We start from the raw sequence: 72,089 nt of genomic DNA, 5'->3' as shown, positions 1-72,089 counted from the left end.
TTTAATCCAATATACAAAGAATATATAAGAATATATATTTGCTAATATATATTTGCAGAAGAATTTATAGTCTATGTTTTTTAAATAAAGTTTATAAGAGCTGTTTAGTTCTTCTAAAATGTACTGTTTTTGGTAGGGTCTTTGTTTGACCTATCAATTATCAAGAGAGGTATGTTCTCTTGTAGTAAGGTACCAAAAAAGCTACAGAATCAATATTAATATTTTAGGAATCTTAAAGAACATTTTATTAATTTGGGCTTGGCATGCAGAGATGTTTTGTAAATGTGATTCTGTACTTGTGAGATTACCACCAACTCAGGATGGCCGATAGCATTGTATTGTAAATGAAGAGGGGAAGGAGATTTAAATTCCTGTCCTTCCCCCACACCTGTAAGGAAGCAGGTTAATAGCTAGCCAGGTGCAGGAAGAGAAAGATTAAAATAAACCTTTTCTTATATTGATGGACCATTTACAGGCATTATATCTCCTAGGCCATGGAATTTCCTCTCCGGAAAGCATGTAATTAATGCATATATCTCTAAACAAAGGAATGGCAAATGAACACTAGAAGATTTAGGAGTATCTTTTGTATGTAGAATGACATTTTCACTATTGTGTTACCTTATAAGTTTTAATGTGTAAACACGTTTTTTATGAATCCTTATAGACATATGTTGTAAACTTGCTAATGTCCCCCTCATCCTTTTCCCTAAACCTGTATAGGTGAAAACAGAGGTTGTTAGCTTATGCCATGATGTCATGCTCTCCCCTGCTGTAAGACCAGGAGCCACCATCATGGCCATTCACATGCAGGTTCTCATTTGATTCTGACAGACAATAATGAAACAATGGAGCCAACAACTTGTGGGTCATTATCTTTATTCCTAGCTTGCACTCGTTGGGCAAGGAAAAACACACACTGGGCTACAAAACCCACTCATTCAGTGCTCACAAAGCCACTAACTTATCCAAGTTTCCTAGAACCAAAGGTTTTAACCTCATCAGTCTCATTCACCTCTGTTCCCCATCTCTTTCCTTCTCCCTTGTAAGGCCAGCAGCCACGGCCAGGGCCACTATCACAGCAGCCCGGCCCATGCAGGTTCGCATTGGATTCGGACAGTCAGTAAAGAAACCATGGAGCCAAAAACTGGTGGGCCATAACCTTTAATCCTACCTTGCACCAGGCGGGCAAGTAAAAACATACACTGGGCTCCAAAACCCAGTCACACTCAGTGCTCACAAAGCCACTGACTTATCTGAGTTTCCTAGAATCAAAGGTTTCTAGCTCACCAGCCTTCTTCTCCTCAGTTCCCCATCTCCTGCCTTATCCCAGATACAAACTCTGTACAAACTGGCATCTCACTCAGCACTCCACCATCTTGGCTGCTTTTCCTGGCCTCCTCCACGTGGCCGCCTTCCGCTGCTGGCTCTACTCTCTCCGCTCTCTCATGCTAACCTCTTCTAATGATAATCTCAGGAACCAAGCGCCAAGTCCCGTTCTGCCCCCATTTTATAGTGTAGCTTCAAACCTTTAATCCAATATACAAAATAGGGTAGTTTCTAATACAGTCACTTCTCTGAGGCATGATTGGATTGTACCGCCCTACATCAAAAAGGGTAGGAAAGGCTTAATCCCCAAACCAAGCCCCAGGCTACAAGGATTCTGCCTGCCTTTAGCCCACCTCAACACACATTAATATCACCTGGGCGACGGCCTCCTCATGTTATCTTTAACAAAGTGAGCATAATACATTTTATCTGCCCAACATCCCTGCACAAAATCTGCACAAACTGGCTTCTCACTCAGCACTCCACCATCTTGGCTGCTTCTCCTGGCCTCCTGCACGTGGCCCTTCTCTGCTCTACTCTCTAATGCTAATCTTAGGAATGGAAAGAGAGCAAGCTCCTCGTCTGCCCCACTTTATAGTGTAGAAACCAAAACCTTTAATCCAATATACAAACAAGGAAGTCTCTGATACAAAGTCACTTATCTGAGGCATAATGGGATTCCTCATGAGACTGCACCACCCTACATCAAAAAGGGTGGGAAAAGCTTAGTCCTAAAACCAAGCCACAGGCTACAAGGATCCTGACTGCCCACAGCCCACCCCCAACACACATTAATACAGTCACACCCATCCCAAGCAATTACCTGGGTGACAGGCTTCCACATGGGTAGCACCATCTTTAACAAAGTGAGCATAATATATTTTATCTGCCCAACAGCCGCCTGGCCCATGCAGGTTCGTATTAGATTCGGACAGATGGTAATGAAACAATGGAGCCAAGAACTGGTGGGCCATCATATTTAATCCTAGCTTGCACCCAGCAGGCAAGTAATAACACACACTGGGCTGCAAAACCCACTCATTCAGTGCTCACAAAGCTACTGACTTATCCGAGTTTCCTAGAATCAAAGGTTTCTAGCTCACCAGCCTTATTCATCTCTGTTCACCATTTCCTTCTTTCTCCCTACACAAACACTGCACAAACTGGCTTCTCCTTCAACACTCTGCCATCTTGGCTGCTTCTCCTGGCCTCCTCCACGTGGCCTCTCTCTGCTCTCCTCTCTGCTCTCTCTAATGCTAATCTCAGGAACCAAGAGAGCAAGTTCCCAGTCTGCTCCACTTTATAGTGCAGAAATCAAAACCTTTAATCCAATATACAAACAAGGAAGTCTCTGATACAAAGTCCACCCCACATCAAAAAGGGTGGGAAAGGCTTAGTTCTAAAACAAAGTCCCAGGCTACAAGGATCCTGCCTGCCCAAGCCCGCCCCCAACACACATTAATACAATCATGCCCATCCCAAGCAATCACCTGGGCGATTGGCTTCCACCTGGGCAGCACCATCTTTAACAAAGTGAGCATAATATACATATTTTATCTGCCCAACAACTGCCTGTGTGTGATCAAGGGTATATAAATAGCCCCTGAAATATGTACTTTACACACATATGATTTGGGCCTTCCAGATTGCCCCATGTAAGCCATATACGGCCGGCATATTTAATAAATCTCCTCCTTTAATAAAACTCTTCAAAATTCATCTAGACTTGGTATCTGTACGTAAACCTGCAGAATTGAGGTTTGGGTACTTTACAACACTCTCATGATAATGGTGGAATGGCCAATTTCTCAATGCAGTTTGACCAAATTTTACCTTACATATTTAAAATTATTGAGATAGCTGTATAATATTATAGTATATTTAATTCTATGCCTACAAGTTTAGAATTGTTATAAATTCCTGCTGAAGGATTTTTGTCATTATGTAATCTTTTATGCACTCAATAGTACTTCCCTCTTAAGTTATATATATACCTATCCTCTATTTTTCTTGGTTTATATTCATCAGATATATCTTTATCCTTTTAGCCTTTCTGTATCCTAATATTTTATGTTTGTCTCCAATGAAGATAAAATTGGCAGTTTGATAACTCCTATCTGTTACCTTGTTCAGGTTCACTGGGGATTAAACTTATGTTACTATGATTTTTTTGCTTTTCGTCCTTCTTTTTAAATCTCTTTTTTTCCTTCTTTTTTATTAAGAGAGTCCTTCTTTTTTTGATTAAGAGAATTCATGACTCCTTAAATAACACTTTACCATTTATATACAGATAATATTTTTTGTTGATTTATCTACACATTTACCAATTTTTTTCTCCATTTCTTATATCTCATACCTTTTCTCTAATAGCAATTTCTTTTTTAGTGAATCTCTACTTTGGAAGTTTCTTTAGTTAAGGACTATTGCTCAGCTTTTAGTAACTCAGCTATTGTTTCTCTAAATTTTTCTTTTATCCTCGTGGTAAGATCATTTTCTTGGGTACCTATATCTAGGTTAAGATATATTTCTTCTTAGCATTTTAAAGTTTCCCTTTCACCATGTTCTAACTTCTAGTCTGTGTGTTGTTCTTCCACAAGTGATTGGTCTTTTTTAAAATCCCTTGATTGCTTTAAGATCTTCTTTTAATCTTTGGTGTTATGTGTTTTCATTTTATCATGGCAAGGTATAAGTTTCTTTTTATTTATTAAGCTTGATAAATTGTAAGCTTCCCACATCTGTGAATTTGTATCTTTTATTAGTTCTAGAAAATTCACAATCCTTTTCTTTTTTTAAAAAAAAAATTATTTCTCTATTCAGTTTAGAGAAGAAAGACAGAGAGAGAGAAAGAGGGGGTGGGGGACGAGAAGCAGGAAGCATCAACTCTCACACGTGCCTTTACCAGGCAAGCCCAGGGTTTTGAACCAGTGACCTCAGCATTTGAGGTCAACGGTTGACCCACTGCGCCACCACAGGTCAGGCACAATCCTTTTCTTTACATATTTTTCTCCTCCCTTCTCTTTCTCCTTTCTTTCTGGTTTTCTATTTGTGCATATTAGATATATTCATTGTGTCTTCCACATCTCTTCACCTTCTCTTCCTATTTCTCCTGACTCTCTCTGCTGCACTGGGGTAATTTCCCCAGCAGAAAGAGAACCTGCAGTGGGTGACTTCTGTGGGTATTCACTGAACTGTAATTGAGAGCCCACATTTGAGTAATCTTAATCTGTGGCGACACTGGAGGCCTTTATTAGGATATGTTATTCCAATGAAGGCTGACACTGGCTTCTGCTGGGACTATGCTGGTCTCCCTTTACAGTTCTTGGCAGTAATCCTGCCTACCACTGGGCCAAAACATTTTTATTTAAGGAGTAAAGCTACCATATATTTTATTTTGATTTCCTCAATTTAGTGAAGAAATGTTGTCTCTTTAATTCGTAAAACCCCAGAAAAACATTTAAATGGAATATTTTTTCTAATATCCAGTAGTTTTTGAAGTAGGACTTTTGAGAGTGTCAAGTAAAAGGCACTGCTAGGAGCAGAAGTCTGAGTGCAGCATTTATTACATTCCCTAGATAAAGTGTCATTTAGATTCTCTAGGAAAATATTAACATTTTTGGACCACAGTTTTCTATTTATTTTTAGTTACTTGACCTCCTCCCCTGTAATTTGAGCCTAGATACCCTAAGAATGTTAATATTGTAGGAACAATTGGAAATATCATTCAGAACTTCAGTTGGAAAGAAACTGAAGGCCCTCAATGCGAACCACATGTGCTCTTTGAATCCCCTCCATAGCATGTGCAAGTGGTCATCCAGCCTCCTTTTATATCCATCAGTGACAGAGAACTCACTATTCATGAAAAAGCCTGTTTGTTCATTGGTTCATTCATCTATACCTCTATCTATCTATCTATCTATCTATCTATCTATCTATCTATCTATCTATCAATCTATCTATCTATCTTTCTATCTTTCTATCTATCAATCAATCATCTATCTGTCTATCAAAAGTGAAAGAGATTTATTGCAAGGAATTGGCTTGCCCAATTGCGGAAGCTGGCTAGGCAAGTCCAAAATCCATAAGATAGGCTCTCAGGAAAGACAGACTGGAAACTCTCAGGTAGGATTCACTTCAAAGGCAGAATTTCTTTCTCAAGGAAGCTTGAGCTCTGTTATTAAGGCCTTCCAACAGATTGAATCAGTTCCATCCAGAATATATAGGATAATTGACCTTGCTTAAAATTAACTGATTGTAGATATTAATCACATCTACATAATACCTTCATAGCAACACCTAGATTAGTCTTCAATTGAATGACCAAAGACTTGCGCCTAGCCAAACTGTCACATAAAATCGACCATTACACTTGCCTTCACTGTACTAGGAATATGTTAGGCATTTTGCATCTAATATCTTTATACCTTATAATGTTCAATTAAATATTATTCTTATTTTAGAGATGATAAAATTATGAATCAGGAAAGTTCAATGATTTAATGTTATTATTAATACATGTTGGGAAATTAAAACATGAAAATTTGAAATAACTTGTCTTTAATGGACATGCAAAGCCCCTAGAAAGTGTCTGCTACATTATAAAGCTCAATATTAATTCCCTTACCAAATTGTTCTCCAGACATCTTTATTTTAAGACAGTGTTTAAGACAGCTGTTAGCAGCTGTGCCTTCCACTGGGAGTTAAATGATACTCAACACTCTCACTCAAAGTATGATTGCACATGGGTGTTTGTGAGTGCGCACATGTTGTGAAGGGGGGAGCTTGCAGAGCGGTGCTGTTGCAATAATGCAGCTAGAATGAAAGCTCATATTCTTGCCCTCGCTGGGACGTTGCTTCTGTCTTTGGAAGTTTAAGCCCCTCAAATTAGCACATGACTGATTTTATTTTTTTGATGAGAGGAAATTTCTCTATGTCCCAATAGTAAGTTATTGTCTGCATATATAAGACTAGAAAGCCCGGCGGTCATACGAAATGACCGCTGTTCTAAATATTATAAATTGTAATTAAAATGATTTGTGCAAAGGTGTCTGCTAATTCAAACTGAATTACCCAGGGCAGGCGGCGAGGACGCCCCTTTGCTTAGTGCTCCATGGGGTTTCCCCCTTCTACTTGCTTAATTGCTTAAAGTAGAGTGCAATGAAGAAAACCACTGGCGGTACATTTCTTAAGAGCCACCGCTAGCTCAATAAGTAAAGGTGATTTAAATAATAAAATGTTAATTCACATGTCAAAGATCTCTTTGTACACAACATTTCTTGTGTAGATCTTTCCATCATTTTTAAGCTCGCCTTGCAGAGGACCATCAATTATTTTTAATTTTACGTCACCAGAGGAATGCTCAAAAATTAAAGTTTCTCCATTTGAAACTGTTTTAATCCTTTTTGTGTTTTGGTCAGCATTACTCTGTCGTTTTTTGCATTTCTCTCCTGCCTTTCTTCAAGGGACTCATTTTGTCAAGACAGGCTTTTTTGTCTTTGATCTGAGGCAATTATTTTTAATTTTACGTCTGTTCTTTCATGAACTCTTGAACAGGCAACATAAAGTTGACCATGTCCAAATGCAGGCTCAGGTAAAAAAATGCCAACACGCTTAAGTGTTTAGCCCTGAGACTTATTGGTGGTCATAGCAAAGGCAAGTTTTACAGGAAATTGTCTATGTCTCAATTGAAACAGCAACCCTGTTTGAGATGGAGCCAAATCAATTCTTGGAATGACATGTATTTCACCTTTAGAGGAGCCAGTCAAAGACTTAGCTATTATGACATTATTTTTCAATTGGAGAACCTCTAGTCTTGTACCATTGCAAAGACCCCTTCTGGTGTTAAGATTTCTTAACAGCATAATAATTGCTCTAATCTTTAACCTCAATTTGTGAGGTGGCATGCCAGAAGGCGACAGACTATTTAAAAATTCCTGCCTTTGTTCAAGGGACTCATTTTGTCAAGACAGGCTTTTTTGTCTTGCATCTGAGGCAAGCCTTGTTTCTCTATGCTCATCAGTCTCATTTTGCCAAGAAAGACACATTTGCTCTGTGACTGAAGCAAGCCTTGTCTTTCTCTGCTTAGTGGTTTCTTTTTGTCAAGAAAGCCATTTTTGTTCAGCTTTAGCTCCTTTTCTCTCCTCTTCAGTGCTGTATTTTCTAGGAGGCATTCTTAAAAGAAATTACGTTAAGACGTAGTTTTTATGTAAAACAGATGATTGCCAATGCAAACAAATGTTTACCTTCCCCCTGACATGCTCAATTTGCATTTAGCCTTAAATTGTTTCAAAAGCAGATGATTGCCAATGCAAACAAATGTTCACCTTCCCCCTGACCCGCTCAATTTGCATTCAGCTGTGGCAACTTCACCCCATTGGCTAGTACAGTTACGCAAGCAACCAATAAGCTATCGGCGACAAACAGACACTTAAGCTGCATATAATAAAAATAGTTGGAATACCAAATGCCTAGTCAAAAATTATATGCATGGTTCATGAACCCCTGAGATATGTTAGAGTGCAGCAGGAACAATGCCAGTGAAGGCTGTGTTGGCATTGTGTTTGAAGAATGACAGGGGCTAGTAAGGAGGGTAGAGAGGATTTCTTTGCTTTGGCCATATTGGAGAAATATGGCCAGACCTAGTGGCACTATTTGGCCCAAGTGACTTACGTAATTGTGACTAATCACAAATTTCACAGTAAAAATAAATATCACAAAATACCTTTGGGCATATTTAGAAAAATAGACTTTCTGAATTTAGGATCCCAAATCGGCCCTATAACTCATTCATCTCCATAATGAAATTTTCTTTTTATATAAATTTTAGCATCAATAGCCTCTGAAGACAAAACCAAAATGAAACATATGATTTCATAAATGTGTGAACAAGAATGTGAATAACACCTTTTGTATAACACTCTACCATTTAGAAAACATCTACACAATATGGCAGCATGGGAAGAACACTATACCCAAAACTATACTTGGGGTGGTGTGGGTTGTGTTATTTGTCCCCAGTGTTTTCTGCCTTCCCTGTGGGAGAATTATGTTCTACCATACCCCCTGCCCAACCATCACAGTAAAGCAGTTTGGCCATCTGACTTGCTCTGGTCCAAGGACTGTCTGTGAAAGAAGATCATTGCATGGCTCCATCTTGTATCCTCTCTTTGCCACAAGACAAGCAAAGGCTGCCCCACTAGTTTAGGGCACAGAATGACATGGTTATGAAGCTGAGCCATAATCAACCTGCAGTGGGCATCAAAGGGAATAAAAAAGGCTTTGTTGTGTAAGCCTCTAACATTTTGGGCAATCTTTTATCACAGTGTTAGTTCATGTACACTGACTGACACATTTGGGTTTGATTTTGGACTCAAGCACATATTAGCTGTAAATCCTGAAGAACAGATTGAAATTCAATAACAACCAGCCTATCTAAATTCAGGTTCTATAAAGATAGATGTTCTGATACTGAAATTTTATGGGCAATGTTTCTAATTTCTTTTTAAGAGTCACATTTTTCAACATAAAATAATTATATCCAATCTGCAAACTAATGATACACCATGTTTAAAATAAGCCACTGTTCAAAGTTTAAATTGAACGATCAAAACTCTCATAATCTTAATTGTGAGACTTTCTGGCTAAAGAAGTAACCTCCCTGGAAGAAGGATAAACCCAAGATTACTGCACTTAGTACTTAGTACAAGTTCTCAAGTATGAACTATTCGACCTGTAAATAAGGAAGTGGCAAATTCATGGGCATAAATACGTCATATGACTCATCTGTTTGAGGAGCAGATTATAGAAAACCCAGAAGACCTTGAGAAACAGCCTGCACAGGCTGAGTCTGTACAAGAGGGAGCTAGCATCTTCCTGAGCTGGGGAAACGCAGAGGAGGAGTTAGCATGTCTGCTTTCCTTGGAGACCCCACTCTGTACTGTCCCTGGAATAAACTTCTCTTTGCCACCACCCTCAGCCTAGAAAGTTGTTTTAGCCCCAAGTCATACTGCTTAGTATTGTCCCAGACTTGAGACTCTTATTCCAAAAATCCAGTCAGATGGGAAAGAGAAGGACACAGGAAAGGACAATTTAATAAGGATGGCCATGTGCCTTTCTTCTCCTGGTGTTAAATCCTTAAGATTTTTGCTGTTTGAACTTCAACCCCCCACCCTCCAAAAAGTGTTAAGAACTAAGGCAAAAATTTAAAATGCTAATGGACGCCACTCAGTAAACCTTTCTATAATCTGGGTGTTGTGAATAGGTGATCTTTAATCCTCACAAGAATCCATTGTTCAGGCTCTGACCCGGTAGCTCAACTAGTTAGAGCATCTTTGATACACCAAGATTGTGGGTTCAATCCCTGGTCAGGGCATCTACAATAAAAAACAAACAAACCAATGAATGCATCAATAAGTGGAACAACAGTCAATATTTCTCTTTCTTCTCTCTCTTTTCCTCTCTCTCTGAAGTCAATGAATAAAAATTTAAAAATAAAATTACAAGTAAAGCCCATGATTCAGATGAACAATCAAAGGCTTAAAGAGGTTAAAGGAACTTGTCCAAGGTCACACAGTGTATAAGGACCAGAGCCATAGTTCATACCCAGATCTGCTTTGGTTCCGAAGTCAAGGCTCACTCTGTCCCCCTGACCTGTGTAGCCCCTTACCTGGTTCTCTGTTTCAGGAAGCGTGTCTGAAAGCGGTGGAGGAGGGGCTTCATTTGTTTCTTGAGGTCTGCTTTAGGCAGCAGGTCAAACAAGGATATAAAAGCTGTCTCTTGTGAATTGTTATGCACTTTGTTAATAATAAAGAATTGGCTTACTTCTGTAAATAGCATAAAGGCGTCTTATTTTTATTATTATTAATCATTAGGATGCTCACTGAAAGGAATGCTGAAATGCCCAGTCTCTTCTATGGGAGAAGGCTGAGCCAGTTCACCCAAGGTCCTGCTGTCCAGCCAAGTTTTTCTCATTTTGCTAAACATGACCTACCCACATCATCTCTTTTGCCACTCCCCCAGGAAAGAGCTGTGCCTACCTTTGTGAAACATTGATTTAAAGAAGTCATTGAGTCCTCAAATCTGTCCTACTGTCAACAGGGCTTATTTTTCAGTAAACACATTAGATGCCAGTCTTCTTATTATTGGAAAATTTAAAAAATAGTTTTCCTTAACTTCTCCTCCTACACATACCTGACCCTGCATCTTGGGAGCATTATGAGGGAGGATGAGCACTTTCCTGACTGTGAGAAACCAAGAAAACCCCTTTCCCTGTCAGCTCCACCCTGTTGTTTGTGGGCCCTCCTGAGGCCGTGGGGCCACGTGAAGCTCCAGGTGGGTGGAACTGAGTTATTGCTACACTGCTGCCTGCACCAGTATCAGCTACTGAGCCTGTCTCGTCTTCAGATAGGCCTCCTTCTCATTTGTCCAGAGGAATTGGGGAGGGCAAGGGCTGACTTAGCTCCCACGAGCACTTTGCTATTTAGTCTGTCTGTGGACTGGCAGCATCAGCATCACCTTTGAGCTCAGTATAGATACTTTAGGTGAACTGAATCAGACTCTGCAAAACACCCAGGTAATAATCTATATGCACATTCAACTTTAAGAAGCACTGAACTTTAAGAAGAACTGCTGTGCAGCAGTTGTCAATTTTGTCTGCACATTCGTATTATGGTATTGCTGGGAAGTTTTAGGTATTACAGATACCCAGTTTCCACCTTCAGAAATTCTAATTTAATTGACTCAGGGTATAACCTGGGCACTGGGATTTTTGAATGTTCTCTGGGTATCTCTAATGTGTAGTAAAGGTTGAAAACCACTTCAAGTTTCTAAATAATTTGAGCATTGATACTGACTATTTTAAAAGAAAGGAAAAGGTGATTTGTAGAGAGATTAATGGGAGGGAAGTTGTGAGCTATTACCTGGTTCTCCTTCCCATTGGCAAAAGGGGTTCATGCCACAAGTGCAATTTAAAAGGAGAGAAAAATTTAAAATCTCCTAGGTAGGTTAGTGATATATGTAGGGTATTGATTGTCCAATATTTCCAACCAGGAAAATCAAGAATAAAGTGATTAAGGAAACGAGGAATAGGAAAACGGTTGGGGGTTGAAACCTACTAATAAGCTTACATTCAAATTTATCTCATTCCTGTGACCAGCAGCCAGCCAGACTTTTCTTTAATTCAAATATTTTATCTACTCTGGCATTACATAAAATTCTCTAGAGTCATAAAATATTCCTCATAGGAAAATATCTACCATCAACAATTGTCACAACATTTCTCTTCAAATAATAAATCCTAGGATGTCTGCAATGAGAAAATGCATGTGAGAAATATTAGATTTCTCTAGTCAAGCCCAAAGTTTAAGACATATACAACCATGCCTGACCTGTGGTGGCACAGTGGATAAAGCATTGACCTGGAAATGCCAAGGTCGCCAGTTCAAAACCCTGGGCTTGCCTGGTCAAGGCACATATGGGAGTTGATGCTTCCAGCTCCTCCCCCCCTTCTCTCTGTCTCTTCTCTCTCTCTCTCTCTCTCTCTCTCTGTCTCTCCCTCTCCTCTCTAAAATGAATAAATAAAAAATATTTAAAAATATATAAAAAAAAAGACATATACAACCAAAATGGGATAATACCTAAGTAATAGTTAAATGGAAGAAAGGAGACCTGCCTAATTTTAAGGTCCAAGGGGGTCCCAAGATGGGGAAAACAAAGTAGTAGATTACCCTAGTGATTGTTCATTGCCCCAGACCAAGGCTCACTGGTAACACATTTCCTTTAATAAATAATCTCATTGAAGAAATTTTACCTTGAGTGAAATTTGTGCATCAAACTAATGCCAGAACTGACCTATTGGAAAAGGTATTTAAAAACCAGGGCAAAAGAGAAGTGGCATGTCCTCTTCATTGGACTGTGTGTGGCACTACATTTAAGGGTCCTTCACAGTCAATGGGACACTTCTTAGAGACACCCAGAGACATCTTAGGCTGAGAGAGGTGTTTTAATTTTGGCTTGTTTTTCAACTGTAGTTTATAGTTAATATATTTTGTATTAGTTTCAGGTATATTATATAGTGGGTAGACAGTCCTATACTTTACATTGAGTTCTCCCTGATATTTCCTATACCCACCTGGCCCCGTACATAGTTTTCACATTATAGATTATATTCCCTATGCTGTACTTTACATCCCTGTGACTATTTGTAAGTACCAATCTGTACTTCTTAATTCCTTCACCTTTTGCACCAAGTCCCCAAACTCATCCCTAATCCTCCTTTGGCAAACTGTCCTCTGTATCTCTGAGGCTATTTTGTTTATTTTGCATTTTAGATTCCACATTGAAATAGTATGATATTTGTCTTTCTATGACTGACTTATTTCCCTTAGTATAATACCCTCTAGGTCTGTCCATGCTGTCACAAATGGCAAGATGTTAGTCTTTTTTATGGCCAAGTAATATTTTATTGTGCAAATATACCACTGCTTTTTTATCCATTCTATTGATGGAAACTTGTGTTGCTTCTCTATCTTGGCTATTTTAATAATACTGCAGTGAATGTAGGGGTGCATATATTCTTTTAAATTAGTGTCTTAAATGTTTTTGGATATATTTTTAGAATTGGAATCACTGGGTTATAAGGCAGTTCCAGTTTAAACTTTTTTTTTCTTTTTTTAGCAAGCGAGAGAGAGGGTGAGAGAGAAAAAGGGACAGGCAGGAACAGACAGACAGGAAGGGAGAGAGACGAGAAGCATCAATTCTTTGTTGTGGCACTTTAGTTGTTCATTGATTGCTTTCTCATATGTGCCTTGACCGAGAAGCTACAGCTGAGCCAGAGACCCCTTGCTCAAGCCAGAGACCCCACACCCAAGCTGGCGAGTCCACATTCAAGCCGACATCCTAGGAGTTTCAAACCTGGGTCCTCAGCATCCCAGGCCAACACTCTATCCACTGTGCCACCACCTGGTCAGGCCATTTTAAAAGTTTTGAGCTGCCTCTGTACTGTTTTCCACAGTGACTACACCAATCTGCATTTCTACCAAGTGTGTAAGTTCCTTCCCTTTTCTCCACATCCCTGCCAGTTTGTTGATTTATTGTTTATAGTCATTCTGACAGGTGTGAGGTGACAGGTGTATGGTTTCATTTGTATTTCTCTGATGACTGGCGACCTCAAACATATTTTCATATGTCTCTTGGCCATCTGTATGTCCTTTTTAGAGAAGTGTCTGTTCAGGTCTGAGCTGACACAGTTTTGAAATCAGAAAGAACTGACTAACCAGAGCCAGAGAATTATAAACTCAAGAGGTAATATGAGGCAATAAACTGCTAATATTAGGAAGTATTATGTCTTCTTGATTCAGTGTCCCCTTAATCATTATGAAATGACAATTTTTGTCTCTGAGTACTTTTTCTGTCTTATAGTCAGCATTATTAGATATAAGTATTGCTACACCTGCTTTTTTTTGGATGTTATTTGCTTGGAGTATTGTTTTCCAGCCTTTCACTTTGAATTTGTTTTTATCCTTGTTGCTTAGATGAGTTTCTTGTAGGCAGCATACAGTTGGATTTTCTTTTTTAATCCATTCTGCTACTCTGTGTCTTTTCATTGGTGAGTTTAATCCATTTACATTTAGTGTAATTATTGACACTTGAGGGTTCCCTATTGCCATTTTATATGTTGATTTCTGTTAGTTTTGTATCTTGTTTGATTCTTCTCTTTTCTTTTTCTATCATTTGTTTTTGTTTGTTTGTAATCCATACTTCTTTCCTCTGTTACTACCTTTTTTAAGTCATGTGCTTCTGTGGTGGTTTTTTCAGGGTGGTTACCATTAAGTAATGAAAAGGGTACCTACCATGTTTATTGTAGTACACTATCTTATGAGTGCTTCTGCACTCCATTGTCCTTTGCTACTGTTAATCTTCATCCTCTCCCCTTTTTTTGTTTTTGTTGTCACAGTTTAAATTTGGTTTTATTGTGTTCTTAGTGGAACTTTTACTTGTGGGTTTTTTTTGTTCTTTGTATCTGGTTTGAAAAACCCCTTTATTATTTCTTGAAATGGGGGTTTTCTGATGATAAATCCCCTCATCTTTTCTGTATCTGTGAATGTTTTTATTTCTCCTTTGTATTTGAAGGATAGCTTTGATGGGTATAGTATTCTTGGCTGGAAGTTCTTCTCTTTCAAAACTTTAAATATTGGTGTCCACTCTCTTCTAGCTTGTAGAGTTTCTGCTGAGAAATCCGATGATAATCTAATATACCTTCCTTTATATGTTGTATTCTTCTTTTCCATGACTGCCTTGAGAATTTTTTCTTTGTCGTTGTTTTGTGCCAATTTCATTATGATGTGCCTTAGAGTAGGTTTGTTGGGGTTAAGATAACTTGGTGTTTTGTTTGCTTCTTGAATTCGAGGCTTTAGTTCTTTCCACAGGCTTGGGAAGTTCTTGTCTATTATTTGTTTGAATATGTTCTCCATTCCATTTTCTCTTCTCCTTCTGATATACCTATTATTCTTATGTTACTCTTTTTGATGGAGTCAGATAATTCCTGTAGGGCTTTCTCAACTTTTTTAATTCTTGAGTCTCTCTCTTCTCTCTGTTGTGCCTCAAGTTGCCTGTCTTCTATGTCACTAATCCTACCTTCTATCTGGCCTGTTCTATTAGCTAAGCTTGTTACCTCATTTTTCAGTTCATGAATTGAGTTTTTCATCTCTGTTTGATTTGTTTTCATAGTTTCAATTTCCTTGATAATATATTCTTTGTGTTCATTGAGTTGTTTTTTTGAGTTCCCTAAATTACCTTTCTGTTTTTCTTGTATATCTCTGAGTATTTTTAGGATTTCTATTTTAAATTCTTTGTCATTTAACTCCAAGGTTTCCAATATATTAAATTTTTTTTATAGATTTTTGCTCTTCTATCTGTGATACATCTCTGTCTTTTGTATCCATGATATTTGATTCCCTTCTCCTTAATGGCATCTGAGGGTGGTTTTGTTAATACCACTAATGAGAATTAATAAAGAATAAAAAGTAAAAAAAATAGACAATAATAAAAAAATTTTTAATTATTATTTTTTTTCCTTTTTTCTCTCCTTTTTTGAGAAAATACCATGAGAAACTGAGAGTTATATTGTGCTAAATGGAACAAAAACTACCTATAATGTAGGGCCTGAGTTGGGGAAAAGTGATAAAGGGGCAAAAAGGAGGTAGGGACCCACATAATGCAAAAAAAGAAAAAAATTGGATCAAGAATAAAGTAATTTGCTTGTAAATGATGTTCAACTGAGAGATATAGTGAAAGGGATAAGAGGGAAACAAGAAACAGAAAAAAAATACTATTGTATTAGGTGCAACAAAAACTACATAGAATGGAGAGCCGGGGTTGGGGGGGGAATACTAATATGTTAAAAAGCAAAGTAAAAAGCACACAAAATGCCACAAAGAAAAAAGTTGAATCCAAACTAAAATAATTTGTGAGTGAGGATCGAATGAGAGGGAAAGTAAAGGAGAAAAGAAGAACTAAGAGAGAGGGATAAAAAAGAAAAACAAAGAAAAAAAGGAGAGAGTTAAGGGTTTTGGAGTATAGCCCTCATAGAGATAAAGAAGAAAGAAAAGAAAAAAATGGGAAATGTAACACTTATGGGTAATGTAGTTCAAGATGAAGAGAAAAGAATAAGACGAGCAGAGAATAAAAGGACCAAGGTGGAAGAAGAAAAAATAAATAAAGAAGATGAAAGAAACAAAAAAAGTGGAAAAAGTTATAAAGACTGTTAAAGACTAGATTTTTCTTTATTTTGAGAGGTTCTCTTCTTCCTTTCTTTCCTCTCCCTCTTCCTGGTCAGTGGCTCTGTACCTTAGGCTCTGCCCCTGTGGCACGCTTAGGTAGAGATTTGCAGTTGATGTGTCTCTATGGCGATGTCATATACTACTAGGCTTCAGTCTCGTTGGTAGTCGAGGCTTGTTAGCATCTGCAGGCTCCAACAATGAGAGAGTTTGTTTTCACAAAGCCTATCTCCTAGTCTCTCCTTCCTGAATTAGCAGCCTGGTGATCCAGCTATGAGGTTGCCGCTGCCACTGCCTGGAGATTAAGAGGCTCAAAGAGCTGGCAGATCCCCACTCTATCCCCACTCAGCACAGGGTTCTGGGTAAGGCTCTGTCAGACAGAGCCGCCAGCATAATCAGGCAGGGCTGGGAGCCAATTGTTCTCAAGGTGTTTTTCTATGAGCCTCCAGGTGTGTCTAGTATGCCTCATCACTCTGTGGGACCACTCTCCCCAGGCTTTTGCACTTTGTAACCTGTATTGGCTGAGAAGAAGATGCCCTAGTTGCTGCCTGCTGAACAGGAGGTCTTAAAAGCTGCCAAGTTTCTCTTTTTAGTACACAGCCCTGAGTATGAAAGCTCTGCCAATCAAAGCCACCAGCTTTAGCAGGTAGGGGGGCATGTTGACTTCTGTTCAGGCTCCTTTCTAAGATTCCCCAGGTATATCTAGTTAAATTTGCCTTAGCATTCCATGGAATTGCTCTCTGCATGCTTCTTCCTTGTTAAATAGCCTACAGCCTAGCCTGTCTAACTTCTGCAGTGTTCTCTGAAGTTTGTTCCGTAGGAATGTGTTTTTCACCCTGTATCAGCTGACAGCAAGTTGCCCCCACCCCTACATGCAGAGCAAGAGGCTCTAAAAAATATCATGTCTCTTGTCTTAGATCACTGATCTGAGAGAGACCTTGTCAACTAGTGCCGCGTAAGCCAGTTGGGCAGTGAGCAGACTATGGGTTGAGCTAATTTCAGTGATTGGATCCGCATATCTGCTTGAGAGACAGTCTGCAAGCTGCCTGCACGCCCCTGCCCCTAGCACTTCTGTATTTTTTCTTTTCCGGGATATTAGCCTGAATGGCTGGGTGAGGCGCCCCACCTGCCCAGAGAGGTCTGGATTTAGGGAAGTTTGCTTTCGCGCAACTCTGTCCAGGATCACGGGCACCTCTCTGTCCAGGATCATGGGCGCCCATGCCCAGGGCGCTAGGAGGACCCTCTTGCACACTGTCCATGCTCACCAACCAGGATATCAGGGTAATGGTGGCCACTGCTCGCCCGCCTTTGCCAGGGTCCAGCGCCGCCATTAGCTCACCTAGGGCTGAGTTGCAGCGGGCACACTCTTTCCTCAGCTTGAATGTTTGTGCACCAGCCCAGCTCCCTCCTCGCCCCCAGCCCCCACTCTCTCTCAGTTCCAAGTGAAAGCAGCCCTTGCTCAGGTCAGTGAGGAAGGTGGAGTGTTCCATTCTCCATCTTATTTCCTTTAGGGTTGATTATATATTTAGCCAACTTTTCACCTAATCATACCTTCTTGTTTAGTGTGTGGGACTTCCAGATGCTCCAGGGATAGATTTTTCTGTCTCTGGTTGTAGAACTGGTTGAAATTTTGGGGAGACATATCCAGAGCGCTCCTCACAGCACCATTTCTCTGATGTCACTCTGTATCTTGTTTTCTTGATCTTTAAAATGTTCTTTGTTTTGTTTTCTTTTTCTCTTTTTTAAAAAATTTTTTTATTTAGACAATTAAATTTAACAGGGTGATATTGGTCAACCAGAGCACATAGATTTAGAGAAAACATCTCCACATCATTTGGGTAGTCGATCATGCCTTACCAATCACCCAAAATAAAATTATACTAAGTCACGCTGTATTTTATTTCTCTTTAAGCCCCTCCTCCTCTCATTACCACCATCTCTCACCTTCCTTCCTCTCCCCTTGGTAAACACGGCACTCTAATCTATGTTCAGAAGTCCCAATTTTGTGTCCCTCATATGTATGGAATCATACAGTTCTTAGCTTTTACTGATTTAGTTATTTCACTTAGTATAATGTTATCAACGCCCATCAATATTGTCATAAATGGTACTATGTCATCATTTCTTATGGCTGAATAGTATTCCATTGTATATATGTACCACTTCTTCTTTATCCAATCCTCTGTTGAAGGGCATTTTGGCTGTTTCCATGTCTTGGCCACCATAAACAATGCTGCGATAAACATGGGGGTGCATGTGTCTTTACATACCCATGTTTTCAAGTTTTGGGGGTATATACCCAATAGAGGGATTGCTGAGTCATATGGTAGTTCCATTCTTAGTTTTTTGAGGAACCATCATACTTTCTTCCATAATGATTGTACTAATTTACATTCCCAAAAACAGTGAATGAGGGTTCCTTTTTCTCCACAGCCTCTCTAGCACTTGTTATTAACTGTCTTGTTGATAATAGCTAATCTAACTGGTGTGAGGTGTTATCTCATTGTAGTTTGGATTTGCATTTCTCTAATAGCTAATGAAGATGAGCATCTTTTCATATATCTGTTGGCCATTTGTATTTCTTCTTGGGAGAAGTGTCTGTTCATGTCTTCTTCCCATTTTTTTATTGAATTGTTTGCTTGTTTGTTGCTGAGTTTTGTGAGTTCTTTGTAAATTTTGTCTATTAACACCTTATCTGAGCTGTTTAAAAATATCATCTCCCATTTAGTTGGCTATTTGTTTTGTTGTCATTTTCTTTTGCTGTGCAAAAGCTTCTTAGTTTGATTTAGCCCCATCCATTCATCTTTGCCTTTACTTCCCTTGCCTTTAGGGTCAAATTCATAAAACATTTACTACTGTCAAGGTCCATGAGTTTAATACCTATGTTTTCTTCTATGTAATGTATTGTTTCAGATCTTGTATTTAGGTATTTGATCCATTTTGAATTAACTTTTGTGCAAGAAGACAAACTGTAGTCAAGTTCCATTCTTTTGCATGTGCCTTTTCAATTTTCCCAGCAGCATTTACTGAACAGGGTTTCTTTTCTCCACTGTGTGTTTTTGGTTCCTTTTTAAAAGATGATTTGACAGTATACATGTGGTTTTATTTTGGGGCTCTCTATTCTGTTCCATGGATCTATTTTTCTGCTACACCATACACTTTTAATTATTGTGGTCTGTAATATAATTTGAAGTCAGGTATTATAAGGCCTCCACCTTTTTTTTTTCCCTTAGGATTACTTTGGTTATTCGAGGTTTTTTATGGTTCCACATAAACTGATGATTTTTTTATTCCATTTCTTTAAAAAATGACATTGAAATTTCAATGGGAATTGCATTAAATTTGTATATTGCTTTGGGTAATGTGGCCATTTTGACTATATTTCTTCTTCCTATCCAAGAGCAAGGAATATTTTTTCATTTCATTGTGACTTTTTTGATGTCCTTTAGTAATGCTTTGTAGTTTTTATTATATAGGACCTTCACATTCTTTGTTATGTTTATTACTAGCTATTTTATTTTTTTTGTTGCAACAGTAAAAGGGATAATTTTTTTTCTTCATTTTCCAACATTTCACTGTTGGCATATAAGAAAGCAATAGACTTCTGTATATTAATTTTGTATCCTGTGACCTTGCTGTATTGGTTTATTTTATCTAGTAGCCTTTCTGTAGAGTCTTTGGGGTTTTCTATATACAGGATCCTATCATCTGCAAAAAGTGAAACCTTTACCTGTTTTTTCCCAATATGAATGCCTTTTATTTTTTTTTTCTTGTCTGATTGCTCTGGCTAGAACATCCAGTACTATGTTGAATAGGAGTGGAGAGAGTGGGCAGCCTTCTCTTCCTGATTTTAGAGAAAAAGTTTTCAGCTTTTTACATTTAGTATGATGTTAGCTGATAGTTTGTCATAAATGGCCTTTATTATGTTGAGGTATTTTCCTTCTATACACATTTTGTTGAGTGTTTTAAACATAAAAGGATGTTATATTTTATTGAATGCCTTTTCCTCATCTCTTAAATGGATCATATGGTTTTTGTTCTTTATTTTGTTGATGTGTATTATGTTTATTGTTTTATGTATCTTGAACTATCCTTGTGTTTCTGGGATGAATCCCACTTCATTATGATGAATTATTTTTTTGATATTTTGTTGTATTTCATTTGCTAGAATTTTGTTTAGGATTTTTGCATTTGTATTCATTAGAGATATTGGTCTGTAGTTCTCTTTTTTTGTGTTGTCCTTGCCAGGTTTTGGTATGAGGGTTATGTTGACCTCATAAAGTGTGTTTGGAATTATTGCTGCTTCTCCAATTTTTGGAAGACTTTGAGAAGGATATGAACCAAATCTTCTTTGAATGTTTGGTAAAATTCACTAGTATAGCCATATGGCCCCAAACTTTTATTTTGGGGTATATTTTTGATAGTTGTTTTTATTACCTCCCTGCTTATAGGACTATTTAGACCTTCTATTTCTTTCTTATTCAATCTAAAAAGACTATATTGTTCTAGGACTTTATCCATTTCTTCTAGATTGTTGAATTTGGTGGCATATAGTTTTTCATAGTATTTTACAATAATCCTTTGTATATCTATGATATATGTGTAATTTCTCCTCTTTCATTTTTGAAATTGTTTACATGAGTCCTTTTTCTTTTTTTCTTAGTGAGTCTTGCCATGGATTTGTCAATTTTATTGATCTTTTCAAAGAATCAGCTCTTTTCATACTAAGTTTTTTTTAATAGTTTTTCTGTTCTTTATTTTATTTATTTCTGCTCTAATCTTTATAGTTTTCTTTCTTCTGCTTGTTTTGGGTTGCCTTTGTTCTTCTTTCTCTAGTTCCTTAAGATGTGATGTTAGGTTGTTTATTTGGACTCTCTCTTGTTTTTTTATATATGACTGGAATGATATGAACTTCCTTCTTATTACTGCTTTTGCTGCATCCCAGAGATTCTGAAAGTTGTATTGTTATTTTCATTTGTCTGTATATATTTTTTGATGTCTGCTTTTATTTCTTCTTTGACCCACTTATTTTTTAGAAGTATGTTGTTTAATTTCCACATTTTTGTGGGTATATTTTCTTCTTTTTTGCTGTTGAATTCTAGTTTCAAAGCCTTATGGTTAGATAATATGTTTGGTATAATTTCAATCTTTCTTAATTTGTTGATGTTAGTTTTGTGGCCCAGCATATGGTCTGTTCTTGAGACAGTGCCAGGTACACTGGAGAAAAATATATACTCTGACTTTAGAGGAAACGTGTTCAGTTTTTTCAGTTTTGGGATGAAATGTCCTGTCAATGTCTATTATGTCATTTAAGCTGATATTTCTTTATTGATTTGCTGTTTCGATGAATAATCTAAAGCCTTCAATGTTGTATAGATGTCTCCAAGTATAATTATATTTTCTAGGTTTATATTTTAGATCTGTTAGTAGATGTCTTGTATATTTTTGTGCTCTCTAGTCTGTTGCATATATATTAAAAGTGTTATGTCTTCTACATACAATGTCCCCTTTATCATTGTGAAATGTCCATCTTTGTTTCTGGTTACCTTTGTTGTCTTTTAGTCAGCTTTGTCAGATAATGAGTATGGCTATACATGGTTCTCTTTATTTGCTTGGATATTTGCTTAGAGAACCATTTTTAAACCTTTTACTTTGAATCTATTTTTATCATTGTAGCTTAGATGTTTCTCTTGAAGGTAGCATATTGTTGGGTTTTGCTTCTTGATCCAATTTGCTACTCTGTACCTCTTTATTGGTGAGTTCAATCAATTTACATTTAGTGTAACTATTGGCATTTGAGGATTTCCTATTGCCATTTTATATACTGCTTTCTGATAGCTTTGTGTCTTCCTTGGTTCTTCTTTTTTATTTTTCTGTCATTTGTTTTTGTTTGGTGGTATTCTATACTTCTATTTTCTGCTTCTTTTTTAAGCTATGTGTTTCAGTAGTGGCATTTTCAGGGTTGGTAATCATTAGGTCATTAAAAGAAAAATTATCATATTTATTAGAGTCCATTATCTTTTATGGATGCTACTGCACTCTTATCATCCTTTGCTACTGCTGATCTTTATCCTCTCCCCTTTTATGTTATTGTTGTCACAGATTATCCTTGTTTTTACTGTGGTTTTCTTAAAATTTTTACTTATAGTTTTGTTTTGTTTTGTTCTTTGTATCTGGTCAGATATCCCCCTTTAGTATTTCCTATAGTGGGGGTTTTCTGGTGATAAATTCTCTCAGCTTCTGTATGTCTGTAAATATTTTCATTTCCCCTTCATATTTGAAGGATAGCTTTGATGGATACAGTATTCTTGGCTGGTAGTTCCTCTCTTTCAGTGCTTTAAATGTTGGGGACTGTATTCTTGGCTGGTAGTTCCTCTCTTTCAGTGCTTTAAATGTTGGGGTCTGCTCTCTTCTGGTTTGTAGAGTTTCTGTTGAGAAATCTGATGATAGCCTAATAGGCCTTCCTTTATATGTTATATTCTTCTTCTCCCTAGCTGCTTTGATGATTCTTTCTTTGTCATTGATTTGTGATAATTTCATTATGATGTGCCTTGGAGTAAGTCTGTTTGGCTTGAGGTAACTTGGTGTTCTGTTTGCTTCTTGAATCAAGGCTCTCTTTCCACAGGCTTGGGAAATTTTCATTGATTATTTGTTTCAATATGTTCTCCATTTCCTTTTCTCTCTCTTCTTCTTCTAATATACCCATTATTCTTATAATTCTTTTTCTGATGGAGTCAGGCATTTCTTATAGTGCTCTCTCTTTTTTTTTTTTCGAAATTCATGGGTCTTTCTCTTCTTCTGTCTGTAGTATCTTTAGTTGCCTGTCTTCAGTGTCACTGATTTCTTCCTCTATTTGACCTGTTCTATTAGCTAAGCTTGTTACCTCAGTTTTCAGTTTATGTATTGAATTTTTCATCTCTGTTTGGTTCTTTTTTATACTTTCAATTTCCTTGGTGTAATACTCTTTTTGTTTGTTAAGTTGTTTCTTAAGCTCACTAAATTGTCTTTTAGTGTTTTCTTGTATCTTAGTGAGAAATTTTAGAACTTCAATTTTGAATTCTCTGTCATTAAGCTTCAAGGCTTCCATGTAATTGAGATTGTTTTTCTGAAGATTTTTCATCTGAGCTATAACACTGTCTTGTATATCCATATTTGATTTTTTTGTTGTCGTTGGTATTTGCAAGTGGTATTGTTACTAACCCTAATAAAAGATAACTGAAAAATAATAACCAAAATAAAAATTGAATAAAATAAAGAGAAAAAATTGAAAATTCTATAAATAATTATAAGTAGATCAAAAACTACAAAAAATAAAAATCAGAAACTGAGAAAAAATTTTAAAAATCAGAGAAAATTAAGTAAAAAACAAACAAAATGCCACAATAAGAAATATGAATCTAAAATATAATAATTTGATGGAAAATGACATTCAGGTGAAAGGCGGAAAACAAAGAGAGACAAAAAGGAAAAGAAACAAAGGTGATAGGAGGAGAAAAAATAAAGAAGAGAAAGTGTCAGAAATGAAATGCTTGCAAAAATCAAGAATAAAAATATAACAACTAAAGATAATGAAGTTCACATGGGAAAAGGAGAAAGAAGGAAAAGTAAAGAATAAAAAGTGAAATAAAGCAGAAAAAGAAAATAGAGAAATAAAAAAAAAGGGGTTTTTTTTTCCGTTTTGAGGGGTAACATTCCTTTTTCTGATAGGAGGCGCTGTACTACAAGGTTTGCCTCTGCGAGATTCTTGGGTGGAGCTCTGCTGAGGCATCACTGTCGAAATGATGCTAGCAGGGCTGTCATACCGGTAGGAGGGGCTTGTTAAAACTTTGCAATTTTATGGTTCTAGCAATGGCCAACCAGGGGTCTTCCGGGGGTCTCCCACATCCCAACAAAGCAAGGGGTCAGGCTCCCCGGCACACCCACCTCTCTCATGAGAGAGCAGCCTTGAGACCTACCTGATGAGGGTCTACCACCACCCCTGTTCGCACAGCAAGGGGAACAATGTTTAATCGGGAGGCTGGGGTGACACAGTTCAGTTCCTCTTCTGATGCCACTCAAAGCACAGTCCTGGGTAGGCAGGGGCTGCAGCCACAAGCCAGTGTGTAAGTGGGAGTAGTTTTGGCAGAGATCGCAATCACGGGTGTCCCGCCCACACATGCAAACCCTGCCCAGCAAAACCATGCCCAAGCTTTAGAGCAGGTGGGGCGCAGATCCCTGATCAAGCCCATCTGGTGCTACAAAGCTCAACTCTGCCAGTCCAGTTGCGCGGGCAGATCAAGTGCGCCCCAGTGCCCTGTGGGCCAATCTCCACAAGGTATTTGTATGCAGTTCTTGGGAGCACGCCATGGGCTTTGTGTGTGCCTAGTGCCTGCAATCACTGGTGCAGCAGATGCGGGGAAATAGCCCTGCTCCCTGTTCTTAGTTGTCAGCCCTATCTCAGCTCCTTTCCCCCGCCCCCAGACTCTCCTCTTCTCCCAGCTTCCACTCTGAGACAAAGCCTGCGCCCGTAATGTCTCCCTCCCTCAGATCCTGCAGAAAGAGAAAGACTCAATCCTCTGGCATTTTTTTTTTCTTTCTGTGAGCACATTCTATTTTTGGCCTGCCTTCTTGCACAGATATACTTTGTCTGTCTGGTATGTGTATATTTCAGGTTCATCTGGGGTTTTTTCTCTGCATATAGTTGTAGAATTTGTTGAAATTTCAAGGGGAGAAATCGGAAGTATCTCTGTACCACCATTTCTCTGCCGTCACTCCTTGTTGCTCTTTTCAAATAGCATTTTTATCCCCTCTACTTTATCTTTATTTCTTACTTGATACATTTTTGTTGATATATTTTTACCATTTTTTCTTTCTATATATGTGTGTATTCTCTTGTTTTTATTTCTCTAATCACTGAGGTTGAATGCTCTGCCAATTTTCAGTCTTCTGCTCTTCTAATAGTAGATATAAGTATGGGAAGGCTATAAATTCCCTTTGAGAACAGCACTAGTTGTATTCCATTGTCATCCATTGGTAAATATATTCTCATTTCCATTCTATATTTTTTTCTGGCTCACTTTAATTAAAGTATGTTTTTAAATTGTCAGACTAAAGGGGGACTTTTAATTGACTCCCCTCACTTTATTTTGCATTGTGGTAAATAATTTACTCAATGATATTGATTCATTGATATGTATTGAGATTTGCTTTGTTTCCTAACACATGATTAATGTTTTTAAAATAGTGCATGTGTGTTAAAAAATATTTTGTTCTCAAAAAAAATGTTCTCTAGTATGTTCATTAAATCAAACTTGTTCATGTTCATCACTGCTATCATTTTCATAAATTTTTAATCTTTTATCTATTAATTACCAAGATAATTGTGTTTAAATCTATGAACTATAACCATGGACTTGTTAATTTCCTTTTAGTTCTTTCAGTTTTTGCTTTACATATTTTAAGGCAGGTTTAATAAATTATACATACTTAAAATTGATAGGGTATTTGAAAAATTATTTTTATACATTATATGATGACCTCCTTTATTTCTAATAATGCATTTTTCCCAGAGCTCTACTTTATTCAGTGTTATTATATCATACCAACTTTGATTAGCCTTTGTTCAAATATATTTTTTCTATTCCTTTATCATAGATTTTTTGTGTCCTTGTGTTTTAGATGTGTCTTTAGCAAAAGCACAAGTTTATTCTATTTACATTTATTCTAATTATTAATGATTTATTTGGATCTATTTTTATCACATTACTGTTTTATGTTTAACATGCTTTTTCCCTTCTATTTTTTTCTTTTAACTTCAGTTAAAATGAACCTGGTAGAGGTCAGAGCATATGAGGGAGTCTATCTCCCTATCTCCCATCCTCTCACTTAAAAAAGAAAGAGAGAACACTCATCCAAGTTACCCCCTTTGGTGTCACCTATGATCTTGTTTTGCTTTCAGTTTCACTCTCCCTAAATTAATATTATCACTTTGTTTGTTTTAGATTCACCCATGTATTAATCAGATTGTTTACTCCCTGTTCCCTTACTCATCCCATGCCTTCATCATGGATTCAGGTTTCTTTTTCCTGCAATAGATCCTGTTTTATCTGCAGCTTGATCTCTTCAGTGGTAAATTCCTTTACTCATTATATATCTAAATATCTTCAATTGTCTTCACTCTGGAATAATTCTTTAGGTGAATATAGAATTCTTAGAACAATGGTTTTATTTTCTCAAGCCTTTGAAGGTACTATTTCAGTGTTCCCTGACTTCTTTGCTGCTAATGAGAAATCTAATGTCAGAGAAATGGTCATTTCCTTCTAAGTTATCTTTTTAATGATTTTCTCTTTGTTTTGGTATTCGTAATTTTACTGTGATGGTTCCAGGTCTAGGTTTACATTATTCTGCATGGAATTCAATGCAATTTTCATTCTGAGAGATTATGTTTTTCATCTTTTTTTTTTTTAAGTTCTTGGTACTGATTTCTTTCAATATTGTATCATCTATATTCTCACATTCCTTCTGTTTTCTCTTTCCAAACTACTATTAGACATGTTTTGGATCATACTCTATTTTTTACGTCTCTTAAGCTCTTCCTGTATTCTGGATAGTTTCCTTAAATATATTTCAACTCACTAATTCCCTCTTAATCTAACCTTGTTTAACCCATTATTTCACTGATCTTTCATTTCAAGAAAAAATTTTATGTCTAGAAGTTCTAATTAGTTCTTTATCATACCTGTTTATTATTGACTTATAGTTTAAAGCTGTACTTTTATATTTGTAATTATTTAAACATACTAAGTTTATTATCCTATTAGATTCTTTTATTAAAGTTCCCAGTTATTTAGAGATTCTCCCTTGAGAATCTAGATAAGTATTATTACTAAACTAGAACCAAACTCATGTTAATTTCTCAGTTTAGAGTTTCCTGATACAGATCTGAATCTCAAATCCACATGAAGCATAAATCCAAGATTAAAATATCTGTCCTCTTTTTCTCAACCAAAGCTTAGACACAAACTAATCATGAACTTGCATACAATATCTTTGCTGTCTGTCCATGCTAGATGAAGACTTTTCCTCTCTGTTCTACTCTTTGATGATCTTGGATTTATATAAAAACTTCGGTTACAACTGCCTGTTTCATGCAGGACCTAGCTGTCATCTCATGTCTCCACCCTGTAATAAATTTTAAAAGAAACTGATCTCCATTTTCACCTGTGTCCTGATGCCAGGCCACTATATCATCAGTTCTCTCAGACCGTGTGTTCAGTTCCCTCTCATTTCCTGAAACTGTTGCTGAAAAATTATCTTTCTTTATTTCACACTCAACGTAAGCATTTAAAGGAATTTGTCTATATATATTATCCCAGTTGTATAGGTGTCATAAAACGGAGGGCTAATAACAGGAGGTATTTCAAATTATGTATTCTGCTCTACATGTTGCCAGAAGCAGAAAGACCTTTGAGTGACTTTCTTTTGCCCTCCACCTGTAGCTCTATGTTCTATGATGTGCATGTGTGAAAGGGTGGGAAGGGAAGGAGGAAGGAGGAGGGAGCAATACTAGACAGGGAATTTTTAGTCTTAAATAGCAGTTCCGGCGTTATCTCTGTTTTGCCACATGACCTTTGGCAAATTGCTTCTTCCTTGAGTCCTGTGTTCTGCATTCATAAAATAATGGGTTTATATAATAAAAGATAATAATCCTTCTGCATTTTCTTTTTGAGGACTCAAGATATACCTGAAGATATATCTGTTTGATTCTGAATCATGTCTCTTAAGCCCTATGTTACTTTCCTCCTTATTTTCTGCAAGATGATCATGACAATTTCTGTCATCTCCAGCCTTCTCTGAGTTTCTAATCAGTCTTCAATTCCGTACATATGTGTAACTTTCATTTTCACCTAGTCTTGTTCAGGGCCTCAATGTTCTCATCTCTACAAATCTAATTCATTTGTGTCCTTCTCACCCCAGGGCACAGCCATGTATAATTATTGGCTGAATTAGTATTGGATGAGTGTTTTAATACAGACTTCTTGAAATATGGTTTTAGGAGGACTGGAAATGATTCTACACATATTCATGCACACTGATCACAACAAGACCAGACATGATGTGCAGTGCTCACTGCCAAGAGCTCCTTTACAAGAAATGATTTGGGATTGTTTATTCCATAGGAACTCTCAGGGAGTGAGATCAAAGATACATTTAATGTTTTTTTGTTGTTGTTTTTTTATAATAAATTTTTATTAATGGTAATGGGATGACATTAATAAATCAGGGTACATATATTCAAAGAAAACATGTCTAGGTTATTTTGTCATTAAATTATGTTGCAAACCCCTCGCCCAAAGTCAGACTGTCCTCTGCCACCCTCTATCTAGTTCTCTGTGCCCCTCCCCCTCCCCCTAACTCTCTCCCTCCCTCCCTCTCATGTCCTCCCTCCCCCCACCCTTGGTAACCACCACACTCTTGTCCATGTCTCTTAGTCTCATTTTTATGTTCCACCAATGTATGGAATCATGTAGTTCTTGTTTTTTTCTGATTTACTTATTTCACTTCATATAATGTTATCAAGATCCCACCATTTTGCTGTAAATGATCTGATGTCATCATTTCTTATGGCTGAGTAGTATTCCATAGTGTATATGTGCCACATCTTCTTTATCCAGTCTTCTATTGAAGGGCTTTTTGGTTGTTTCCATGTCTTGGCCACTGTGAACAGTGCTGCAATGAACATGGGGCTACATGTGTCTTCACGTATCAATGTTTCTGAGGTTTTGGGGTATATACCCAGTAGAGGGATTGCTGGGTCATAAGGTAGTTCTATTTGCAGTTTTTTGAGGAACCACCATACTTTCCTCCATAATGGTTGTACTACTTTACAGTCCCACCAACAGTGAATGAGGGTTCCTTTTTCTCCACAGCCTCTCCAACATTTGCTATTACCCGTCTTGTTGATAATAGCTAATCTAACAGGAGTGAGGTGGTATCTCATTGTAGTTTTGATTTGCATTTCTCTAATAACTAATGAAGCTGAGCATCTTTTCATATATCTGTTGGCCATTTGTATCTCTTCCTGGGAGAAGTGTCTGTTCATGTCCTCTTCCCATTTTTTTATTGGGTTGTTTGTTTGTTTGTTGTTGAGTTTTATGAGTTCTTTGTAAATTTTGGATATTAGGCCCTTATCTGAGCTGTTGTTTGAAAATATCATTTCCCATTTAGTTGGCTGTCTGTTTATTTTGATATCAGTTTCTCTTGCTGAGCAAAAACTTTTTATTCTGATGTAGTCCCATTCATTTATCTTTGCCTTCACTTCTCTTGCCATTGGAGTCAAGTTCATAAAATGTTCTTTAAAACCCAGGTCCATGATTTTAGTACCTATGTCTTCTTCTATGTACTTTATTGTTTCAGGTCTTATATTTAGGTCTTTGATCCATTTTGAATTAATTTTAGTACACGGGGACAGGCTGTAGTCGAGTTTCATTTTTTGCATGTGGCTTTCCAGTTTTCCCAACACCATTTGTTGAAGAGGCTTTCTTTTCTCCATTGTGTGTTGTTGGCCCCTTTATCAAAGATTATTTGACCATATATATGTGGATTTATTTCTGGGCTTTCTATTCTGTTCCATTGGTCTGAGTGTCTATTTTTCTGCCAATACCATGCTGTTTTGATTATCGTGGCCCTATAATATAGTTTAAAGTCAGGTATTGTAATGCCCCCAGCTTCATTCTTTTTCCTTAGGATTGTTTTGGCTATCCGGGGTTTTTTATAGTTCCATATAAATCTGATGATTTTTTGTTCCATTTCTTTAAAAAATCTCATAGGGATTTTGATGGGAATTGCATTAAATTTGTATATTGCTTTGGGTAATATGGCCATTTTGATTATATTTATTCTTCCTATCCAAGAACAAGGAATATTTTTCCATCTCATTGTATCTTTTTCGATTTCCCTTAACAATGCTTTGTAATTTTCATTATATAGGTCCTTTACATTCTTTGTTATGTTTATTCCTAGGTATTTTATTTTTTTTGTTGCAATCGTGAAGGGGATTATTTTTTTTGAGTTCGTTTTCTAATATTTCATTGTTGGCATAGAGAAAGGCTATGGACTTCTGTATGTTAATTTTGTATCCTGCGACCTTACTGTATTGGTTTATTGTTTCTAATAATCTTTTTGTGGAGTCCTTCGGGTTTTCGATGTATAGGATGATATCATCAGCAAAAAGTGATACCTTTACTTCTTCTTTTCCGATATGGATGCCTTTTATTTCTTTGTCTTGTCTGATTGCTCTGGCCAGAACTTCTAGCACCACGTTAAATAAGAGTGGAGAGAGTGGACAACCCTGTCTTGTTCCTGATTTAAGGTAGAAAGTCCTCAGTTTTATGCCGTTTAATAGGATGTTGGCTGATGGTTTATCATATATGGCCTTTCTCATGTTGAGATATTTTCGTTCTATACCCATTTTGTTGAGAGTCTTAAACATAAAATTGTGTTGTATTTTATCAAAAGCCTTTTCTGCATCTATTGATAAGATCATGTGGTTTTTGTTCTTTGTTTTGTTGATATGGTGTATTACGTTAACCGTTTTGCGTATGTTGAACCATCCTTGAGATTCTGGGATGAATCCCACTTGATCATGATGTATTATTTTTTTAATATGTTGTTGTATTCGGTTTGCCAGTATTTTGTTTAGTATTTTAGCATCTGTATTCATTAGAGATATTGGTCTGTAGTTTTCTTTCTTTGTGCCATCCTTGCCAGGTTTTGGTATGAGGGTTATGTTGGCCTCATAAAATGTGTTTGGAAGTATTGCTTCGTCTTCAATTTTTTGGAAGACTTTGAGTAGAATAGGAACCAAGTCTTCTTTGAATGTTTGATAGAATTCACTAGTATAACCGTCTGGGCCTGGACTTTTATTTTTGGGGAGGTTTTTAATAGTTTTTTCTATTTCCTCCCTGCTGATTGGTCTGTTTAGGCTTTCTGCTTCTTCATGACTCAGTCTAGGAAGGTTGTATTGTTCTGGGAATTTATCCATTTCTTCTAGATTGTTGTATTTGGTGGCATATAATTTTTCATAGTATTCTACAATAATTCTTTGTATATCTATGATGTCTGGTGATCTCTCCTCTTTCATTTTGGATTTTATTTATTTGAGTCCTGTGCCTTTTTTCCTTGGTGAGTCTTGCCAAGGGTTTGTCAATTTTGTTGATCTTTTCAAAGAACCAGCTCCTTGTTTTATTGATTTTTTCTATAGTTTTTCTGTTCTCTATTTCATTTATTTCTGCTCTGATTTTTATTATCTCCTTTCTTCGGCTGGTTTTGGGTTGTCTTTGTTCTTCTTTTTCTAGTTCCTTAAGGTGAGAAGTTAAGTGGTTTACTTCGGCTCTCTCTTGTTTGTTCATATAGGCCTGAAGTGATATGAACTTTCCTCTTATTACTGCTTTTGCTGCATTCCAGAGATTCTGATATGTCATATTTTCAATTTCATTTGTCTGTATATATCTTTTGATCTCTGCGCTTATTTCTTCTTTGACCCATTCATTTTTTAGAAGTATGTTGTTTAGTTTCCACATTTTTGTGGGTTTTTCCCCCTCTTTTTTGCAGTTGAATTCTAGTTTCAAGGCTTTATGATCAGAAAATATGCTTGGTACAATTTCAATTTTTCTAAATTTACTGATATTGTCTTTGTGGCCCAACATATGGTCAATTCTTGAGAATGTTCCATGTACACTAGAGAAAAATGTATACTCTGTCGCTTTGGGATGAAGTGTCCTGTAGATGTCTATCATATCCAGGTGTTCTAGTATTTCGTTTAAGGCCACTATGTCTTTGTTGATTCTCTGTTTGGATGACCGATCTAGAGCTGTCAGCGGTGCATTGAGGTCTCCAAGTATGATTGTATTTTTGTCAATTTTTGTTTTAAGGTCAATAAGTAGCTGTCTTATATATTTTGGTGCTCCTTGGTTTGGTGCATATATATTAAGGATTGTTATGTCTTCTTAATTCAACTTCCCCTTAATCATTATGAAATGACCATTTTTGTCTCTGAGTACTTTTTCTGTCTTGTAGTCAGCATTATTAGATATGAGTATTGCTACACCTGCTTTTTTTTTGGGTGTTGTTTGCTTGGAATATTGTTTTCCAGCCTTTCACTTTGAATTTGTTTTTATCCTTGTTGCTTAGATGTGTTTCTTGTAGGCAGCATATAGTTGGATTTTCTTTTTTAATCCATTCTGCTACTCTGTGTCTTTTTATTGGTAAGTTTAATCCATTTACATTTAGTGTAATTATTGACACTTGTGGGTTCCCTACTGCCATTTTATAAATTGCTTTCTGTTAGTTTTGTATCTAGTTTGACTCTTCTCTTTTGTTTTTCTATCATTTGTTTTTGTTTGTTTGTGTTCCATACTTCTTTCCTCTGTTGCTACCTTTTTCAAGTCAAGTATTTTTGTGGTGGTTTTTTCAAGGGTGGTTACCATTAAGTAATGAAAAGGGTACCTACCATATTCATTGTAGTACCCTATCTTATAAGTATTTCTGCACTTCATCGTCCTTTGCTACTGTTAATCTCCATCCTCTCCCCCCTTTTTTTTCCTTTGTTGTCACAGTTTAAGTTTGGTTTTATTGTGTTCTTGGTGGAGCTGTTACTTGTGGTGTTGTTTTCTTTTGTTCTTTGAATCTAGTTGGAAAACCCCCTTTAGTATTTCCTGGAGTGGGGGCTTTCTGTTGATAAATTCTCTCATCTGTTGTATTAAGTGGAGCGAAGACTAAATACAATGGAGACCTTGGGTTGGGAGGACCCAAAATGCCACAAAAATAAACAAACAAGAAAAAAAAATAAAAACAAAAGCAAAAAAGAAAAATAAAGCCAAAAAAAGCCTTGAGTCCCAAATTAACTAATTTGTTCGTGATTGAGGATTAAATGGGAGGAAAGTAAAATGAGAAAAGAAAAAACGAATAGAAAGGATAAAATAAGAAAAAGAGAAAAACGAAGGAAGAAGTAAAATAGGAAGAGAAAAAAAACAAAATAAAGCAAGACAAAAAAAAACAAAAGAGGAGAGAGTGAGAGTTAAGTGTTTTGGAGTATAACCTTAAAGGAGGGTGAGGATGAAGAAGAGAAATAAAATGTAACACTCATAGGTAGTGTAGTTCAAGAAAAGGGAAGCATAAGATGGGCAGAGAATAGAAGGACCGAGGTGGAGGAAATAAAGGCAATAAGATAGAAGAAACAAACAACAACAACAAAAAAATTAGTGGAACAAGTTGTAAAGTCTGTGGATTTTTCTTGATTTTGAGAGGTTAACTTCTTTCTTTTTCTTTTCTCTCCCTCTTCCTGGTCGGTGACTCTGTACCCCAGGCTCTGCCCCTGTGTCACACTTAGGTAGGGATTTGCAGTTGATGGGATTCTATGGCAATGTCATATAATTGGCTTTAGTCTTGCTGGTAGTCAAGGCTTGTTGGCGTTTGCAGGGTCCAACGATGAGAGAGTTTGCTTTCCTGGATTCTCTCTCCTAGTCCCCCCTTTCTGAATTAGCAGCCTGGTGATCCAGCTATAAGGCTGCAACTGCTTCTGCCTGGGGAGTAAGAGGCTCAAAGAGCTGGGAAATCCCCACTCTATCCCCACTCAGTGCAAGGATTTGGGAAAGGCTCTGGCAGTCAGGGTCTCCAGTGTAATCAGGCGGGGGTGGGAGTCAATTGTTGTCAAGGTGACTGTTCAGCGCCTATCATTCAGTTGGACCTCTCAACCCAGGCTTTCCACACTTTGTAGCCTGTTTTTGCTGGGAAGAAGAGGCACTAGTCTCTGCTTGCGACTAGTGTAGTATAGATCTTATTATCTGCCAAGTCCTTCTTGTTAGCGTTTATCCCTGAATATGGAGGCTCTATCAATCAGAAGTTGCCCCCGCCCATTTAGCGAGAGGCACTAAAAAATATCACGCCTCTTGTCTTGGATCGCTGAACTGAGAGAGATCTTATCAATTAGAACCGGGGGTGCGCAGATTTCATGGGTTAAGCTAATTTCAGTGATTGGGTCACAGCTGTGCTCCCAAAGGTATTTTAGGCTGCCTGCGCGCGCCCCTCCCCCAACGCTTGATTGTTAGCTTGAATGGCTGGGTGAGGTGCCCCGCCCATGGAGAGAATCTCCCAAGCCTCTCCCGCTCGCCCTGCCGCTGGCGGCTGGATCGCACCAGGCGCAGGATAATGGGGCACCCTGGGTGTGCGGGCCAGTAGGGCGCTCTGGACGCATGGAATGCCCAGGGCACGCGCGCGAATGGGGTGCTCCGGGCACCGGTGGCTCGCAACTCTCACTCGCAGTGCGTGGGCCGCTGGGAACGTAAGCGGTGCTCGCTCTGCAACCGGACCGGGCGCGCGCGCGGCGGCTCGCGGCGGCGGCTCGCGGCGGCGGCTCGCGGCAGCTCACGGCTCCCGAGTGTGGGCTGACTCACCACAGGCGCACTTCCTCGCGGCTTGAATGAACGTCCCTGCGGTAGCTTCCTCCACACCCTCATCTCTCAGATTCAAGTGATAACAGTCCTTTCGCTATCAGTTTGTGTGGAATTCCGGAATGCTCCGAGGATAAATTTTTCTGTTTCTAGTTGATAAATTTGTTGTGATTTAGGGGAGAGCTGTCGGACGCGCTGCTCACGGCGCCATTTCCGTGACGTCACTCCACATTTAATGTTTTTAACATGAAAATGGCCTTCTCTTGGTACTTAGATGGGTTGTAAAATAGCTCCTTCAGCAGTAACATTATATAAAGCAGAAAGAAATATATAAAGCATGTCAGAGCCCTCGTATTCTTTATAGATCAAGTTTTTCAGATTGGTCAGATTCATTGCCACAACTGATATATGTATTAAATAAATAGTTACTAGGCATTCATGTGCTTGCTAATTATTTATGAGTCACCAGGAACTTTGCTAAGCACTGAAGATAAAATGGTGAATAAATTAAAGCACCTGTTCTCACGGAACTTACAAAATATTGGAGAGACATAGTGAACAAATAATCCCCCCAATAAATATATCTGTGTAAATTGTGCTAGCTGATGTGAAGGGGAGGGTTGAGCAATGCAGAGGATGGCACTTAGAGTAGGGGATGAGGGTCAGGGAAGGCTCCTTTGAGCAAGTGATTTTTAAGCTGAGCCCTACAAGATGTGAAGGGTAGGAGGGAGAATGGAGAGCAGAGAGGGCCCCGAGAGGAAAAAGAGATGGACAATTTCAGAGAATAGGAAACAGGCTTAGGGGTGACCCAAGATGAGGCTGAGTTGCTAGGGAGTGCCAAGCCACACTCTGGTTCTTTAAGCACATAAAGGACTTGGGTTTTCACTCTTAAAAGTTTTACACTGGAGAGTAATTTGAACTGTTTTGTTTTTAAGGGCCGCTCGGATGGTTGCATTGAAAATAAACTAGAGACTATCAAAGCAGAAGACGGGGAAACAATTTGGGGGTGACTGCCGTGTTCAGGAGTGGAGTGATGATGGCATAAACTAGAATGGAATGAAGGGACTTGACTGAAAGTCTATGATGGAGAAGGTGGATACTGGATGGGATGTGGGAGGTGAGGGAGAGGTCCCAAGTTTCTTTCTCAGACAGCTGAGTGAATAGAGAAGCACCTTCTACTAATGTCAACACATCAACTAACTACAGTTCAGGCCTTAAGCTAAAAGCAAGTACTGGCTGTTAGACTGGCGGTTACTACATAGGGCCAGGATATTTTGGTTTTGTGTGGACATAAAAATTTTGATAGCTACTATCTTTGACTGTTTGCTTCCTAGCAAGCATGATTTTAAGCATTTATGTATATCATCAATTCATTTCTCCTCATCACAACCATTTGAGACAGGTAATAATAGAATCTCATTTTTAAAATTAGGAGACAGAGGCAGAACAATTCTAAGAACCTTGCCTTAAATCACACAGCTAATAAATGCACACTTTAGACTTGAACCAATGTAGTCCTGAGGCAGAGTCCATTTTGCTAACCATTTCTAACATAACCACTCCCTCCCCCCCCCAAGAATCCCTTTATTTAGTCTAATGAACATGCAAAAACCAGCAATAAGAGATAACATGAAAAAGGCTAGAAAAATAATCACTAACATTTAGTGTCAGAAAATGGGAATGAGAAGTGTACTGAGGGGACATGGAACAGAGACTTGTAAGCTTTTCTTGAGAAAATGAGAATTAAAGGTGTATATATATATGCATAATTACACAGAACACAGGCCCTTGCTGACTGGTAAATGTCTTTGAGCCAAAGTCATGCTCACCTTCACAACTCCAGGACCTCACCTTGACACACAGTGGTAGGTGTACAATAAATGTTTTATGAAGCCAGCTGAAATGAAAGGCTATGCAAACAAGGATGCTACCTCTTCACAAAGGACTTCTACTCTCAGAGTTACTAGGAACTTTGATTTTCCTACTCTCCTTTAAAAAACAAAACAATGGCAATAGCTTTATACAGTAAAAAATAACTGCCAGGTCAGCTTTCAAGTCAGTCTTTAGGACTCTGATATAGAAGCAAAGGCTGTCTGCATTTTTGGTGAATTTGCCTGCAGAAAATCTTTAATGAGTTTATCTATAAATTGGTCCTGCTATTTATTTACATTATTAGCCAGATTTTAGAATGCTAATTTAAAAAAAAATAGAGTGCACACATACATGTGCACAAACAAAAACCTGTCCTTCCCATATTCATTGCATTCGTATTAAGGTTTTCCAGGAATTTCCACTCAAGAGATTTTACATTATCTCCCCTGTGTGGGTGGCCAATTACAATTGTACAAAAATCAAAACAAGAACTTTAAGAGGATTACAAGATGTTTCTGTTTTTCCATCCCATCTGACTTTGCCCAATGCATCTCCAGACACCCTGAAAGGCTCCCTGTGTGAAATTAACTTGTTTTGTCACTTTGTGGCAGACCTAGGCTGGCATTCCTCACTCTCTAGGGTTCCTGCTACTTAATCAAAGCAATCCTCTATTCTTATTCCCAACTTCCCATTTCTTAAGAAAGGCCTATTGATTTTGCCCCTGAATTGACACAATCTTATTTTCAAGTGTTGAGGATGTCTCTACAAGTGATGAGCAAGGAGATTTAGGACAAAGTAGAGTGAAATTAGTATTGAATTATTTTGTTTCATCAAAAAAACAAAACAAAATACACCATATATTGAATGCTTGTGTGCCTGATAGAATTCTGAGTGATTCTACACAATTGAATAAGGCACCTTTCCTTTATTCAGAGAGCTCTCAGTCTAGTAATGAAGACAGGCATAGAAACAAGTAATTTTAATAACACAATGGGAGTGTAATGATAGGAATACATGTAGGGAATTGTGGGCATTTGCCAGAGTGATGGCAATAGGAAAGGCTCTCTGGAAAAGGTGATGCCTGGGTTGAGTCTAGAAAAAAGAACAAGCAGAATTAGCCAGGTGAAGAACACCTTTTCAGGTATGGACTATTGAAAGAAAAATTATGTTATAGATCAAGGGAATATCTAGAAATGACATACAGGCAGCAGGGTGTATGTGGAGAACAGCTCAAGCTAGATTGTATGTCTCAGTACAGAAAGGATAAGGCTGTCTGTAGATGGGGCTAGTGATATAGGGCTCTGTAAGTCTGCTAGGGAGTTTTGACTCTCTCCTGGGGGAATGAGGGAGTAATTAAAGGAATTTAAGTAGGGGAGCATTAGGTTAGACTGTTTTGTTTAATCAGGGGTCCCCAAACGTTTTACACAGGGGGCCGGTTCACTGTCCCTCAGACCATTGGAGGGTAGAACTATAAAAAAAACTATGAACAAATCCCTGTGCACACTGCACATATCTTATTTTAAAGTAAAAAAACAAAATGGGAACAAATACAGTATTTAAAATAAAGAACAAATAAATTTAAATCAATAAACTGACCAGTATTTCAATGGGAACTATGCTCCTCTCACCACCAATGAAAGAGATGCCCCTTCCGGAAGTGCGGTGGGGGTCGGATAAATGGCCTCAGGGGGCTGCATGTGGCCCACGGGTCATAGTTTGGGGATCCCTGGTTTAAATAGATAACACAGGTAATGGCGACTTCTCCACACAAGGGCACAAGAGGGTCTTGGGTCTGCACAAGGAGCAGAGCCGTGGGAACAGGAAGCCATTATGGACTATCCCATCAGAACTTTTGGGAAACACAGGAGCCTTACCAATAAAATTTCAGTACAGGTGAGAAAGAAATTAGAAGTCCTTAAAATTCTTTAAAAAGAATTATTTTCTATAATAATTATCTCATTCCTATTGATATTTTATCAGAAAACAAGAGAGATTTCTTGGGGAAAAAGTAGGTCTAAAGATTTTTTTTTGTTGTTATGTATCTTATAAGTCTCCCTATTGGGCCAAAAGTATTACTATCATACCAATAACAATTGCAAGGTATTTTCCTTATAAAATGTTTTAACATAGTGTTTTTTTAATAAATAAATTTTTATTAATGTTAATGGAGTGACATCAATAAATCAGGGTACATATATTCAAAGAAAACATGTCCAGGATATCTTGTCATTCAATTATGTTGCATACCCATCACCCAAAGTCAGATTGTCCTCTGTCATTCTCTATCTGGTTTTCTTTGTGCCCCTCCCCCTCCCCTTCCCCTCTCCCTCCTTTCCTTCCATGACCCCCATCCCCCCCACCCCCAGTAACCACCACACTCTTGTCCATGTCTCTTAGTCTCGTTTTTATGTCCCACCAATGTATGAAATCATGTAGTTCTTGGTTTTTTCTGATTTACTTATTTCACTCCAAATAATGTTATCAAGATCTCACCATTTTGTTGTAAATGATCCCATGTCATCATTTCTTATGGCTGAGTAGTATTCCATAGTATATATGTACCAGATCTTCTTTATCCATTCATCTATTGAAGGGCTTCTTAGTTGTTACCATATCTTGGCCACTGTGAACAATGCTACAATGAACATGGGGCTACATGTGTCTTTATGTATCAGTGTTTCTGAGATCTTGGGGTATATACCCAGTAGAGGGATTGCTGGGTCATAAGGTAGTTCTATTTTCAGTTTTTTGAAGAACCACCATACTTTCTTCCATAATGGTTGCACTACTTTACAATCCCACCAACAGTGAATGAGGGTTCCTTTTTCTCCACAGCTTCCAACATTTGCTATTACCTGTCTTGTTGATAATAGCTGATCTAACAGGTGTGAGGTGGTATCTCATTGTAGTTTTGATTTGCATTTCTCTAATAACTAATGAAGATGAGCATCTTTTCATATATCTTTTGGCCACTTGTATTTCTTCCTGGGAGAAGTGTCTGTTCATGTCCTCTTCCCATTTTTTTATTGGATTGTTTGTTTGTTTGTTGTTGAGTTTTATGAGTTCTTTGTAAATTTTGGATATTAGGCCCTTATCTGAGCTGTTGTTTGAAAATATCATTTCTCATTTAGTTGGCTGTCTGTTTATTTTGTTGTCAGTTTCTCTTGGTGAGCAAAAACTTTTTAGTCTGATGTAGTCCCATTCATTTATCTTTGCCTTCACTTCTCTTGCCTTTGGAGTCAAATTCATAAAATGCTCTTTAAAACCCAGGTCCATGAGTTTAGTACCTATGTCTTCTTCTATGTACTTTATTGTTTAAGGTCTTATATTTAGGTCTTTGATCCATTTTGAATTAATTTTAGTACAAGGGGGCAAGCTGTAGTCGAGTTTCATTCTTTTGCATGTGGCTTTCCAGTTTTCCCAGCACCATTTGTTGAAGTGGCTTTCTTTTTCTCCATTTTGTGTTGTTGGCCCCTTTATTGAAAATTATTTGACCATATATATGTGGTTTTATTTCTGGACTTTCTATTCCGTTCCATTGGTCTGAGTGTCTATTTTTCTGCCATTACTATGCTGTTTTGATTGTCGTGGCCCTATAATATAGTTTGAAGTCAGGTATTGTAATGCCCCCAGCTTCATTCTTTTTCCTTAGGATTGTTTTGGCTATCCGGGGTTTTTTATAGTTCTATATAAATCTGATGATTTTTTGTTCCATTTTTAAAAAAAGTTATAGGAATTTTGATGGGAATTGCATTAAATTTATAAATTGCTTTGAGTAATATGGCCATTTGTTTATATTTATTCTTCCTATCCAAGAACAAGGAATATTTTTCCATTTCATTGTATCTTTTTCGATTTCCCTTAATAATGCTTCATAGTTTCTGTGATATAGGTCCTTTACATTCTTTGTTATGTTTATTCCTAGATATTTTATTTTTTTTCTTGCAATTGTGAAGGGGATTATTTTTTCTGAGTTTGTTTTTTAATATTTTATTTTTGGCATATAGAAAGGCTATGGATTTTGTATGTTAATTTTGTATCCTGCGACCTTACTGTATTGGTTTATTGTTCTGAGTAATCTTTTTGTGGAGTCTTTAAGGTTTTCGATGTATAGGATCATGTCATCTGAAAAAAGTGATACCTTTACTTCTTCTTTTCCGATATGGATGCCTTTTAGTTCTTCATCTTGTCTGATTGCTCTGCCAGAACTTCTAGCACCACGTTAAATAAGAGTGGAGAGAGTGGACAACCTTGTATTGTTCCTGATTTAAGGTGGAAAGTCCTCAGTTTTATGCCATTTAATATGATGTTAGCTGATGGTTTATCATATATGGCCTTTATCATGTTGAGATATTTTCATTCTGTACCCATTTTGTTGAGTGTCTTAAACATAAAGTTGTGTTGTATTTTATCGAATGACTTTTCTGCATCTATTGATAAGATCATGTGGTTTTTGTTCTTTGTTTTGTTGATATGGTGTATTACGTGACCGTTTTACCTATGTTGAACCATCCTTGAGATTCTGGGATGAATCCCACTTGATCATGATGTATTATTTTTTTAATATGTTGTTGTATTCGGTTTGCCAGTATTTTGTTTAGTATTTTAGCATCTGTATTCATTAGAGATATTGGTCTGTAGTTTTCTTTCTTTGTGCCATCCTTGCCAGGTTTTGGTATGAGGGTTATGTTAGCCTCATAAAATGTGTTTGAAAGTATTGCTTCTTCAAATTTTTGGAAGACTTTGAGTAGAATAGGAACCAAGTCTTTTTTGAATGTTTGATAGAATTCACTAGTATGACCGTCTGGGCCTGGACTTTTATTTTTGGGGAGGTTTTTAATAGTTTTTTCTATTTCCTCTCTGCTAATTGGTCTGTTTAGGCTTTCTGCTTCTTCATGACTCAGTCTAGGAAGGTTGTATTGTTCTAGGAATTTATCCATTTCTTCTAGATTGTTAAATTTGGTGGCATATAGTTTTTCGTAGTATTCTACAATAATTCTTTGTACATCTATGATGTCTGTGGTGAATTCTCCTTTTTCATTTTGGATTTTGTTTATATGAGTTATTTCTCTTTTTTTCTTGGTGAGTCTTGTCAAGGGTTTGTCAATTTTGTTGATCTTTTCAAAGAACCAGCTCCTTGTTTTATTAATATTTTCTATAGTTTTTCTGTTCTCTATTTCATTTATTTCTGCTCTGATTTTTATTATTTCCTTTCTTCGGCTGGTTTTGGGTTGTCTTTGTTTTTCTTTTTCTAGTTCCTTAGGGTGTAAATTTAAGTGGTTCACTCGGGCTCTCTCTTGTTTGTTCATATAGGCCTGAAGTGATATGAACTTCCCTCTTATTACTCCTTTTGCTGCATCCCAGAGATTCTAATATGTCGTTTTGTCATTTTCATTTGTCTGTATATATCTTTTGATCGCTATGCTTCTTTTTTCTTTGATCCATTCACTTTTTTAAAGTATGTTGTTTAGTTTCCACATTTTTGTGGGTTTTTTTTCCCTCTTTTTTGCAGTTGAATTCTAGTTTCAAGGCTTTATGATCAGAAACTATGCTTGGTACAGTTTCAATTTTCTGAATTTGCTGATGTTTTTTGTGGCCTAACATATGGTCAATTCTTAAGAATGTTCCATGTACACTAGAGAAAAATTTATACTCTATTGTTTTGGGATGAAGTGTCCTGTAGATGTATATCATATCCAGGTGCTCTAGTGTTTTGTTTAAGGCCAATATGTTTTTATTGATTCTCTGTTTGGATGACTTACCTAGAGCTGTCAGTGGTGTATTGAGTTCTCTAAGTATGATTGTATTTTTGTCAGTTTTTGTTATTAGGTCAATAAGTAGCTGTGTTATATATTTTGGTGCTCCTTGGTTTGGTGCATATATATTAAGAAAGTATTATGTCTTCTTGATTCATTGTCCCGTTAATCATTATGAAATGACCATTTTTGTCTCTGAGTACTTTTTCTGTCTTGTAGTCAGCATTATTAGATATAAGTATTGCTACACCTGCTTTTTTTTGGATGTTATTTGCTTGGAGTATTGTTTTCCAGCCTTTCACTTTGAATTTGTTTTCTTTGTTTTGTTTTGTTTTTGTTTTTTTTTACTTTGAATTTGTTTTTATCCTTGTTGCTTAGATGTGTTTCTTGTAGGCAGCATACAGTTGGATTTTCTTTTTTAATCCATTCTGTTACTCTGTGTCTTTTTATTGGTGAGTTTAATCCATTTTCATTTAGTGTAATTATTGACACTTGTGGGTTCCCTATTGCCATTTTATAAATTGCTTTCTGTTAGTTTTGTATCTTGTTTGATTCTTCTCTTTTGTTTTTCTGTTTTTTCAAAATTATTTATTTATTTATTCATTTTTAGAGAAGACAGAGAGAGGGAGAGAGAGAGAGACAGAGAGAGAGAGAAGGGGGGAGGAGCTAGAAGCATCAACTCCCATATGTGCCTTGACCAGGCAAGCCCAGGGTTTCGAACCGGTGACCTCAGCATTTCCAGGTCGACGTTTTATCCACTGCGCCACCACAGGTCAGGCTCTTGTTTTTCTATCATTTGTTTTTGTTTGTTTGTATTCCATACTTCTTTCCTCTGTTGCTACCTTTTTTAAGTCATGTGCTTCTGTGGTGGTTTTTTCAGGGGTGGTTACCATTAAGTAATGAAAAGGGTACCTACCATATTCATTGTAGTACCCTATCTTATGAATGTTTCTGCACTTCATCGTCCTTTGCTACTGTTAATCTCCATCCTCTCCCCTTTTTTTTTTGCTTTTGTTGTCACAGTTTAAATTTGGTTTTATTGTGTTCTTGGTGGAGCTTTTACTTGTGGTTTTGTTTTGTTTTGTTTTGTTCTTTGAATCTGGTTGGAAAACCCCCTTTAGTGTTTCCTGGAGTGGGGGTTTTCTGATGATAAATTCCCTCATCTTTTCTATATTTGTGAAGGTTTTTGTTTTTCCTTCATATTTGAAGGATAGCTTTGATGGGTATAGTATTCTTGGCTGAAAGTTCCTCTCTTTCAGGGTTTCAAGTATTGGGGTCCATTCTCTTCTAGCTTGTAGAGTTTCTGCTGAGAAATCCGATGATAATCTAATAGGCCTTCCTTTATATGTTGTATTCTTCTTTTCCCTGGCTGCCTTGAGAATTTTTTCTTTGTCGTTTTGTGCCAATTTCATTATGATGTGCCTTAGAGTAGGTTTGTTGTGGTTAAGAAAACTCAGTGTTCTGTTTGCTTCTTGAATTTGAGGCTTAGTTCTTTGCACAGACTTGGGAAGTTCTTGTCTATTATTTGTTTGAATGTATTCTTCATTCCAGTTTCTTTCTCTTCTCCCTCTGATATACCTATTATTCTTATGTTATTCTTTTTGATGGAGTCAGATAATTCCTGTAGGGCTTTCTCATTTTTTAAAATTTTTGAGTCTCTCTCTTCTTCTCTCTGTTGTGCCTGAAGTTGCTTGTCTTCTATGTCACTAATCCTACCTTCTATCTGGCCTGTTCTATTAGCTAAGCTTGTTACCTCATTTTTCAGTTCATGAATTGAGTTTTTCATCTCTGTTTGATTTGTTTTGTAGTTTTAATCTCATTGGTAATATATTCTTTGTGTTTGTTGTTTTCTGAGCTCCCTAAATTGCCTTTCCGTGTTTTCTAGTATATCTCTGAGTATTTTTAGGATTTCTATTTTAAATTCTCTGTCATTTAACTCTAAGGTTTCCAATATATTAAATTTTTTCTGCATAGATTTTTCTACATCTATCTGTGCTACTTCTCTATCTTTTGTATTCATGATATTCAATTTCCTTTTTCTTAATGGCATCTAAGGGTGGTCTTGTTGATAGCACTTCGCCTTCAGTGTGTGGAACTCCCAGACACTCCAAGGATAGATTTTTCTGTCTCTGGTTGATGAATTTGTTGAAATTTTGGGGAGATTTGTCGGTCGCGCTCCTCACAGCGCCATTTTTCTGACGTCACCCCAACATAGTGTTTTTAATGCCTTTTATAGATATCTAATGGTAACCTTCAAAATTTATTTTGAAATATGTCATGGCATTTGTCACCCTCCATGATCTCAAATGACATTCCCACATGAAGAATTTAGCTTTATGATTAATATTTTTCTCATTTAAAGTCTGCTTGTTTTTCACATTGTTATTTATTTGTTTGTTTTACTATTTCCTCATTGGCCCATTGTAATAACTGGCCATGTTTGCTTAGCAAGGGAATATAATGTTCATTTGCATATGTCTTGTTCCCTGCTAGAAGCTGGAAGATGGCCTTGCCCTTTTGCAAGCTGCTTGGTTTCTGTTGTCCAAATGAGTATATGTTAGAAACTAAAGGGCAGTGTGTCCTCAAGATGGAAACCTTATGTCTTAATATTTTACTCTCGGCTCCTTTCCAAGACAGATTTCTAGAAACGTAACTGAAATAAATATAGAGAAGGGGTGGAGGATGAGACATTTATTCTTATTTTAAATAATAATTGCATTTTTTCAATCATGTAGGCAAATCTTTTTAAAACGACCTCAAGCCAACATTTGATATGCATACATCCTGGCGCTTGGGAGAGATGGGAAGTAACATCTCCAAAAGTCCTTCTGGAAATCTACCTTCCTAAATCTTTTAAAAAAGCAAACCAGAATATTGCTTTATGCATCTTTACAACTTAAGATATAATATTGGCAGATAGGTATGGCAAAGCTATTAGCTTTGGAATTCAGAGCTATTAGTTCATTCTTAATTAGGTAATAAAAGTGAATTGCATTGGGATATATCTATTTACATTATATAAAATATATGTGTATTTGTATTATATAGATATAGATATATCCCAAGATAGAGATATAGATATTATAGATATACATGTTTATATGTATGTATGTATAGGTGTGTTTGTGTATATAGGGAGTTGGCAAAGTAGGTTTTTTGTTGCACGTGGCATTCTTTAGTATTATTAAAACTATTGTAATAATCATAATCTACATGCCTTTTTTCATATAAACAACTGGAAACCCACTTTTGCTCACCCTGTGCATAATGTATGTGTATGTCTGTGTATGTATGTGTGTGTGTGCATACATACACACAAAGAGACAGCAGAAAGTGAAAATACTTTTTTCACCTAGCTTCCTGGTCAGCACACTGTGGCGGCTCATGAGCCACATGTGGCTCTTTGGCACCTTGAATGTGGCTCTTCCACAAAATACCACATACAGGTGCTACCTTGATAAGGAATGTACCTACCTATATAGTTTTAGCTAAAAAATTTGGCTCTCAAAAGAAATTTTAATTGTTGTATTGTTGATATTTGGCTCTGTTGACTAATGAGTTTGCCGACACTGACCTAGCTAATTTCCACTGTATAAAAACATGAATTTGAGAAATTGTGAAATTTAATTATTTACATTGGTCATAAAAGCAAGGAGCGCCCTGGCCGGTTGGCTCAGCGGTAGAGCGTCGGCCTAGCGTGCGGAGGACCCAGTTTCGATTCCCGGCCAGGGCACACAGGAGAAGCGCCCATTTGCTTCTCCACCCCTCCGCCGCGCTTTCCTCTCTGTCTCTCTCTTCCCCTCCCGCAGCCAAGGCTCCATTGGAGCAAAGATGGCCCGGGCGCTGGGGATGGCTCTGTGGCCTCTGCCTCAGGTGCTAGAGTGGCTCTGGTCGCAACATGGCAACGCCCAGGATGGGCAGAGCATCGCCCCCTGGTGGGCAGAGCGTCGCCCCATGGTGGGCGTGCCCAGTGGATCCCGGTCGGGCGCATGCGGGAGTCTGTCTGACTGTCTCTCCCTGTTTCCAGCTTCAGAAAAATGAAAAAAAAAAAAAAAAAAAGCCAGGAGCAACCTTATGCATAAAGATGTTTTAGCCATAACAGAACATTTTTGCTCTGTGTATTTTACATTTAAAAAAAAAAACCATTCAAGGTATGTATGTTTGCTACTTTGCATTGCTCGTTTAGTTTATTTGCTTCCAGGTGTATAACATCCTACCAGCAGGCAGTAAGACTGTAACCAAATAAAAATAATCTAGTCATTTGTCACTTTTTTCATCTTCACTTGGATTTCTAATAGTCATCTCAAACACAAGTTAGTCCTACTATCTTTCCCAACACTCTCCTTCAATCTATGTCTACCTAGCAGCCTTCCCCAGCCCAGTCAATAGTACCATTACTCACTCAGGATAGAAAGCCTCCCCCTCTCAGCCTTGACTCCCCTCTTGCCTTTCAAGCAATCATCAACAAGCTTTATCAATTTTATCTTCAAAAGAATGTTGACACCATTCCCATTTTTTCATTGTCATTGCTTTATCATTTTTTAGTGCTTGTCTACTGCCTTTAAACTAAAATCCAAAGTCACCCCTAGGCTCTATATAATTCTTATCTGCCACTCACCCTAGTTTGAATATGTCAAGATTTTCCTAATATTATATTCTTCATTCTTTTTCTTCCTCTTGAAATGTTTGTCCCATAGTCTTGGGTCTTTCTCATTCTTCAACTCTTAGCTTAGACTCTACAGTGAGACTTTCCTTGTTCATGTTCCCTCTACACACACTATCCCATTGTTTGCTCCATATCTCACAGTACTTATATTAGTTTATAGTTGTTTTTTTAAAAAAACTTGGGAGATTTTTGTTTCCCATGATAAACGATTAGCATCATAGGGTAGGGGTAATATATGCCTTGCTCAGTAAAGCATGTTGTGCAATGCACGTGTGCTTAGCAAGTAGCAAAACTCAAGATAAAATACATAGTATATACAACGAACTGAGGATGAAGAGGAGCAGGACACAATTCCTGCCCTCAAAGGGCTTATATACTTACTAATAGGAAGACAGGTAGAAAACAACACCTAATCACAAATATCTAGAGATATGAGCTATGCAGAAGCTAAGTGCAAGGCACTGTGATGGTGGGAAATGATTGTGTGAATAGTGTGTAACTACTGGCCCTAGAGACAGACAAACTTGGTTGAATTTTTAATTATCATTGACATTTTTTGTTTGTTTGTTTTTGATTGTTTGTTTTACCATCAAGTAACTGATGATTTGGGCAGGTTGCTTAATGTTGGTGGAGCACAGAACACATTCATAGCAGCTGTGGCTGATGCAATGCTGTGAGAATACTCTAGCTCCCAGAAGCCTCCTGGGCATACCCAGGAAGGAAGCTCGCCCACTATAAGGAAGTGACTTGCAGCTCCCTGATCTTTTCAGCCATTGGCTATGAAGGACATGCTGTAACATCCTATTGGCTGTACCCATGTATATAAGCTAGCTTACTTCCTGAATAAAGTGGATCTGCATCACTGAACCTGGTGCCTGGAGTCGGGTCTTTGTGTCTCCGTGGTCCTCACCCCTGGCAGGACTTGTCCACAGCTTAACATCTATGAATCTTATTCATCTGTAGAAAGGAGGTAAAGATATTTACTACCTCAAAGAGAAACTGTGAGGGTTGAATGAAATAAGCCATGTGAAATGGTAGCCCCTGAATAAGAGCTACTAGGTAACTGTGAAGAATTATGTCTGTTTAATTAATCTGTATATTCCCAGAACTCAGTATGCCTTCAATATGCTGTTGAACTCAAGTCTTTTACTGTAGAATTAGTGCTTATTTTTGTTATACTGAGATTAATAGTAAAGAAAAAAATAGCAAAAAAAACCCCAAATACCCTCAGAATTCTCCTTCTCAAAAAAGTCTTCTTTAACCATTTAAAGAAAGTGTATTATACTCTTTTCTGAGTTGTTTTTGTGCCTTATGATTGGGAGTGTGCTGCTATTTCTAAGAGGCCCAAATAACAATCACTGATCTACACTGTACAAATGTGGAACCAAATAAGAGATCAAATAAGTGATAACTTTATGGTTGAGCAAAAAGTTGAGGGCAAGGTTTATTGTGTTAATCTCAGAATAGACATGCAAAATAGTTACTAAAGAGCTGCGGGGTTTCTCAAGTCTGTCTAAAGGTAGGGAATAGAGTGTCTGACAATGGATGAAGTCGAAAGGAAGAGATGGAGGAGAGGAGTGGCTGAGCTTAGCATCACATGGTCATTCTACTACCCAGGGGCATAGCTAGAGAATGAGAAAGTCCAAAGATGTTACACTAATTGTCATCTCATCCCCTTGGAATCATGAAGCCAATTGTAGGAGGTTCCTCTCCTCTACCCAACCATCATCAGAGCCACTCCAGGCTCCACAGACAACAGGAATGAGTTTAAGCACTCATTCTGCCACTTGTAAACAGAATACTTCAATTACTCTTAGCCACCATATTCTCAAATGTGAAATGAGGATGATAGTAATAATAGTGTCTACCTCCTAGTGAGACTAAAACAAGTAAGTAGTATAAGCACTTACCACTATATAGTGTGTTCGTAAAGTCATGGTGCACTTTTGACCGGTCACAGGAAAGCAACAAAAGATGATAGAAATGTGCACTCTGCACCAAATAAAAGGAAAACCCTCCCAGTTTCTGTAGGATGATGTGGCAGCATGTGCGCATGTGCAGATGATGATGTAACACCATGGATACAGCAGAGCAGCCCACAGTCATGCCAGTTGAGATGTGGATGGTACAGAGGAAAGTTCAGTGTGTTCTGTGGCTCGCTAAATTCGAATCCGTGACCAAAGTGCAATGTGAATATCGGCGCGTTTATAATGAAGCGCCACCACATAGGAATAACATTATTCTGTGGGATAAGCAGTTGAAGGAAACCAGCAGTTCGGTGGAGAAACCCCGTTCTGGTAGACCACCAGTCAGTGATGAGTCTAGAGGCTATATGGGATAGCTACCTAAGGAGCCCTAAAAAATCTGTGTGTGAGCCCACATTGAACTGCACTGAATAGGTATGAAACTGGGAGAATTTTCCTTTTATTTGGTGCAGATTTCACATTTCTGTCGTCTTTTGTTGCTTTCCTGTGACCCGTCAAAAGTGCACCATGACTTTACGGACACACTGTATTCAGCACATTACAAATACTGTACTCTTGTTTCTTGGCTAGGATTACTTCAATCTCCATTTGAAATCATTAAAGGAGATGAGGAGCTACATAAATGAAAAAATATACGCATTAATTAAAATGCTGGAAAGGACTGTCAGGGAAGATGATGCTTTGGGCAAGACTTTTAAGAACAAGTAAGACCTGTCCATGAGGGCCACAGGACTTCCGGAAAGTTTGGAGACAGAACAACATTATAATTTTCATGGTCCCTGGGCACTTTTGTTTTCATGGGATATAACCCAGGATAGATTATGTTCAATTTTTCCTTCTACTTTTAATTTCTTCTAATTAAAACATTTTGGCCCTGGCCAGATGGCTTGGTTAGAGCACAGTCCCGAAGATCACAGGTTGCCTGTTTGATCCCCTGTCAGGGCACATACAGGAACAGATCAATGTTTCTGTCTCTCTCTTTCTCTCTCCCTCCCTCCCTCCCTCCCTCTCCCATTCCCTTCCTCTCTCTCTAAAAAATCAATTAAAAAAAATTAAAAAAAATTTTATTAGCACCTAAATTTATCATGGCCCCTAGACAGCATACTGCTGGCATACAGTAAGCACAGCATGAACACTATTATAAAATATATATCTCAAATATAGTTTAAAAGCTATGTCCTCATTCTATAACTTTGGAGAAAGGGAAGTAATTTAAAAACTAACACTGTGTGGTTTTGAATTTGAAGGCCTCTCTCTGTTACTCCAGTTATTTAAAAATCCTCCATGAAGTTTTCCTAAATTTCCCTTGGTCCCTTTCTTCCCTGAAGTTTACTGTTTTTGCAGAGAAGTGGGGGAAGCATACATACAAATCCAAAGCCTTTGAAATGCCTACCATCCTCCAAAAACTCTGAGTGGTGCAGTAATGAATTGCTTTGAGGTTAAGTTATCTGACTGTCTTGTTCTGAGAGATCAAACCTGAAGGTGTGTGTTTGCTTCCAATTAACACCAACTTTTGGGATTTGGAAATCATGTATTTCATTCATTAACCTTCAGGATGGCATTCAGAGGGGAGAAGATTTGAATTTATAACCTACGAATTATAAATTTATCAAAAGCAATAACATTATTGTAATGCTCATGTTATGAACCATTAGCATCCTTAGTCTCTACAGTAGATCATGAGGAGACCATGTCTGCCCTGAGGACATCTTCTCTAATAATAAGCATCTTTTATCCTCTGCAGTAGAAAGAGATTTCCACATGCCTTATCTTTTGTCATCCTCACCATAACCTTGGAAGGAAATAGAACAGAGGTTATTTTCATTTGACTGATAAAAACTGAGTCTCAAAGAGATGAAGAAATTTGCCCAAAGTGACACCCTTATAAAATGGTAAAACCAGAACTTTGAAATCAGAATTTTTATCTTCTAGTCTTCTGTTCTTTCTATTTCTCCAGGTTGCTTTCCCCAATACTGAGATGAGCAAAGTAGAGTGGGCCATTGCAGGCCAATGTGTCAAGTAAGTGATTTATTTTGTGGCCCAATGCCTTGTAGGTATTGCTTTTTTTTCCCAGGAAAAATTTGCTAATGTCCCAGGGCCATACATGCCTGATCCTTCTTTATCCTCCAGTTCCCCCATTGCAGACTGACGGGAAGAAGGAGGTATAATAGAATGGATAGGGTAGGTAGAAATGCACCATATTTTAAGAAATCAGAGATTACAACATCAAACACCCCAAAGTTTAAATCCCAAATCTGCATCTGTACACATTTATGGTCTCAGACTACTTGAAAGCTTTGTTCCTTAGTGTTGTCAACTGTAGAACAGTTACCACTATACCTATTTGTGAGGATGTATGATATAGAACGATTTTAAGAGCAAATGATACAATATGCAACTAAAGTTCTCTTTAACAAGAAGAACTTTTAATTATTTTACTTAAATCCAAAAGTGAGCTTTTCCAGGTTGACTAGTCGAGCCACTCAAGAGTTCTGGGACAGCTTCTCTATTTTGTTTTGCTTCCTGTTCATGGTTGAAATAACTAGCATGGCTACAAACATCAGATCCTCACTAACACCCTAAGCAGGAAGGAAGGAGTTGGGTTCCCTCCTTATGTACCTCTCTTTCTTTTTTATCAGGGTGGAATGGGGGAGTCAAAGGAGAGGGGTATTTTCCAGAAGGCTGCAGCAAACTTCCCTTTTATTTCCATGGCCAAAGTAGATCACATACCCATCTCTATAAAAGTCTTTGGCAAAGAAGAATGGTCTTGTCATGATCAGTTTAGACTCCATGAGATTTCCTCTAGGGCTAGGATAGGAATCTTCCATCCTTAAGTACATCTCAACTTACAGATAAAAAAAAAAACAATCTGGATTGAGAGCAAAGCAGGAGAGTAGAACAGTGACTAATTAGGTACTCAAGTTGGTCTGCCACAGAGGGTTTTGTGTTTAGTGTTTTTGTTACAATTAGAAGACTTGAGGGTTGTGAGCCTACCACAGCACCTGACAAACAAAATGTCTCAGTCAGAGCTCTGCATGTTACCAGCTTTGCCAGTTAGACCAACATCCATCAGTTTTGTGACTGTGGGCATGCCATTTAACCACTCAAAGTTGATTTCCTTGTCATCAAAATGAGGCTAAGAACTGCTATTTCACAGAGTTGTTGAGAAGGTCACAAATGAAATAATATCTCAGCAAGGGTTTTTGTAGAATGCTATGCAAATGTAAAGTATATTTAGCATTTGGAGCCAAAGCTGCAAGGTTGAGTAAAGCAGGGTCAGACTATAACATTGTGGCAGATATTTGTAAAATGCTAATGACTGAGTGTAAATTCTTCTGTGTTTGGCAATGTGATGGTGATATATAGAGCACCAGTCATCTCATTGTTCTGAATAGTTAAAAATAAATCCCAGCTTTTGTTCTGGGCCACCTTGTATCTAAATATAGTGCAATACAAAAAAAAAAAAAAAAAAAGAAGAAGAAGAATCCTATGCATTAAAACTGGCACACACAAAAAAAGACCAACTTTTTTGTCTCTTTCTTTATCAAAATTCCTTTCACAACTCAACACCTAAAATTGCTAATGATGTTAGTTGGGTCCCTGTTCCCCAAGTCTTTGTGCTCCAAGTTCACATAACAATGTTCCTGACATCCAGTTGCAAGAATATCTACTCTGCCCCAGAAGCCTTGAATGCATACCTTTTCTTAATGTGCTCAATAATTCTATAAAATGCTCATTTTTATTCCCATTTGTTTGATAGTAAACCAAGGCTCACTGAAATTAGAGAACCCCCTGAAGTCCTATAGCTGGGAAATGCGATTTTGACTTCATTCTCCCAGCTCTAAAGCTCATGCCATTTCTACTATTCCTCTAGTTTGCCAACTTTCCCAAAAAATCCTTTCCAACTGAACATCATGAAGCTGCTTCCCCTCCTGGCTTCCTCACCTTACACATTTATAATGCCAATTCTGCAAGTGCTCGGGTTGGAACAGAATTCTATTTGAGAGAATCTCTGATAATGTCACCCTCTCAAGCTTAGAACGCACTGCAAGGCAACCCATGTGCAGCCATCCCCATGAAACTAGGAATGCAGAAATATTTATTGGAACATTATCCCTGGGGCAGAAACACAGATGTCTATCCTGTAATGAGATCTTAAAATTCACATATTCAGTCTTTAGTGTTGCCAAAAAATAATAATTATCTTACATGCTGAGTTATCACATTTAATATTCAAAATACATAAATGGTAAAGTCTTGTCATGCTTATTTTACAGTATAAAAAATGACAAAACTGAGGCTCCAATACTATGTGATATTCATTGCATCACTCATTTTAAAGAATGAATTAGTTATCAATTGTCATAATAGTGCTGCATAACAAACGACCTCTAAATCTCAGTGGCATGCAGCAGTAAGTGTTTGTCTGCTGTGTATTGGAGTTACTCGGGGCTGACTAGATGTTTTTGCTGACTTAGCTGGGCCCACTCTATATCTAAGAAAAAGATGGCTGCCTAGTGGCTGATCTAAAGCAAGGACAGTTGCAAAGTGATATGGGCAAACAGTGTGCTTCTAAGGAGGCATTAAAAATTGAGACCATCATTGTAATTCACCACTAGAAATTTTTAAACATACCATTAATACTTTCCAAATGCTTTTGTAACAGACATACCCCTACAAAAGCAGGTAAAGAAAAATCTTGATAGTAATAATATTCCCAATTATAAAGACTCTAGCAGTATGACTATTAGACTCCAATATACCTTGCAAAGTGGCCTCCATTGCTTCTGGGAGCTCCAAAGTCTTACATGTGCTCAGTGTTCTTGTCACAGTGAGACCAATGGCATCCATCATGTGCTTTTCCTTAAAGCCAGCTAAGGAAGCCTTTCTATTGCTGCAGTCCAGAATATTTCTTATCACCTTACCTGAGTCTCAGCCCTGAGTGCTGTCTTCTGTTGCTCTAAAGGTGTCACTTCCAGGCATGTCGAACAGGTGCCTGGGTCTGCCCAGAGGTGTTGTGAAGGCCTCTTCCCTGGTTCTGTACTACAATTTGACACCAAGATCATAAGCCTATGTGGGTCCTGAGGGCTGCTGCTTCTCCTCTGTACTCCTAATTGCTATAAGAATTCCACATAGGTGGGGGAAAATAAGTGTCAATATGCAGCTTTTAAACACAGCTTCAGCTTAAGGAAACAATGAGTAATCCCAAATGCAGCAGCTGTCTTCAGGTTAATGGTAGCTTCATGCTGTCCCAAGACAAAGGGTGGGACATTGGCTTCACATTGCATTCCTAAGGGGCCTAGTTTTTTTCCTCATATTTTTTATATTATACCTACCTCGGGGAGTCCCAGTGTTCAGCCTGATCCATTCTGATAACTTATCCTGAAGCAAAAAGAAAAAAGTTTCTCCTAGAAGTAAATGCAATTCTCTACTTCTAAAGACTCAAAATGTGACATTTTACATAAAAATTATTTATTGTATCTTTAGTCTTTTTATATTTTTCTACATCCCAGTTACATTCATATCAAATTTTCAAAATCTTAGGTCCTTGGCTACGATAACCTATTTCTGAGTTATAAGAAAATGGCCCTGGCCAGTTGGCTCAGTGAATAGTTTTGGCCCAGCATGTTGACGTCCTGGGTTCAAACCTTAGTTAGGGCACACATGAGAATCGACTCTCTGCTTCTCTTCTACTCCCTCTCCCCCTTCTTTCTGTCTTTCCCTCTCATAGCCAGTGGCTTGGTTGGTTCGAGCTTCAACCCCAGACACTGAGGATAGCTTGATTGATTCAAACATTGGCCCCAGATGGGGGTTGCCAGGTAGATCCCGGTCAGGACACATGCAGGAGTGAGTCTGTCTCTCTATTTCCCCCTTCACTTAAAAAAGAAAAAGAAAAAAGAAAAAAAGAAGGAATGAGAGTAATATTTTGGAGATGTGAAGCTAAAGTTGTTTTTATTCTTTTTGCGTGGAAGTCCTCTCAACTGAATCAGATTTATTCAATGCTTGGAGAAGAGGACAGTTAGGAATTCATTTGCTGCAGTTCTAATATGCTATGGCTTAAGGCTTATAAGTTGATTTTTTTAATCTATAAAGTTGGAGGTAGATGTTGCTGACATTGGTTCATTGGTTCAATAATGTCACATTAGCCTCTTCTTCAATATCCCAAGATGGCGGCTCCAAGCTTTCAGCATCTCATCATATTTAATCCAGGAAAAGTAGAAGGGAGGGGGAAAGAGATACCAGCCATATCTGTCATTTTTTACTAATAAAACCAATGCTTTCTGAAAAGACCTCAACAAACTTTCAGCTACATATTGATGACTAAAAGTAAGTTCCTTGGCTACCTAAGCTTCAAGGCAGAAGGGAAAGTGAGTGGTTGGCTCTCCTGGCCCCCACAATGGAGAGAGAGAAATGACAAGGTGGTGAGGACTGGAGGCTAAGGTCACCAGGCAAGTGTAATTTTCAAGGGCTGATAACTGCCAAGAACAAAGGTATCACAGCTCCATTCTGAGTTTCAAATACATATTTTCTAAAGTTCATAACAAGATAATCTTGATGTTCAGGTTTGTTGGGATAAAGAAAAATATTAAAAGGAGGTGTTATCAAAGTTTTCCATTACATAGCAATACCAAAGCTTGGTCGAGTAAGGTGGAGGCCTTGTGACTACCGGGAAAGAACTGCTGGGAGGAAATTGTAGGGTAACCTAACACTCCCCAACCCCTAGTTCGTGGCCAGGATTGAGAGGAGGAATGACGAAAATCTTGCAAGAAATCCTGGATCAACTGAAGGAGGGTCCTGCAACGTCCGAGCTGATCCTGTAGCAGCCCTGTGTAGACTGCTATGTTCCAGCCTTCCAGGACAGGACCTTGTAGAGAAATATGTGTGTGGGCCTCAGACTGGGCACAGAGACACATGTGGTTGGCACTGATAGTGTAGAAAGAAACTGTAGCCAGAAACAGATGTTAAGTGTTGTTAGACTTGTTATATGTAGTTTTCCCAGACTCTTAAGTTCATGCTGGAGTTTCAGGGTTGTGAAGTAAAAGCTTATGGTCTTGAAGAGCTTCTACATAAAGCTTATGAACTGAGGTAAATAGCATCCCCCTAAAAAAGTCATGTCCTTCTGGAACATCAGAATATGACCTTATTTGGAAAAAGAGTCCTTGATCATGTAATTAAAATGATGTCATACTGGTGGGCCCTTAATGCAGTGTAACTGGTAACCCTATAAGAAGAGGGTGAGAGACACAGAGAGTGACACACAGAGGGAAGATGATGTGAAGACACACATGGGGAACATTATGTGATAACAGAAACAGAGGTTGGGGCTATGCAACTATAAGCAAAGAATGCTGGGAACTGGCAGCAACTTCCAGAAGCTAGGAGGAAATAAGGAATGCATTCATTTCTAGAATTTTCAGTAAGGAGAGCATGGCCCTGCCAAACCCTTGATCTCTGACTTAAGACCTCGGAACTATGAGATGGTACAGTCCTGTTGTGTTAAGCTGTCTGATCTAGGGCAGTTTGTTATTGCAGCCCTGGAGAACAGTACAGCTTCCTACAACCTTATGGTGCCTTATGTTGCCCAGGCTGTACCCTATCCATAGCCTGGAGCACATCTTTCTGCCACCCCTCGAGTGTTGGTCACCCAGTTTCCTGCTAGGCCTTTCCAGTTCTCCTTGCCCACAGAGTCCATCCCAGTAGAGGGGAAGTTTAGCAGAAGAAAGATAGGCAACTGCCAACTTACCTTGTAAACATTTTATAGGAGTGTCCACCAACAAGCCACCTCCCAAGAATTCCTTCAGGCTAGAGATGTGGCCCTGCTTAACAATCTGCATGCTCCCCTCCTCCTTTACACTCCCTCTGGTTGGGGTTGACAACCAATGGATCACCAAGACCTATTATTTCTACCTCCAGCATCTCTCTTCTACCTCTTCTGCTTCTTTGCCCCATTTAAAACCCTTATTTTTTTCTTTCTTTGAATGGGTCTTGCTTCTTCAAATCTCTTCCTAAATTCATCCTCTGCACTGTAGCTACAATAATCATTCTATAACAAAGATTTTATTATTCAAAGACCTCATGCAAAACCCTTTAGTGTCTTCTCACTGGCCTCAGTTCCAAATCCAAACACCTTACTGTGTCTGCTTCAGGTTGGCTTCTCCAGGAAGCATGCACCAAGACCAGATTGAAAGTGTAAGATTTGTGGAGGGAAGGGCTTGTGAGGGATAAGGGGGAGAGAATGTGTGGGTGGGGAGGAGAGCCTCAGAATGTGGGGCAGATTTGACACCTGGGAAAGGGGAAAGGGAAGGAAGGAGAATTGAGTAAGAAGTGCTGACGACTACAGTACAGCCCTGGCAAGGTCATGATGAAGCCAACTGGGGTGCAGAGACTGTCCTTCCGAGGAGTCTTGTGTAGGCTAGAAATGAGCCAGCTCTAGTCCCCCACCAAACTCAGACATTAGCTGGGAGCATCCCGGGGAGAGGGAGGTCTCAGTGTGAACCCAAACATATGGCACCTGGAGGTGGTCAACTAGCCAGTCCTCCCTGCAGCAGGTTGTCTCTTAAAAGGGTAACTGGGGCCCTGGCTGGTTGGCTCAGTGGTAGAGCATTGGCCTGGCATGCAGGAGTCCCGGGTTTGATTCCCGGCCAAGACACACAGGAGAAGCACCCATCTGCTTCTCCACCCCTCCCCCTCTCCTTCCTCTCTGTCTCTCTCTTCCCCTCCCGCAGCAGAGGCTCCATTGGAGCAAACTTGGCCCAGGCACTGAGGATGGCTCTATGGCCTCTGCCTCAGGTGCTAGAATGGCTCTGGTTGCAACAGAGCAATGCCCAGATGGGCAGAGCATCGCCCCCTGGTGGGCATGCCGGTTGGATCCCGGTCAGGCATATGCGGGGGTCTGTCTGACTGCCTCCCCATTTCCAATTTCAGAAAAACACACACACACACACAAAAGGGTAACTGGGTGGCACAATTGCAGGGTTGTCATAGTCCAACAAGGGTCTTCATCATGTTATCCAAATGGGTCGTTTTCTCTTGCTTTGAGACCTCTGTGTAGACACCACTTCTCCCTGCCTATAATACTCCCCCCCCCCCCCCGCCTACTTACCTAGCTAATTCCTTATCATTTATGACAAATTCTCTTTAAATGTCTGGTTCCTACCACTAGACTATGAGTTTCGTGAGGGCAGGAGTTTCTTAGTTTACATATGCATTCCTATTGAAAAACACAAGTCCTTAAGCTTGGAGAGTTCAATAAATGATGGTTGGATAGAATATCATATTCCAGGATATGATAAAGTTCTAATGTTAGAAATATTTGGACATAGCAGAGTTCAACCTTTGGCAGGAAACTTGCTAATCTATCCCAGACAGGTAAGAATTTCCGAAACATTTTAACATTGAAACAGAGAGATTTCTCCAGTACTTCCAGTGCACGTGTTTCTTAATATCTAACCTCAATCTCCCCTAATGCTATTGTTAAGCCAAAGAACCAAATTAAGAAGAATGCCAGCAATTCTCAGAAAACAACTTACCAAGCTCATTCTAAAGTGAGAAATACATCCATTATCCCTGAAATACATGTGAATAGTTGACCAGCATAATTGTAGCTGTCTACACAAGTGACAAAATTAAAACTAATGTATGCACCAAAGCACAACAATTAGCTTAGTGTGAGTAATCCAGGTTAGTTTTATACAGCCATTGCCAGGGCCAATCATCCTTTGTTTCCATAAATACCGTCTGCTGCCTTTGAAACTGTCAGCACCATCATTAGCTAATAATGTGCTAGAAGTCCCACACGTTGGCTTGGTTTTTGTTATATTGGCCATGTTCTTCCACTGGCACCAACAGCCAAGGCACAAAGCTAGCAAAGGATGACCATCCTCAATAAACATATACACAAAATCGTAACAACTCATTCTGTTTATTGTTCTCTGTAGGCAGTAGAGTCTATTTCTGAGGACTATTCCCTCTTTAGCTAGATTCTAATGATATTAAGTGGACCTTTATGAGTGGAGCCCAAAGAAGGATGGATGAATGGTGAGAGTTCTGGCACTGGGATTATAACTAGTGATGGACACCTGGGAAATACTATTTGGTAACTTCCAGAAGTCATGGGGGAAAATTGGGAAGGAGGCCATAAAACTGATGAGATTTTATAAGACTTCAATTTGAGATTTAGAAAAAAAATATAGCAACAGAAATAAAATCAGCATAAAGAAGCCTACCCTTATAATCCTAGAGGGTTGAGATATGACTTCTGTTTATGAACCATTTGGCTTTTCTAGATGCTATGAAACATAAGAGCCCATTCTCTCTCAGCTCCCCCTTTGGCAGCTCTTCAATCAGTGAGGCCACTGCCCATGGGTGGATGAGCAGGACAGCACAGCTCCTCAATTGGGCAAGATGACAACATCAGGAGGGCTTCTTGAGGCATTAGATGTTAGAATAAATGCAAACTGGTGGTATGCCATTAGCAGGAAGTCAGAAACACCAGATTTAGGTGACAGTGCAACTCTTTTTCAAAGAGTTTGCTTTGTGATTCAGTGAAGAGTGCACCATTTCCTCTTTACAAGGAGTTTCTCAGATACTTTTTTAGATGTTAAGGCATTTCTATTTTCACCAATTTTTCATGATAATTTGTATGTCTTATCTATCTCTTTCTTCCTACTCTTCACTCCCCTTTATTTCTCTTCACCCCATTTTTTCCTTTTTTTTTCCTCCTTGTCTTAATCCTTCCCTTCTTTCATTCGTCTTAAAAATTCCAAAGCTCTATTATTTTAAATGTATTGGGAGACAAGCTATTTTGGTAGAAAATATTTATCAAAATGCATTATTTAGAAATGTATAAATATAGCTATAAACTCCACAGAAAGGGCTTGATAGCATGCAGAATGGCCACCAACCAGTTCAAATATGGCTAAGCAGGTGTTGTGTACTTGGCCCTGAGTTATGTGCTGAGACATGGAGATGAATGCGAGTTAGATTTTTGTAAGGACAGTGGGACAAGAACTACGTTAGAAGTATACAATGATGTATAGTGTGGATGATGAAAGGATAGAAGAGAGGAGATCCAAGAATTCCTTCTTGGAAATGATATTTGAGGTGAACCTTGATTTAAATAATAGTGGTTGGCAAACAACAAGAAAAGAAAGAAAGTCTTAGGCTAAGGAAGAGCATGAGTAAAGTCACGGAAAAGAAGACTAAGTAGATCAATATTAGTAGCTTGGTAAATAAGGAAGTGGTGAACTGAGGCTGGAGAGGGAGACAGGGTTTAAGTCACAAAGATTATTGTGGTTCTACTTACTGGCTTGAATTATCCAGTAGGCCATGAGGAATTATTGAAACCTTTTGAGAATCAGAGTGACATAGTCAAGTTACTACTGTAAAATGGTCAGTCTGGCAACAGTGTGGTGGAGGGAGAGAGGGAGAAAAAAAGAGCATGGAATCTCGAGGCAGTGATACTACTGAAGGAACTAATGCAGCAGCCAAGGAGATATGATGAAGTCTGATGCATGCAGTAGATGGAGGGTGGAGATAACTTGAGAACAATCCAGGACTAGAGGAGAGAGTTCAGATTTGGAGACTATTTATATAAGGTCTACCGGAAAGTTCTGTCCATTTTTGGAATAAAACAAAATACAAATTTTTCTTACCGTCAATACACTTTATTAAATAATATAATTGTCATTATTATTAATGATTTCTTGCCAGCGTGAGGGTAATTTGTATATCCCATTTTTGAAAAATGTCATCTTTTGATGCGAAAAGTTGAACCAGTGCTTGTTTGATATCTTCTTCATTTTTAAATTTTTTGCCCTTCAAAAAATTTTGTAAGGATAAAAACAGGTGATAGTCAGAGGGTGCTAAGTCCGGGGAATATGGTGGGTGCGACAGACATGCTTCTGTAGCATTTCTTCCTTGTTGAAATTCGTAAAAATTACAGTGGCGTAAATGAACTTTATCAGTAGCCATAGGTACACTATCACTTCACACATAAAACTAATGTGAATCAACTTTGTTTTAGTTAATTTGCTACATCAGTATGTATACATTAAGTGATAAAAATAGAGAGGCACACATGCGCCAAATAATCACGTGCTTACGTGTCGAAACTTATTGTAATAGAAACGGACAGAACTTTCTGGCAGACCTTATATGATGGGAAATAGAAGAGCAGGAAAAAGTCTGAATGAAGTAAGGGGAGGAAGAAGTTGAATTTAATTTTGGCCATGCCAAGTATAAAGTGCTAGGGAGGCCAAGCGGAGAAGTCCAAAGGACAGTTGTTATTGCCAAGCTACTGAAAAAAAAAAAAAAAGGAGACGAATCATGGGAAACAAGACTGGGAATTATCAGTATGTGCATGGTCTTGAGCTCTAGGAAAGATGAGTCACTGGGTGTGGAAATCGTTGCCTCCTTTCATCTCAGGTTAAGCACAATCAGTTTCCTCATTTTTCATTTATGATAATCACTAACATGTGTAGAGTTTTTAACAGCCCACGAAGCACTTCGACAACCTTTATTTTATTTGTAGTCTGTCCCTTACATATGGTCACTTGTACATATTATCCCACTGTCCTCAGCAGAGAAAGTTGGAAAGTCAAGGGGTTTTCTCGGTGTCACACAGCCCATAAGTGGAGGAGCTAGGGCAACAAGTCCACTTCTCTGCCTCTAAATTCTTGACAACTGAGGTTTGATTTTCTGTTGCTTTTCCTCCTAACATCCAAGTTGGAAGAAGAATCTTCTATACCATTGAGTTATTCCTGGAACAGTGTTTAGCATGTAACAAACACTCAATAAATAGTCAGATCATAAATTAATAGATTCTTTGTCATCTTTTTTAAAAATTATATTCCTGTAGCTAATTTCCCCTAGGGTTTTTTTTTGTTTGTTTTTTTTTTTTTTTTACAGAGACAGAGAGTGAATCAGAGAGAGGGATAGACAGGGACAGACAGGAACGGAGAGAGATGAGAAGCATCAATCATTAGTTTTTCATTGCGCATTGCAACACCTTAGTTGTTCATTGATTGCTTTCTCATATGTGCCTTGACTGTGGGACTTCAGCAGACCGAGTAACCCCTTGCTGGAGCCAGCGACCTTGGGTCCAAGCTGGTGAGCTTTTGCTCAAACCAGATGAGCCTGCGTTCAAGCTGGTGACCTCGGGGTCTCTAACCTGGGTCCTCAGCATCCCAGTCCGACGCTCTATCCTCTGTGCCACCACCTGGTCAGGCATCCCCTAGGTTTATTTTTAATCAGTTCCACAGCTCACAGGAACAGCAGTCTGAGCCAAAACAGTTGCTTCTTCTCCCGTGTGTAGATGAAATTTTTTATTCTTTTATGAAAGAACTTGACATATTGACATGTAAGCATTTTTCTGTGTTACTATTTTCTGCATTTGACTGCTAACTTCTGGAGGACAAGAGTGCCATGCATTAATAATGAAATAAACCTCCCCCATTTGCTTAAAGTGATTGTCAATGGCCAGGCCCCTCCCTAACCACCCCTGGCTCTCTTCTGAAATGTGGACAAGTCTCTACTGCAGTAATTATAGTACTAGAATGTTTCTCTTTGAGCCTCCCCTTCAAGATTGTGGAGCTCCTCAAGACAGAGATCATGTCATTTTATATCTCTATGTCCCCAGTGCTGGGATGCAAACAAACAATTACATAGCAGCAAGTTAATTACTGCCCTGAAGACCTAGGCAGGGGATGATATCAATACTTAGTCATTGAATAAGTGAGCAAGCAAATGCAAATTAACTTTAGTTCTAAAATGTCAGAACAGGGACCTTAGAAACTATTTAGTCCCCTTTGTTTGCAGCTGAGAAACTAAGCGATAATATTGCAAAGGTCCAACACATCCCCAAGTGGCTCCAAGGCTCTTCTCCCTCCAGTGTGCAGAAATTGAACCAAGGAAACTGTGAAAAGGAGGAAGTGCAAAGAAAAAAGGGCAAAGAGGAAATAAGGTGTGGCCATTACTGTCAATAAAGTCAAGGTGAATGAATAAAGTAATTCACTTCCAGTTGAGCAGGCAGGCTTTGGTTGAAAGAGAAGCTTGAGACTTTAAAAGCTTCTCAAAGATGTATATCCATTTAGCAAGAAAACAGCATCAAAACCCAAATAGCTTTCAATGTTTACATTCCAACACAGAATTAGACGCACTGTTTAAATATTATCAGTATCAGCAATAGCAGTAGCAGTTAGGGTGTGGTTTCCCTGGCTCTTCCTAGAGGCTTTTGGAAGTGGAGCCCCCAGAGCCAGAAAACCTGATAATAGCCCTCAGGCATTGAGTGCTCAGTACATGCCAATCAGCATCACTAATTCAACCTTATAGTGACCCCATGGAATATTATTAACCCTATTTTTTTATATGAGGGAACTGGGACCCAGGTTACACTTGGTCACACAGTTGGTAAATCTGGGGTGCAGGCTTTACTCCTAAATATTTTTAATTCTAAACCCAGATATTGACCACTCCAATGATGCTGAAAATTAATCTAACCATTCCTGCCTGCCAGAAACCCAATCCAATGGGCTATTTGGTGGGTTAGAAATGCCTTCCTTGAATCATCCCAGCCTCTTTCCTTTTACAAAGAGAGCACTGATAAATATTTCAAGTTCGCCCAAGCCTGACCTGGCTTAAATGTACAAAGTCATGGGCAAAGATGTTAGGTTTGGGAGTTAAACCATAGATGGAAGAATACCTGAATACATCTGGGTTACTTACTGATGACCAGATTTGACTCATGGGTAAGTTTTCTTTGAGCTCTAGTGTGTTTTAAGTTTAAATTTATTTCAATATTAAACAATCAGGCAATGGCACATAAGACTAGATTCCTAGTGTCTTTTGAAAAAGCCAAAAGATCAGTCAACACTAAGTCCTTCTTTGTTGGAAACTGAGACTCAGCTGCCCCTTCTAACAGGGTGTGTGTGCTGCATTTCACTACAGTTGCCCCCACTCTTTTGTCTCCCTGGTTTAACCCTCATGTGTCACTAACACTCCCTGCCCGTCCTTCTTAGACATGCACATTTGAGACCCATAGAACAGACAGACCAATAATACACAGCAATACTATAATATCTCCAGGTGTTTCTTCTTCTTAATGAAATGTCTAGTTATGCTATTTTTACTATTACACTTCAAAAACTGCTCTACATGAATATAAAACACATGCAAAATAAAATGCCAGGTTAAGCTCCAGGGATTTCAAGAAAAGTGACACATTTTTAATGCAGCACTTAAAAAAATGTCATCGGCTTTTTCAAGGTTCACATACAGTTAAGGCAACCTGTTCCATGCAAGCCACTTCCACCATTGGTCCTCCCCCTGCTTCTCTGACCTCATTTGCTGATAGTGTAATTTGTCTTACAACCCTACTTAAATTTACTACATAAGTTATTTCCCCCTAAGGCTATTTTCCCATGAACCCTGTGCAAGTAAATTGCTTAATTTCTTTTCCCAGGGTAGAGCAGAGGTCACCATGACTTCATGTACAATTTCAATGCAGTCAGTGGTTTCCTCTTGGACTTCCTTAAATGAGAGAACAAGTGCTTTCTTTAATGTCACCTTTGCCTGCTATTCCTATCCAATTTCTTAGGGCCAACCATTAGTCTAAAACCCGAAGGGGAATGCATTGAGGTGACACATTCACGTTCTCAGGTGACCTACACCACTGGCATAGAGTGGGACCTTACTGTGGAGAGACAGGGAACACCCCTTTTGAGTCCAATGAAAGGAGGCCTATTGCAGGATCCATTGGACTGGGTCATTGCCCAGGAAGATTGTGAATGGATGAGTATGTGTGCGTGTGTTCTTCTTTCATTTAGTCCTCAGTATTTTTATTGAACATCTGTATGTCAGAAAAAAATTGTTCTGGAACTATGCCAAGCCTTTTATGGGCATTAATGTATTTAATTTTGACAGAAATCTTATGTTGTATATACTCTCATTTATTCCAATTTGACAAAGAGGAAATTGAAATTTAGTGAAGTTAAATGTGCAGCCCAAAGTCACACAGCTATTAGGTGGTGAGACAGGAATTTGAAAGCTTGCAGACTGACACTGAAACCCCCAGTCTTAAACGCTCCACTTTCCAGAGTGCGTTGATGCCAGAGGTATTTATGAAAGATATGTGTTACTGCTCCAAGGCTGTGGGTGCATTATTAAGTTGCTAACTGTGAGAATTCTTTGCCTCTTCCCTTTCTCAGGAGATCTCAGTCTATATCCCTCTTTTCACCCCAGTTTATCCCTCTTTTCACCCCAGTTTCATTCTCCCCAACCAACACTTACTTGCCTCTTTATCCACTCTGAATGTGCTGAATGCTTCATATGAATTTAATCATGAATACTGTTGATAATTTCACTATCGTCAATCCATTGGAATTTAACAGAATATCACTCTAATTCACATCAGCCAAGCACCTTCCAGTTCACCATATCTTACATTTGTGATTCTTGCTATTTCTTTGTTAGGTAGGTAATATTACTGTAGATATTTTTACCAAAAAAGATTTGGCAGAGAAGTGAAGTGACTTGCAAGGGCATGACACTTGGGAAAGCCACCAACATTTATGTACAAAGAAAAATACAGAGTCTCATTCAGAAAACATCTTCACAAAAAAAGGCTTTTTTGTCCCCTTCTAATAATTAATCATCTTGATGATATATACTTCAAAAGTATAATGGCAAAAATAAATCAATGGGACTATATCAAACTGAAAAGCTTCTGCACTGCAAAAGAAACTGACAACAGAACAGATAGAAAGCCAAGTAAATGGGAGATGATATTTGCAAACAGCAGCTCCAATAAGGGGTTAATATCCAAAATATATAAAGAATTCACAAAGCTCAGCAACAAACAAGCAAATAATCCAATTAAAAAATGAGGAGAAAAGGTGACATCAGAGAAATGGCAGTGTAAGAGATACTCCCGATCTTTCCCCTTGAAATTTCAACAAATTTTACAACTATATGCAGAGAAAAAACTCCAGATGAACCTGAAATATACACACACCAGATAGACAAATGTAGGATTGTGCAAGAAGGTGAGCCAAACATAGAATCTGCTCACAGAAGAAATTATGCCAGAGGACTGAGTCTTTCTCTTTCCTCACAGACCAGAGGGAGGGAGGCTCTGTTGGCACAGGCTTTGTCTCAGAGCTGGAGCTGGGAGAAGAGGAGAGTCTGGGAAAAAGGTGTTGAGATAGGGCAATGACCAAGAACGGGGAGCAGAACTGTTTCCTGGCATCTGCTGCACCGTGATTGCAGACGCTGGGTGATTACAGGCTTACAGGCACTGGGTGCGCACAAAGCCTATGGCATGCTCCCAAGAACTACGTGTGAATAGCTTGTGCACATAGGCCCATGGGACACTGGGGCATGCTTGATCTGCCTGCAGAGTTTAGCCTTCTGAGGCCAGACGTGCTTGATCTGGTATCTGCACCCCACCCATTCCAAAACTCAGGCACCAGCCTCCTAGTTGGAGTTTTGCATGTGTGGGCAGGACACTCCTAATCCACGGTCTCTGCCACAACTGCTCCTGAAGCTCAGACACCAGCTTGTGGTGTGCAGCCCCTGCCCCGCCTAAGGCTGCACTTTAAGTGCTTAGAGTGCGAACAGTGGTGGTTGCAGACCCCCTTCCACTGGGTCTCCAAGCTGCTCTCTTCTGTGAGAGGCAGGGGTGCCCGGAGGCTTGATCCCCTGCTCTGTTGGGTCTCAGGGCCCCAGAGGACCCCTGTTCTGCCACTGCTAGAGCCATAAAGTTGCAAAGCCCTAAAAACAAGCCCTTCCTACCAACGCAATGGTCTTGCCTGCATCATTAGACAGCGACGTCTCAGCAGAACTCCACCTAAGAATCTCACAGAGGCCACTCTTGTAGTACAGTGCCCCCTACCAGAAAAAGCAATAATCATCTCTTGTTGGGGTTATTAACAATACCACTCATAAATGCCATCAAGGAAAAAGAAATCAAATTTGGGTATACAAGACAGAGATGTAGATCATATAGATGATGAAAAATCTCCAGAAAAAAAAATCTCAAATACATGGAAACCTTGGAACTTAATGACAGAGAATTCAAAATTGAAGTTCTAAAAATACTCAATAAGATATAAGAAAACACTGAAAGGCAATTTATTGCCCCCCCAAATGAACAAAAAGAGTTCTTCACCAAGGAAATTGAAACTGTAAAAAAGAACCAAACAGAGATGAAAAATTCAATACACAAATTGAAAATTGAGATAACAAGGTTAGCCAATAGAACAGGCCAGAAAGAGGAGAAAATTAGTGACATTGAAGTCAGGCAACTAGAGATACTACAAAAAGAAGAAGAGAGAGACTCACAAATTTTATAAAAATGAGAAAGCCCTACAAGAATTGTCTGACTCCATCAGGAAGAGCAATATAAGAATAATGGATGTACTAGAAGGAGAGAGGAAAAAGGAAATGGAAAACATATTGAAACAAATAATCGATGAGATCTCCTCAAGCCTGTGGAAAGAGTTAGAGCCTCAAATCCAAGAACGAAACAGAACGCCAAGTTACCTCAAGCCAAACAGACCTACTCCAAGGCACATCATAATGAAATTATCACAAATCAATGACAAAGAAAGAATCCTCAAAGCGGCTAGGGAGAAGAAGAATATAACATATAAAGGAAGGCCCATTAGGCTATCATCAGATTTCTCAGCAGAAACTCTACAAACCAGAAGAGAGCAGACCCCAACATTTAAAGTACTGAAAGAGAGGAACTATCAGCCAAGAATACTGTATCCATCAAAGCTATCCTTCGAATATAAAGGGGAAATAAAAATATATACAGACCTATAGAAGCTGAGGGAATTTATCACCAGAAAACCCCCACTATAGGAAATACTAAAGGGGGATATCTGACCAGATACAAAGAACAAAACAAAACTATAAGTAAAAATTTTAAGAAAACCACAGTAAAAACAAGGATAATCTGTGACAACAATAACATAAAAGGGGAGAGGATAAAGATCAGCAGTATCAAAGGAGGATGGATTGCAGTAGCACTCATAAAAGATAATGGACTTTAATAAATATGATAATTTTTATTTTAATAACCTAATGGTCACCACCCCTGAAAATGCCACAACTGAAACACATAGCTTAAAAAAGAAGAAACAGAAAATAGAAGTATGGAATACCACCAAACAAAAACAAATGACAGGACTGACCTGTGGTGGCCTGGATAAAGTGGATAAAGCCTCAACCTAGAACACTGAGGTCGCTGGTTCAGAACCCTGGGCTTGCCCAGTCAAGACACATATGGGAGTTGGGAGTTGATGATTCCTGCCCCTCCCCCCTTGTGTCTCCCTTCTCTCTCTCTCTCTCTCTCTCTCTCTCTCTTTCTCTCCCCTCTCTCAAATGAATAAATAAAATCTTTAAAAAAAACCCACAAATGACAGAAAAACAAAAAATAAGAACAAAAAAAGACACAAAGCTACAAGAAAGAAGTATATAAAATGGCAATAGGAAATTCTCAAGTGTCAATAATTACACTAAATGTAAATGGATTGAACTCACCAATAAAGAGGCAGAGTAGCAGATTGGATCAAGAAGCATAACTCAACAGGAACCTGCCTTCAAGAGACATATCTAAGCTACAAAGATAAAAATAGATTCAAAGTAAAAGATTGGAAACAATTCTCCAAGCATATAATATCCAAAGTAAAGCAGGTGTAGCCATACTCATATCTGACAGTGCTGACTACAAGACAACAAAGGTAACCAGAGACAAAGATGGACATTTTATAATGATAAAGGAGACACTATATCAAGAAGACATGACACTTCTTAATATATATGCACCAAACCAGAAAGCACCAAAATATATAAGACATCTACTAACTGAATTAAAGGTACAAACCGAAAGAAATATAATTATACTTGGAGACTTCAGTACACCACTGATGTCTTTAGATCGTTCATTCAAACAGAAAATCAATAAAGAAATATACACCTTAAATGAAACACTAGAACAAATGGACATAATAGACATCTACAGGACATTTCATCCCAAAACATCAGAGTATATATTTTTCACCAGTGTACAAGGAATGTTCTCAAGAACAGACCATATGCTGAGTGATAATACTAACATCAACAAATTTAGAAAGATTAAAATTATATCAGTCATTTTCTCTGACCATAAGGCTTTGAAACTAGAATTCAACTGCAAAAAAAAAAAAAAAATAATAATAATAATAATAATAAATAAACAAACCCACAAAAATGTGGAAATTAAATAACATACTACTAAAAAATGAGTAGGTCAAAGAAGAAATAAAAGCAGACATCAAAAGCTATACACAGACAAATGAAAACAACAACATGACATCAGAATTTCTGGGATGCAGCAAAAGCAATAATAAGAAGGAAGTCCATATCATTCCAGGCATATATGAAAAAACAAGAGAGAGTCCAATAAACAACCTAAAATCACATCTTAAGGAACTAGAAAAAAGAAAACAAAGGCAACCCAAAACCAGCAGAAGAAAAACAATAATAAAAAATTAGAGCAGAAACAAATACAATAGAGAACAGAAAAAGTATAGAAAAAATGAATACAATAAAGAGCTGGTTCTTTGAAAAGATCTACAAAATTGACAAACCCCTGTCAAGACTCACTAAGGAAAAAGAAAAAAGATTCATATAAACAAAATCCAAAATCAAAGAGGAGAAATTACCACAGATATTGTAGATACACAAAGCATTATTACAGAATACTATGAAAAATAATATGCCACCAAATTCAACAATCTAGAAGAAATGGATAAACTCCTAGAACAATACAATCTTTCTAGACTGAATCACAAAGAAGTAGAAAGCTTAAATAGACCGATAAACAGGGAGGAAATAGAAGCAACTATCATAAAGCTCCCCAAAAATAAAAATCCAGGATCAGATGGCTATACTAGTGAATTCTATGAAACATTTAAAGTAGATTTGGTTTCCATCCTTCTCAAAGTCTTCCAAAATTTGAAGAAGAAGCAATAACTCCAAATATATTTTATGAGGCCAACTTAACCCTTGTAACAAAACCTGGTAAGGACAACAACAACAAAAAGAGAACTATAGACCAATACCTCTAATGAATACAGATACAAAAATCCTAAACAAAATTCTAGCAAATCAAATACAACAACATATCAAAAAAATAATTCACTATGATCAACTGGAATTCATCCCAGAAACACAAGAATGGTTCAACATATGTAAACAATAAACATAACACACCATATCAACAAAACAGAGAACAAAAACCATATGATCCTACCAATAGGCATTTGATAAAATACAACATTCTTTTATTTTTAAAACACTCAACAAAATGTGTATAGAAGGAAAATATCTCAATATAATAAAGACCATTTATGATAAACTATCAGCTAACATCATACTAAATGGTAAAAAGCTGAAAACTTTTCCTCTAAAAACAAGAACAAGGCAAGGTTGCCCACTCTCTACACTCCTATTCAACATAGTGCTGGAAGTTCTACCTAGGGGAATCAGACAAGAGAAAAAAAAGGCATTCATATTGAGAAAAAGAAGTAAAGGTTTCACTTTTTACAGATAGTATAATCCTGTATATAGAAAACCCCACAAAGACTTCACAGAAAGGCTATTAGAAACAATAAACCAATACAGTAAGTTCACCAGATACAAAATTAATATACAGAAGTCTATTGCTTTCTTATATGCCAACAAACAAACCTCAGAAAAAGAACTAAAAAAAAAAATCCCCTTTACAGTTGCAACAACAAAAATATACCTAGTAATAAACATAACAAAGAATGTAAAGGACCTATATATTGAAAACTATAAAGCATTATTAAAGAATATTGAAAAAGACACAATAAAATGGAAAAATATTTCTTGTTTATGGATAGGAAGAATAAATATAGTTAAAGTGGTCATATTACACAAAGCAATATACAAGTTTAAAGCAATTCCCATCAAAATTCCAATGTCATTCTTTAAAGAAATGGAACAAAAAATCATCAGGTTTATATGGAACCATAAAAAACCTTGAATAACCAAAGTAATCCTAAGGAAAAAAAAATGAAGGTGGAGACATTGCAATACCTGACATGAAATTATACTACAGAGCCACGATAATCAAAACAGCATGATACTGGCAGAAAAATAGACACTCAGACCCACAGAACAGAATAGAGAACCCAGAAATAAAACCACATATATACGGTCAGATCATCATTGATAAAAGGAGCCAAAAATACACAGTGGAGAAAAGAAAGCTTCTTCAATAAATGGTGCAGGGAAAACTGGAAAGCCACATGCAAAAGAATGGAACTTGACTACAGGTTGTCTTCTTGCACAAAAGTTAATTCGAGGGGCAGCAAGATGGCGATGGAGTTGGTGGACGTACCACTTCCAATTCCCAGAACCAAAGTGAATTACAACTTAATTTTAAGAATCATCATCTGGAAAAACCAACTTTGAACTAAACTAAGAGGTATCTTCAACCAAGGAACACTGAAGAAGCCACATTAAGACTGGTAGGAAAAGCAGAATCACGGAGAGGGCTGCCCAGCTACTGGGAGCAAATGGCAGCCCAGACAGACTCGTGTGGCGGGAAGAGAGTTGAGCAGAGAGGGGAGGGGCCTCAGCCCCAGGAACAAAGCCCCAGCCTGCAGCCCCAGAGCCTAGAAGAGGCGTATGGACAGTATTTAGCTACAAAACAAGTCAGGATACTGTTTGTGAGAAAGAGACAGATTTCTCAGACCCAGGATTTTTCTTAAAGGGACCGTGCAGAAAAACTCTTTCACAACCAACCACCTGGGGCTCTGGGGGGATGGGAAGAGAGGAGAGGACCAGAGTAGTAGGAAGAGAGTGGAATCTAGGAGGCGCAGGGAGAAACACTTTGAGGGACAGTCATCCTAATCCCTGGGCTGAGTCACTCCCAAATCTGAGAGAAAATTTCCACTGGAACCAGCAATACCAGCAAAGGGAAGCAGGACACCAGCCAACCAAGCTTTCCCACGGCACTCAGAGCAGACTCAGTTAGAAGGAGGGAGTTTTCGGGATTACAGTATGGAGTGTTAGGGTCTGACCTGCAGTACCTCCACCCACACTGCTGAGAGCTTGCTGGAGGGGAGGAGGTGGTGGGACACAGAAGCACAGTTCTGTCAGCATGGGTAGAAGCCAGGCTGGCCAACCTGAGGCCCAGCGTGAGCTCAGGCTAGCCCAGCAGGGGCAGAGGGGTAAAGGCGGGAGCCTAGAAATGGGCAGAGACCTGC

Source organism: Saccopteryx leptura, chromosome 1, assembly GCF_036850995.1.
Source record: "Saccopteryx leptura isolate mSacLep1 chromosome 1, mSacLep1_pri_phased_curated, whole genome shotgun sequence".
Lineage (NCBI taxonomy): Eukaryota > Metazoa > Chordata > Mammalia > Chiroptera > Emballonuridae > Saccopteryx > Saccopteryx leptura.
The sequence above is the reverse complement of the archived record's forward strand: the minus strand, read 5'-3'. Positions refer to the sequence as shown.